The sequence below is a fragment of the Nicotiana tabacum genome, chromosome 18 (genome assembly GCF_000715075.1).
Source record: "Nicotiana tabacum cultivar K326 chromosome 18, ASM71507v2, whole genome shotgun sequence".
In the NCBI taxonomy this organism is placed as follows: Eukaryota; Viridiplantae; Streptophyta; class Magnoliopsida; order Solanales; family Solanaceae; genus Nicotiana; species Nicotiana tabacum.
In genome coordinates, this window is record NC_134097.1 from 146,903,562 (window position 1) to 146,975,650 (window position 72,089).

General features: G+C 38.0%; 2 protein-coding genes across 5 annotated transcripts; one reads left to right on the top strand and one right to left on the bottom strand.

The window, feature by feature from the left end:
- Positions 1 to 24,251: 24,251 nt before the first annotated feature.
- On the top strand, positions 24,252 to 26,990 carry LOC107823109 (uncharacterized). 4 transcript variants are annotated; one of them, XM_075237414.1, is made up of 2 exons: positions 24,252 to 24,825; positions 24,979 to 26,990. In XM_075237414.1, the coding sequence occupies exon 2, from the start codon at positions 25,051 to 25,053 to the stop codon at positions 26,548 to 26,550; it is 1,500 nt and encodes a 499-aa protein (XP_075093515.1). In that variant the 5' UTR covers positions 24,252 to 24,825; positions 24,979 to 25,050; the 3' UTR covers positions 26,551 to 26,990. The 4 variants fall into 4 exon arrangements, with proteins under 4 accessions (XP_075093515.1, XP_075093514.1, XP_016505187.1 ...); XM_075237413.1 differs by having other exon boundaries at positions 24,252 to 24,422; positions 24,688 to 26,990; XM_016649701.2 differs by having other exon boundaries at positions 24,252 to 24,422.
- A 1,168-nt stretch (positions 26,991 to 28,158) lies between these two features.
- On the bottom strand, positions 28,159 to 31,489 carry LOC107823108 (heat shock cognate 70 kDa protein). The gene is made up of 2 exons (XM_016649700.2): positions 31,096 to 31,489; positions 28,159 to 30,061 (listed from the first exon to the last, which is right to left on the bottom strand). Exons 1-2 carry the CDS (start codon positions 31,307 to 31,309, stop codon positions 28,320 to 28,322), a joined length of 1,956 nt encoding a protein of 651 aa, XP_016505186.1. The 5' UTR covers positions 31,310 to 31,489; the 3' UTR covers positions 28,159 to 28,319.
- Positions 31,490 to 72,089: the final 40,600 nt, after the last annotated feature.

Consider the following 72,089-nt stretch of genomic DNA (forward strand, 5'->3'; position numbering starts at 1 on the left):
TGTCTAATAAGAACAGGAAAAAAATACAGAATGGATAAATACTAAAAGCAGGAATAGAAAGGGACTTCTCGGTCTGTGGACGCGGCAGATGTACCTCGAAGTCTCTAGAGCAGTCGCCTCCTCAAGGATGATAGGCCTGAGTAGCGGTACCTGGATCTGCATATGAAAAACATGCGCAGAAGAGGCATGAGTACACCACAGTGGTACTCAGTAAGTGCCAAGCCTAACCTCGGTTGGGTAGTGATGAGGAAGGTCAGGGCCCTACTGAGATTAAATAAATATAAAGATGACAGGATACGATAAGCAGTACAATTGAGAATCTATGGTAAGAATCTACATAGGATAATAAGAGCACAATAACGGAAACAGAGATGAAGGCAAATCACAAGGAAGTACCACTCATAACAAGGATGATAATCGGGGATCTCTTGGTATCCTAAGGATCTCCTGGTATCCTCAATATATGCTAGGGATCTCTTGGTATCCCGAGGATCTCTTAGTATCCTCAATATATGCTAGGTATCTCTTGGTATCCCGAGGATCTCTTGGTATCCTCAATATATGCTAGGGATCTCTCAGTATCCCGAGGATCTCTTGGTATCCTCAATATATGTCAGGGATCTCTCGGTATCCCGAGAATCTCTTGGTATCCCGCACCTCAGTTCAGATCATAAATACGTACAGGGGATCTCCTAGGATGTTGTCCCATAGTCCCAAAGTAAAAACACACAGCAGCAACACAAGAATACCCAATTAAGCTAAATTTCGTACCAAGTAAACAGTTAATTCTAGCCTAACATGCTTCACGTAATGCAATTAAGGCAGTTTAAGCAAATAGGCAATTAAGTCAACTAAACATGCTTTTCTAAACTAGCAACAGGCTAAATTCACAAGTAGAATAAAACAGAAAAAAGAACTCAATTGAAATACTTAAGAAAAATCGGATTTTTAACCATTAGCTCAAGTACACGCTCGTCACCTCACGTACAAGGTATTTCAATTATCAAATATATCATATCCTAAGGGGAAGGTCCCCCACACAAGGTTAGATAAGTCATTTACCTCGAACCGGCTCAAAAATCAACCTGTAACCATGCTCTTGCCACGAGTACTCGACTCCAAATGGCCCAAATCTATTCAATTCAATTGCATAATGTAAATAACATTTCGAGTAACTGATTCTACAATTACATTCTAAGCTAATACGCGAAATTATATAAAATGACCAAAATGCCCCTCGAGCCCACGTCTCGGAATCGGGTAAATTTACATTTCCAGAATCCTCGCACCCTCACGAGTCTAACCATATCAAAATTATCCCAATCCAATGTCAAATCCCCAATCGAAACTCAAATTCTTGACCTAAGAATTTTTCCTCAATTTTCATACAAATTCCCGAAATTAAAGGATGAATTCATGTTTAGATTAATGGGATACAAGCAAAAAGGAGTTAGGAATCGTTACCCAATCGATAGCTCTGAAAATTCCTCAAAATCTTGCTCAAATCCGAGCTCCCAAGCTTAAGTTTTTCTCAAAAATGGCTAAACACTCGTTTTGAAATTTTTATATTCTGCCCCGCTGTTTTCGCATCTGCGGTCCACTGACTGCATCTACGGTCCCGCTTTTGCAGACAAAAGGTCGCACCTATGACTTTCACTTAGAGGCTTGACTCTGCACCTGCGATTCCTTTTTTGCAGATGCGGCACCGCTTCTGCGGTATTACTTTCGCATCTGCGGAACCTGTAGCTCCTTCCCAGCTCCGCTTCTGCGATGGCTCTACCACATCTGCAGCTCCGCACCTACGGAACCCAAACCGCAGGTGCGGTTATGACAGATATCAGCTGAAGCCGAAACCTTCCAACTCCAAAATTCTTCCGTCAACCATCCGAAATCGTCTTGAGGCCTTAGGGACCTCAACCAAAGGCACCAACAAGTCTCAAACCACTATCCAAACTTGTACCAATCCTTAAAACACATAAAACAACATCGAAACCTCGAATTAATCATGGATTTAAGCCTAAGAACTCCAAAATTCCCAAAATACACTTTCGATGAAAAAGTCTATCAAACCTCGTCCGAATGACCTGAAATTTTGCACACACGTCACATTCAACACTATGGAGCTACTACAACTTCCGGAATTCCATTCCAACCCTCGGATCAAAATCTCACTATCGGACCGGAAACTTCAAAAATTCAACTTTCGGCATTCCAAGCCTAAATTAGTTACGGACCTCCAAAACACAATCCAATCACGCCCTAAGACTAAAATCACCCAACGGAGCTAAAGGAACCATCAAATTTCCATTCCGAGTCCGTCTTCATATAGTTCCAAGTACGGCCAACTTTTCAACACTTAAGCTCTCATTTAGGGACTAAGTGTCCCAAACTCTCCGAAGTCAAAACCGAACATCCCGGCAAATCAAATTAACATAAATAAACTTAGGGAAAGTATTTAATAGGGGATTGAGGCGTTAATTCTTAAGATGACCGGTCGGATTGTCACATTAACCTCGCCGAATTTAACTATCTGTGAGAAGTTCTTGGACAACTCAAAATTATCAAGTGTTATTGCCCTATTTTCAGATTGGGAATCATTGTCCGAGTCAGCTACATTGATGAAGTCGATTAGTTCACCTACAAAATTAAAAACAAAAGAATAACATTATATGTTGCTTGCATCAGAAATGTTAGAAAAACTGTAAATTATATGAAGGCTGTTTTTTTTCCTACAATTAGGGTGTAAAAATTAATGCCACTAAAATCTTCTGTGCAATCATTTTCTTGATGAGAAACATTTGCTTACTGAGTTGGAGATTGAAAATGCATAGTCTTCTTCTCCTCATTGAAATGCTCTCCTTGTAGGGCAACATTTGCATCCTAATTTGGAGAGGACACATACATAGTTTCCTTATCTGTAACAACAAATGTATACAATGAAAGAGAATTGTATATAATTTGTAATAAAACATAAATAAAATGTAGACAATTTGTAATTAAGTTGTAGTTAATTTGTTGAAATATTGTCCTGTAGCTGAAATGTAATATGTATTGTGAAATATGTAGAAATAATATATTAAATTATATATGTAGTTTCTTTTTTGAATGTCTCTTGAAATTGGGAAGATAATTCAACATATTACGGACATGATATAGGAACATTCTCCTCTTTTTGAATGTCATACATATGTCATGCATCTAAAACAACAATTGGAAATATAATGTATATTATTTGTTGATAATTTAGTAATATACTTAACCTATGTAAGACATGTGATCAAATTATGTTAAAATTGTTCAAATACACATTTTAGTGATGCTGGCCAACACTTGTTTAGAACTACTGTCATGATATTGCTATGTGTCCTTTGCATTGCAATGCTCATTATCTTTTCCAAAACTTCCACTAAACTGCAAGTAGAATTTCTGAGACAATATCCTTTATGAATGCTAATATAAACATAGGGTAAAAAAAATATTCCAAAATGACTATATTTGAATGAAACATTAACATCAACGTTAGTATCCTGTTGACTATTAATTTCCTGTAACAGAGTCTTGATGGAATCATTGAATAGCTCTCAAATGCTACCTAGTTCTTCAAAAACCTAGAGAACCAAAATAGCTTAAAAATCTATCTGACAATAAGAAACTTATAGATATATAAAGAAGCCTAAAAATAAAGAATTAGGTATACCTCTTTCTTGAACAATCCAAGGTCTGAACCGACCTAAGGATAAAAATAATAAGAGTTAATAAAATATTTGGCATAACATAAATTACAGAAACCAGCTAGGAATATCATAAGTTGTTACCTTATCAACTTCTTTTCTTAATTTTTTTAATTGTTGAAGAATAGCTTTCTTGTCAGCTATTCTCATTGACTGCTTACTACCAGATAAAGATGGAGCATTTTTCATATGCTCGACATGCGTTTCAGCTTCTTCAAACATATATTCAACTTTGTCTGACAAAGTCATTCCAGAAAGCTCTTCTGGGGCTTCAATCATGTTGGTGAACTGAGTGAAAGAAAAATATAAGGGAGTTAGTCATCATATGTAGATAATTTGTATATAAATTATAGTTATATTGTTTGTACCGTAAACATGTAGAATTGTTATGTTAAGTATGTCAATATTTGGAGATATTTTATACAAATGTGAAAAAATTTACCTTAATCCATGATGGTTTGATCATCCTCTCTTCCAATGTAGAAATTCATATTTTGTCTTTTGTTGTCATCTAGTTAAGGATACGGGGGATAGAATTACCAACCCTTCTAGCTATATATGTGTTGAGTGTAGAGCTATACTCATACAACCAAATTTGCATAGCGAGTGGAAAACCTTGAAGGAGATAAAAGTGTATAGAAGGGTTCAACTTATGCCTAACCGACTGAAGCAAATGTGTATAAGCTTCTATATTCGATGCGAAATTCGCATACTGCTCTAAGTCAACCAAATACAACCTATAGTGGTATATCAAACCATTATCTTTCTTAGAAGGATAGAGGAAGAACTTTATAAGATAAAGAATACATAGCTTGACTGCATCCTCATCATTCACTCAACTACGGTTGGTTACAATTTGTTTCAGGTATGGCTTCTCAACTTTTTCCTTGTTCGAAAAATAATTCCACATTGTTTTACTATCATACTTAGATGTGTAACAAAAGTCGATTACTTCTGCAAAATATTTGAGGCCAGTAATAAGAGCAAGCTCCCTCAACCCAAAGTACAGCCTCTCATCCTTTATCTGTGCTGTAAAAAAATCAGACCCGGATGTGTTCAATTCATACTTCATCAAAAGGTGAATTTCCTGATTGTGGATACATATTTTGGGCATGGGAAGAAAGTGCCCAAAACATGTCTTCTTATATAATTTTATCGCATTTTCATACAATAATACCTTAATTTGGACAGGAACAGCAGCGTCGGATAATGTTTAAAATCTAGTGATGTCATAATCAGCATTATGTGGTACAAAAAAAATATTTGTTCTGCAACAAAAGAAAATAAGTTAATAAAACATATTTAAAGACAGAAAAATAAAATAATAACAATTCTGCTACACTTTATCTACAGCCAGAAAGACAGTAATACATTGTAGACAAATAAATTATAAAATTAATAAAGAAATACAACAACTTAACTATAGTGAAGCTACAAATAAATTGGCAATCTTTTGTTTAATAACCTACATTTATAAAGTTGGGAGAAAAACTAACAACTGGACATAATATATACAATTTGTTTTCAGAAAATAAAATTAACATCTACAAAGAGAGCAAAAATTAACCAATAAAACCAACTAAATCATATAATACATATTCTAACAAAATTATTTAAAATAACAAATATGTAGAAAATTTGAAAAACAACCAGAAATATACATAATGCAGACAAAATTTCTACAATTACAGAACAACAAAAATTAGGTATCAGGATGATAATGAAAATAACTTTTTAACTAAAAATAAAAAATTGTATGTACTACAATTTTACCTTCTCTAATGACTATTGGGGTGCGTTTTTAGGGATTTTTTAACCTTCTTCCTTTTTGAAGGTTTGCCAGTAGGAGAAGTTTTGATTTTTTTTTGTAGGTTTCAGATCACTTCTTCTTCGACGAAATCATCATCACGAGCAATTTCTTTACCCTTCCGTTTTATTAATTTAACTGATGTTGAAGCTTCAGCAGCATCCCTGTCATGCTTTAGTTTTGTTTGCGCCTCTGCCCTAGCTTCACAAGGGGAAAGCTTGGACTTTCTCTCTGGTGTTGCATGTCAGGAATTCACTATTTTTTTGGATGAATCCTATGAGAAAGCACCCAAATCAAAAGTAGGAATATCTCCATCAGTAACTTTTTTAGGGGTTTCCTCGGAGTTCCTTTCTTCTTCATCGTAAGGGAAGGAAAATTTGAAGCACTAAGGATTTTATATGGATTTTGAGAGAGAAATCAGAAAATTTGAGAGAGAAATTGTAAAAGCTTTCGAACAAAAATGGAAGAAAGCATTAATGGAGGGAGAGAGAATCAAATCATAGGGGTGTGGGCAGAGAAACATGGGGGAGTGGGATATGTACGTTAGAATCTGAATAACGTGATTAAAGGAGTTAATTAATATCTCATGTTATTCCTAAAATATATATTATTGGTAAATTATATATGCCTATGTAATTAAATTGAAACTTTAGTAAGGAGGGTAATAAGGTTTCATATAGTGTATAGAAAGGTATGTCACGACCCAAAATCTAACCATGGTTGTGATGGCGCCTATCGTGTTACAAGGCAAGCCTATTCCCAAAATATTACTACTAATTTGATTATAAAAATTTAATAAAACATTTCCAATAATTTAATTCCTGATAAACTAAACAAACTCTAAATATAAATAATATAAAATACGAAAACGAGCCCCAAACATCGGGGTGTCACTAAGTCATGAGCGTCTAAAACTATGAACTAAGGTATATAAACTATCTAACTATCCAAAAGAAGAAATAACAAGAGGAGTAATAAGGTCCTGCGGACTCTGGCAGCTACCTTGCAATCTCCAATTAAAACCGGCCAGAACTCAACGATCGTCGCGCTCTAACTCACCTGGATCTGCACATAAAGTACAGGGTGTAGTATGAGTACAACCACCTCAATAGTAACAGAAATAACTAAGGAACTGAGTAGTAGTGACGAGCTACGTAAAACAGTCCAATTTATTTTTCATAATTTTAAAAATAACAGGAATAAACAGGTAAATTCCATAACTCAGTAAATGCTACAAAGAAATTTAACAGATAAATGTAGCAACAACAAAAGTAAATGCAACCTCACGGAAATGTCACTCCATCACTCAGCACTCGCACTTCGCACTCAATACTCTGCGCTCACTAGGGGTGTGTACAGACTCCGGAGGGGCTCCCAAAGCCCAAGCGCTAGCACGGACAACTCACGCGCTATCATATTAATACCTAGATCCGCACGGTCAACTCACGTGCTACGCGAACAACTCACGCGCTATGGTATTAATATCGTCACAACTAGACTCTCGGCCTTACTCAATCATGTACCTCACTAGCCTCACCATCATCAACAAACAAGGGAACACAGCCCACATCAAGTATCACAACATATTAGCAAATAATAGAGACTGAGGTAAACATGTACAATAATTTCTATGACGGAGTACAAATAATGTGAGCATGAATAAAGCCTAAGCATGATCTCTAACGTGAAGGCAGACAAGTTCAACAACAAGTAACTACGTAAACACATATGATGGCCATGAGGCCTCATGGGACGGACCAAGTCTCCATCCCTCAAGGTATACACCCATACGCTCGTCACCTAGCGTGGGTATCACTTCCAAACAGTCACACGATATCAAATTCTCTGGGTTTATACCCTCAAAGCTAGAGTTAAAACTGTTACTTATCTCACTTGCATAAAATCCTACTCCGAGATGCCCTAATCTCTGGACTCGGTCTTCAAAAGCTCCGAATCTAACCATAATTAGATTAATATCATCACCATATGCTAAAGAATCGAATTCCACAATAAAAACTACAAAATATGCCAAAAATCCAAATCCGAATTCGTTTACTCATAAGTTAACTTCCGATTGACTTTTTTAACTTAGCTTTCTAACTAAGAGACTAAGTGTTCATTTCACTTCAAAACTACCCCGAACCCAAACCTACCAACTTGATACAACTCAACACAGCTAAACAACATATAAATAAGCATAGATATGGGAAATAGGTCTATAACTCTTAGAACGAACGAACGGGCGTTACATCCTCCCCCTCTTAAACAAACGTTCGTCCTCGAACGAGTCTAAAAATATACCTCGAGTCTCAAATAGGTGAAACCTTTAGCAATACCTTCTCATCACATTCAAATCATATGAACTCATCTCACGGTCACATCATACTCATCACGTATCCATCCAACCACCATTTCCATTAATAGGGACACTACCGGACATATAGGTCCACAAGCACGGGCTCACACAATCAACACCTTAGTGCTTAATCTACAGTCAAAACCCGGCCTCAAGTCCTCCAGACTGGCCCGACATCAACACACAGAAATCACATCTCGCACCTCATCCAAGGAATCACAAGCCGTCGATGCACAACTGATATCGAGCGCTCATGTGCGCATATGAATGCATGGAAGGAATTCAAAGAGTTACACTGCAACCTGAATCAATGCCGCCCGATAAGAATTCAAGAAGGTGAAGTTTTCCTTAAGGTTCTACAGCCTCTCGAAGATAAGTACAGACGTCTTTGTACCGATCCGCAAGATTCTACTAAACCCGCTCATGACTCGTGAGACCTATGTAACCTGGCTCTGATACCACCTTGTCACGACCCAAAATCTAACCATGGTTGTGATGGAACCTATCGTGTTATAAGGCAAGCCTATTCCCAAAATATTACTACTAATTTGATTATAAGAATTTAATAAAATATTTCTAATAATTTAATTCCTGATAAACTAAACAAACTCTAAATATAAATAATATAAAATACGAAAACGAGCCCCAAACATCGGGGTGTCACTAAGTCATGAGCGTCTAAAATAATGAACTAAGGTATATAAACTGTCTAACTATCTAAAAGAAGAAATGATAAGAGGAGTAATAAGGTCCTGCGGACGCTGGTAGCTACCTTGTAGTCTCCAATTAAAGTCGGCCTTAACTCAACGATCGCCGCGCTCTAACTCACCTGGATCTGCACATAAAATGCAGGGTGTAGAATGAGTACAACCACCTCAGTAGTAACAGAAATAACTAAGGAACTGAGTAGTAGTAACGAGCTAAGTAAAACAATCAAATTTATTTTTCACAATTTTAAAAATAACAGGAATAAACAAGTAAATTCCATAACTCAGTAAATGTCACAAAGAAATTTAACAGATAAATGCAGCAACAGCAAAAGTAAATGCAACCTCACAGTAATGTCACTCCATCACTCAGCACTCGCACTTCGCACTCAACACTCAACACTCAATACACTCAACACTCTGCGCTCGCTGGGGTGTGTACAGACTTCGGAGGGGTTCTCAAAGCCCAAGCGCTAGCACGGACAACTCACGTGCTATCATATTAATACCTGGATCCGCACGGTAAACTCACGTGCTATGTAGACAACTCACGCGCTATGGTATTAATATCCTCACAACTAGACTCTCGGCCTTACTCAATCATGTACCTCACTAGCCTCAACATCATCAACAAATAAGGGAACACAGCCCATATCAAGTATCACAATATATTAGCAAATAACAGAGACTGAGGTAAACATGTACAATAATTTCTATGACTAAGTACAAATAATGTGAGCATGAATAAAGCCTAAGCATGATCTCTAACGTGAAGGCAGACAAGTTCAACAACAAGTAACTACGTAAACACATATGATGGTCATGAGGCATCACGGGACGGACCAAGTCTCCATCCCTCAAGGTATACACCCACACGCCCATCACCTAGCATGGGTATCACCTCCAAACAGTCACACGATATCAAATTCTCCGAGTTTATACCTTCAAAGCTAGAGTTGAACCTGTTACTTACCTCAACCGCATAAAATCCTACTCCGGATGCCTTCGTCTCTGGACTCGGTCTCCAAAAGCTCCGAATCTAACCATAATCTAATTAATACCATCACCATGTGCTAACGAATCGAATAACACAATAAAAACTACAAAATATGCCAAAAATCCAAATCCGAATTCGTTTACTCATAAGTCAACTTCCGGTTGACTTTTCTAACTTAGCTTTCTAACTAAGAGACTAAGTGTTCATTTCACTCCAAAACTACTCCGAACCCAAACCTACCAACTCGATACAACTTAACACAACTGAACAACATATAAATAAGCATAGATGGAGAAAATGGGGCTATAACTCTCAGAACGAATGACTGGATCGTTACAAGGTAAAAATCCCTAAAGGGGGGTTTGTGAAGAAAAAAAAGAAAATAGAAAATAATCAGCCCCTAACTTATTCCTTTGTCTTCTCAAACAAAATGCTTCTATGGTAAAGGTATTGTGAAAGATGGTGGAATTGGCCATGAAAAGTTTGTCACCGGTCATTGTATTCATGGTTTCACATGATAAGGAACGTAGAAGAGATTTAAAAAGAAAAATAATTATATCATAGTGTTGACGCGCTCAAAAAGAGTGAAGAATACACACTTAATTTGTCACATCAGTAAAATATATCTAATAAATATATTTTTGGATGAATTAAAGTGTTCAATAGAAACCAACTCCAATTGAAGTGACCCAATGAATAAGAGGACAAATTTCGGGGGTTGTATATACCTTTGGCCACACAACTTAGTAGATCCTTTAACAGAACAATATTAAAATTAAATGTCACGACCCCAATTTCCCTCCGTAGGATGTCGTGATGGAACTTAGTCTTTAAGACTAGGTAAGTCTAATATACATACAGTATATGATGTAATATACATACAGGATGTCTAAATTTCTTTTATAGGATGTCTAATATACATACAGTATATGATTGAATAGCGATAAAACTCTCAAATACTCAACAACTATCATAAAAGAAATTCCGCAACTCAGCATAACAAACTTCCCAAAATCTGGTGATGGAAAGTCACAAGCTCTACAAGATAGTGCTGAATATCCCTATACATCAGTGTCAAATAAAAGGAAAAGAAAATAAAATAGACTAGATAGAGAGTGACTTCGAGGCATGTGGATGCCGGTACGAATATGAACCCGTATCACTGGTGCCTGGATTAGTAGGAGGTACATGGATCTGCATAAAAATTATGCAGAAGCATAGCATGAGTACATCACAACGGTACCCAGTAAGTGTCAAGCCTAACCTCGGTAAAGTAGTGACGAGGTTCGGTCAAGTCCTTACTAGAATAAATAAGAAAACTAAACAAGTATATGACAGTGTAATGATGATAACAATGAAAATAAAACAATAAAGAGATATGCCAAGATTAACTACACTAAACTAAGGCAAATAATACATCACAGAAGAAAACAAGGAATGATATGCTAAGAAAACAAAACAACCAAAACACAAGTGAAGTAATAGAAAAGTATCAATAAGAATCACTACTGAGGTACCACCTCGTAGTCTCAAATCACAAAACAATTTACAGTCTCTCCTTATATCACCGTGGGAGCCTTGCATTTAGTTTAAAAATTATTTTTTCTAAAATAGCTTCCCACGTTTTATCCCATCTTATCACACCGCATTGCTTCAAGTAGTTCCCCTACTAGCAACACGCGTATCAATCCCACCTTATCTCACCGCATGCATTTCAACCCAAAAACCTTATACCTCAATATCACAACGTATTACAAATTGTGCCTCAAGTGCCCAACATCACAACTTGCCAAAGAAATCAATAATAATGGTGTTTTCACAATAAATAGCCCAAGGCTCAACCACAATATTCACAGGAGTCTCGACAATAACAACCGAAGGTGAATAACTCAACAAGAATGGTATTTCACAACTTTACAACTTTGCCTCAATCATGACCTTTGTAACTCAATACCAATTTCAACAACAAGATACTCCAAGAATAACAAATTTCAAGTAAGGAATTCAACAGTTAAATAATGAATAAAGAATAGAGAAAATAATAATTTCAACTAGGTATATAAAAGTAATTAACAAGTAAGAGATAAGACAAGTAAGGCATGTAAAGATAGACTAAAGATGGCGAATGTAACATTTTATGGTAACTCAATGAAAGGCATGAAAGAATCTACATAGCTAGAACCGGTCAATTACCATGTTTAGCCCGTGAACAAACTCGTCACCTTGCGTACATGACTTCCACATATCACAATTAACATAAAACAACACCAATCCTAAGGGGTAATTTTCCCACACAAAGTTAGGCAAGATACTTACCTCAAAATACGCTAACTCAATCCACTAGTAAGCCTTTCCCTCAAATTTTCCAACTCCGAACGGCTCGAATCTAGCCAAAACGACTTCATAAAATATAAACTATAGGAAACTATTTCGAACAAGAAAGTTACGATCTTTAAAGAGAAACAAAAAGTCAACCCCCGGGCTCGCGTTTCGAAACCCGACCAAAATTATAAAATCCGAACACCCAATCGATAACGAGTCCAACCATACAAAAATTACTTAGATCCGACTTCAAATTGCCTTTCAAATCCCTAAAATTTAGTCTAAGAAGTTTTCACAATTTTTTTTCAAATTTCCAACTTGAATCACTAATTAAATGATGAAAATAACAATGAATTCGTGTAATAAAGCCAAAAACAAGTTAGAATCACTTACCCCGATAAATTTCTTGAAAAATACACGAAAAAATGCCACAAATCGAGCTCTCTAGGTCCAAAAATGAATAATGAAATCAAACCCTCGAAGGCTCCTATTCTGACCAGCTATTTCGCATCTGCGATCCTAGAGCCACATCTGTGGCTCTGCACCTGCGAAATTTCCATCGCGGGTGCGGTTCTTACTAAGCCCAGCATCCTCCGCTTTTGCGGACTAAATGTGCATTTGCGCTTCCGCTTCTGCGAACATGGGAGCGCTCCTACGGGCAACGCCCGCTTCTGTGATAATTGACCTAGTTGGCCCGGTATGCATCTACGACCAGCTCCTCCTCACCTGCAGATTTGCAGATGCGGAAACCACCTCGCACCTGCGAACCCAGGTCTAGGCAGCCCTTTTCGCTCGCTCCATCACTCGCACTAGCGAGACCGCACCTGCGGCCAATCCCTCCGCAGGTGTGATGGCACCAGAAGGGTTGGAGCTTCAGCAACAACGACTAAGTCCAATTTGGTTTCAAATTCAATCCAAAACACACTCGGGGACCCTAGGGCCCTGTCCAAATATACCAACAAGTTCCAAAACACATAACGGACCTACTCGAAGCCAAAAATCACATAAAAATCGATTTAACGAATCGCAACTCAACTCAAGCCTATTGAAACCGTGAACTTCCAACTTCCAAAACTAACAACGAATCATATCAAATCAACTTCCATTGACCTTAAATTTTGCACACAAGTCATAAATGACATGACAGACCTATTCCAACTTCCGAAATTGAAATCGGACTCCGATATCAATAAAGTCTACTCCCGATCAACTTCACAACCTTCAAAACCTTCAATTTTCTAACTTACGCCAATTCAAGCCGAAACGACCTACGGGCCTCCAAATCAACATCCGGATACGCTCTTAATACCAAAATCACCATATGGAGCTATTGGAACATCAAAACTCTATTACGGAGTTGTTTACATAAAAGTCAAACTACGGTCTTAAGCCTCCGATTTAGGGACTATGTATCCCGTTTCACTTCGAAACTCACCCAAACCAAAACCAAACACCTCGGGCAAGCCACATAACCATAATACAACATAGAGGAGGAAATAAATAGGGGATCGAGGTTAAAATACTCAAAATGACTGGCCGGGTCATTGCATTAAAGTTGGAAAAAAATAAATAGATAAATCCTATTTAAGATCAAAGTTAAAAAGGGTGTCACGATTCAACTCCATGTCAGGTCGTGATAGCGTCCAACACCATTGCTAGACAAGCCAACAGTGAACAACTTAGTGATTTCCCATTTTTATTAAGTGATTCAAACAACTAACTTTCCTTAAATTTAAAGCATCTAATAAATTGCGGATTTTTTTAAAGCAACCAAAAGCGAAAACAACTAAAGGAAATCATAACTGTAGAAATACAACCCAAAACCGTAAGTCTACTAATGTGTGTCAAGATCTAGTGTCACAAGTATGTGGGAAACTAGTAGAATATACAAAAGGTGGCTATCCTACTGCCTGAAATAGAATAGACAGCAACAAACAAAAGAGAGACTCCGGCATGCTGCTGAACGGCTCGGAAGGGTGCAGCTCACCATGAAATCTCGAACCAGGATCAAGTATGTGCGCCGGACAGGTAACCAAATGTACCTGCATCAGATCCTATACAATTAAGTACATAAGCGTAGTATGAGTATATAAATAACATGTACCCAATAAGAATCTAGTCTAACCTCGAAGAAGCAGTAACGAGGGGTCGACTTGACATTTACTATGGGTTAACGATAATATGTTAAAAATATTATACTAACATGGATTTCATGAATAATACTGAAAGCCCAATAACAAAAAATAATAACTTCTTCTTTCACAAATATTAGTTCCAAGTTCAGTTTTATCATTTAACAGCTTGCATTTCCACATTTAAACAAGTTCAATTATGGAGAGTTCAAAAGAATTATCATGTGCAAATTATGTCGAGGTCGTACGGCCCGATCCAACATAATATTTAAATTGTGCACTGCCGAGGGTCGAATGGCACGAACCATAGATGCATCTATCTGCTACCGAAGCGTTCGGCCTGATCCACAAATAGCAATTATTTTTAAAGAAAACATAAATTTCTCATTTACAGTCAAGTATTCCATTCAATCTTCAAACAAGTGAATTTAACCTTTTACAATTTTTTTATCAAATTCTAACATGACTTAAGCAATTAAATTAGCAAGTAAGGGCGCAAATATTTCAAATAAAGCATGATACGGGTCCTAAACTAACCGGACAATAGCATGATAGTAGCTAGTAGCTCCCATAAATAGGTACACATTTATTTAATTTACCTATGGGGTTAATTCCCTCTTACAAGGTTAGAAAGGAGACTTACCTCATCTCAAAGCCTACTTTCCGGCTCAAAAAGGTGCTCAAGCCTCCAAATATGGTGCCAAACGATTCGAAACTAGTCAAACATTACATAAATAAATCAATCTATGCTCAAAAGTTCATATCCCCACTATTAAAGTGATTACCCAACCCGAAATGCAAGATTCCTAAAATTCACCCCCGGACCCACATGCCCGGATTCCAAAAATTTTCGAAGAAATTTGTTACGCATAACCTTAGGAATATAAATATATGATTTTCACTAAGTTCTATAATCATTTTCGTGGTAAAAATTCATTTTTATTAAACCCTAGGCTTTTCATCTAAACCCATGATTTCTACCAATTTTCATGTTGAATCTATGTATTAAACTCACATTAAGTAGAAACTACTTACCTCACAAAGCTAGGCCGAAATCCTCTCCTTAAAAGCTCTCAAATCGCCCAAGAATGGAAGAAAATGTGATAAAAATGGCCTAAGTCCGTATTTAATGACCCCTCACTGCCCAACGACTTTCGCACCTATGGTGCCTTGGCTGCATTGCGGTCTCGCACTAGCGGAAAAGCCATCGCAGGTGCGTATTCCCCTCGCCTGGCCAGTCTCTGCATCAACGGACAGTAGGGGCCGTTTTTGCGAGCCTAGTCGCACCTGTGACCACTGCTCTCGCACCTGTGGTCATGCAGGTGCGCCCAATCTTCCGCATCTGCGGTTCCTGGGCTGCCCTTGATTTCTCGCATCTGCGGCTCGTGGCTCGCACCTGCGAGCCCGCACATGCGGCTGGCCAAGCGCAGGTGCGATTATGACAGATCTAGGGAGCTTCAGCTGTTGCTTCAAGCTCCCAACTTGGCCTGAGCCTTGTCCGATTGACACTTGGGGCCACCAGAACCCCGCCCGAACATACCCACAAGTCTGGAATCATAAAAAGGACTTGCTCGAACTCTGAAAATGCCCAAAATAATATTAAAACTAAGAATCACACCCCAAAACCAATTGAATCAAACTTATGAACTTCAAGTTCTTCAATTTATTTCCAATGCATTGAAACGTACTTAGACTACTCGGAATGACACCAAATTTTGCGTGCAAGTCTTAAATGATATTATGGAACTATTCTCGATTTCGAAATTCCATTTGGACCTCGATATCACCAAAACCTGCTCCAAACCAAATTTAAAGAACTTCTAAAACCTTTAAAGAACCAATTTTCACTATTAAGCGCCAAAACACTCCCGGGTCATCCAAAATCCGATCCGAACATACGTCCAAGTCCGAAATCATCATACGAACCTATTGGAACCGTCAAATCTCGATCCGAGGTCGTTTACTCAAAATATTGACCGAAGTCAAACTTGTCCCTTTTAAGCCAACTTAAGGAACCAAGTGTTCCGATTTCAACTCGAACTCTTCTAAATCCCGAACTAATCATCCCTGCAAGTCATAAATCAGTAAAAGCATATACGAAAAGTCTTACTTAGGGGAACGAGGTTCTAGAAAGTAAAATGACCGGTCGGGTCATTACAAAAGGTATGTAAAAAATCGAAAATATGTTTGAATATGAAATTCATTTGAAAAAGAGGAGTTTGCAAGATATTTGTATGAAATTCATTTGAAAAAAGAAGTTTGTAAGATATTTGTAAGTGAACTCAGTTCTATTCGTAATACACATTTAAAACAATAATTCAATATCTAAGATTCAAACAATAAATTCAGTATACTCATTTTTTTCCCTTACAAATTCAGTATACTCATAACTAACCAAGTGCCTATTTTGTCGTACAGTAAAGAAAAATATTATTTCATCGATTAGAACTAAAAGCATCGTCGCTAAGTAACGAAGCAAAGATTCACAACCCGTGTTCCAATTGCAGGTCACAATAGTGTAGTAGGCCTAAAGTAACCTATTTTTAACGAGTCAAAATAATAAATGGTCAAAAGAGAAATATATATATTAAAATTTAATTCTGGAAAAGTATGATTTATGTCTTGTTTATATTGGTACCTAATCGAATATGTGTTTTTCTGAGTATGAATTGGTCTTGTCCAAATATTCTCTTATCGTTTTAGAAAGAAAGAGAAAAGAATTATGAAATTCAGTTTCATGTGCACGTTGTAGTTAGTTTATTTATTCCAAACTCCGTAAGCTATTTTACTAATTTATATGAAGTCGACATAGTTAGCAGAATACGTTTGGATAAAATTGTATAGCATTTTCTTAGAGATGAAGAATATTTTTTATTTGGAAAATTTCTGGGGAAACCTACGGCCGCTACTCTTCGGGTGCGCACTTTTAAACGTATTCACTGTGCAATACTCGCAAATCACAGGAGATGTAAACCGTACTGGCCAAGTCCGGTATAATGAGCTCTGACTGATCGAGGAGGCTGCTGGAGAGGAGAATCGATCCCAAATCTTCCATGTTGGAAACCACTCACCCAATCAACTCAACCAACCTTGCGAGTGTTATGAAGAATATAGAGATATATTTTTTTTATTTTTTATTAAAACGATACTGTCATATTTCGTATCAAAAGTTAGCAATGAGAAGTTTACAAAGGGGACTAAAGAAGAAAAAGTGATTTAGCTGATGAGGATAATGGTTGATTCAACATAATAACAACACATATAGAAAAGCAAAACTAAATTAATAAGTTATGTTAAGATAAAAATTCTGGACCATTTTCTTATTTCTCTTTCTTGTTGGTGGATCTACACTATACAAGCCTAATGTGTGTTACTTGCTAGACTTTGTTATGATGTTTAATGACCTCAATATATACTGATTATTAAGTTTATGGCAATTAAATAAAAAACTTATATGTACCCGATTTTTGCACCAACTTAATGGATACGTAATGTGTGCCTCTATATTCATGATTAAGAAAATTATAGTAAATTAATAATAAACATTTTTGTTTAAATTTATCAACATCAACTACAATAATAAACCTAGTATAATCCCGCAAATAGGATTTAGGGAGGATAATGTGTATGCAGACCTTATCCCTATATTGTGAAAATAGAAAAGTTATTTTTGGTAGATCCTCGACTCAAAAAACGGTAAAAATAAAGTGACAAACAATAGCTACAACAAGGTGATAAGATAACGGAAGTAAATGACACAATATATAATAATAACAAATTAGGAATAAGAAAATACAAAAATAAACCTAATCCCACTAGTAAGCCTATGAGAAACTCGAGTCACGACTATCACTTTATCACTTGATATAATTTAATATTGTTTGCGCAAGTAACCAGGTAAAGTTTTACTGGTAACATGGTTACATTTTTGTTTTTAGTATAATTTTCTCTTCTTTTCAAATACAAGAATTAATTCAATTATCTGTACTTTGTTATAAATATATTATATTATGAAAGTTCATTTAGTACTTCGTTGTAAATAAGCTTCCTGAAGAAGCTTATCCATATGGGACTCCATCGTAAATATGTTTATCTATTTAGTACTCTATTGGAAATAAGTTTTTTGAAGAAGCTTATCACTTCGGTACTCGGTTATGGATAAATATTACCCCCGGTAGAAGATTATCCATACCGGGTATAATAAGCTTATCCTTTCAGTACCCAGTTATGGATAAACATTACCCCCGATAGAAGATTATCCATACCGGATATAATAAGCTTATCCTTTCAGTACCCAGTTATGGATAAACATTACCCCCGGTAGAAGATTATTCATATCGGGTATAATAAGCTTATCCTTTCAGTACTCCGTTATGGATAAACATTGCTCTTAGTAGAAGATTATCCATATCTGGTATAGTAGCAGCTTACACAGCAGCTTCCTTTCTTCTATAAATAGAAGAGATTTCAGTTCATTATGTACATCTGTTTGAATTCGAATAATATAACAGTTTCTCTCTATACTTGTCTTTACTTTACAGTCTTTATTTTATAACACGTTATCAGCACGAGACTCTGACATCTCGAGCAAATACTTTGAAAGTATTAGAGGTAAGAACTTTCTTTTCCTAAATAATGTCAAATCTTTCTAAACTTGAATTTGTAACCCTGGATATATCGGGCAAAAGCTACATGTCTTGAGTGCTTGATGCTGAAATTCATCTTGATGCGATGGGTCTGGCAGACACCATCAAGGATAAAAATCAGATATCAAACCAAGACCGTGCCAAAGCAATGATATTCCTACGCCATCACCTTGATGAGGGCCTGAAAATGGAATATCTCACTATTAAAGATCCAGTTATATTGTGGAATAATTTGAAAGATAGATATGACCACCTGAAGATGGTCGTTCTTCCACAAGCACGTTATGATTGGACTCATCTAAGGCTACAAGATTTTAAATCTATCAGTGAGTATAATTCTGCTATGTTCAGAATTATTTTCCAATTGAAATTATGTGGTGATAATATTACTGATCATGATATGTTGGAGAAAACTTTCACCACTTTTCATGTCTCGAATATGCTCCTGCAGCAGCAATATTGAGAGATGAGATTTAAAAAGTATTCTGAACTTATCTCACATCTTCTTATAGCAGAGCAACATAATGGGCTATTAATGAAAAATCATGAAAGCCGACCTATTGGTTCTTGTCCATTCCCTGAAGTGAATGAGACGAACTTCCACCAAGCTAAACGTGGAAGAGGTCGTGGCCTCAGTCGTGGTCATGGCCGTGGTCAGGGAAGAAACCAAAATAATAATGCACCAAAGAAGCCTCCTCACCACCAGCAGTGGAAAAGGAAGGAACAAAAGCATGAAGCGGTGCAAGTGCCAAATGCAGAAAATGCATGCTATAGATGTGGAGGAAAAGGGCACTGGTCACGTACCTGTCGTACGCCAAAGCACCTGGTTGAGCTTTATCAAGCCTCCCTGAAGAAGACAGAGAAAAATGCTGAAGTAAATTTTATTTCTGAAGATAATTTAGACCTCATGCATTTGGATGTAGCTGATTACTTTGCACTCCCAGAAGGAGAAACAAGTCATGTAATCGGTAGTGAATCTGTAGAAATGTAAATATTTTAATTTTTGTTGTTTGTAATAGATAGTATGGTTATGTAATTGTTGTACATAAATAAAGGTTATGCTTTGATAATGATGTTTACTTATAATATATTTTATTTATGTTATTTTGAAGAATATGGATAACTCTCAAATTATGTTTGGATCAAAGGCAAATCATGAAGATATTTGTGTTATTGATAGTGGAACAACTCATGCCATATTCAACGATCAGAAATACTTTTCTTATTTGCATAAGGAAAAAGCAAATATTTCAACAATTTCTGGTAATGTAAGTTTGATTGAAGGCTCCGGAAGAGCCATTATATTTCTGTCTAAGGGAACAAAACTTATTATAGACAATGCATTGTTCTCCTCCAAGTCCCGAAGAAACTTGTTGAGTTTTATAGATATCCGCCGAAATGGGTATCATGTTGAGACAATAGATGAAATGAACAGGGAATATCTTTGTATTACAAAGAATATTTCTGACAAGAAACGCATTGTAGAAAAGTTACCAACTTTATTTTCTGGCTTATACTATTCAAAAATTAGTACAATTGAAGCACACTATATCGTAAACCAGAAGTTTACGGATTCAAGTACTTTTGTGCTTTGGCATGGCCGTTTGGGCCATCTCGGATCAATAATGATGAGACGAATTACTGAAAATTCGAGTGGGCATCCATTAAAGAACGTGAAGATTCTTACAAATGACGAATTTTCTTGTGATGCTTGTTATCAAGGAAAAATGATCACTAGACCATCACCAATGAAGGTTGGTATTGAATCCCCTGCCTTTTTAGAGCGTATACATGGGGATATATGTGGACCTATTCACCCACCAAGTGGGTTGTTTAGATATTTTATGGTCCTAATAGATGCATCTTCAAGATGGTCTCATGTGTGCCTACTATCATCTCGCAACCTGGCGTTTGCAAAGCTATTAGCCCAAATAATTCGATTAAGGGCACAATTCCCAGATTATCCTATAAAGGCTATTCGCCTTGATAATGCTGGAGAATTCTCATCTCAAGCTTTTGATGATTATTGTCTATCCGTTGGGATAAAAGTTGAACATCCTGTAGCTTATGTTCATACTCAAAATGGCCTTGCAGAGTCATTTATTAAACGCCTGCAATTGATAGCAAGACCACTACTTATGAAAACAAAATTGCCCACTACTGCTTGTGGCCATGCTATCTTGCATGCAGCATCACTTATCCGTCTCAGACCGACACATTATAATAAATATTCTCCGTCACAATTAGTTTTTGGTCATGAACCAAATATTGCCCATCTACGAATTTTCGGATGTGCTGTATATGTGCCAGTAGCACCACCACAACGTAGTAAGATGGGACCACAGAGAAGGATAGGAATATATGTTGGGTTTGAATCACCCTCTATTATTCTCTATCTTGAACCATTGACAGGAGATTTATTTACTGCTCGATTTGCAGATTGTCGGTTTGATGAAATAAATTTTCCACAATTAGGGGGAGAGAAAAAGGAAATCAAAAGATAAATTGTGTGAAAAATTTCATCATTATCTCACTTTGATCCCTGTACCCCTATATGTAATCAGGAGGTCCAGAAGATCATCCATTTACAGAATATAGCAAATCAAATGCCAGACGCATTTACTGATTTGAAAAGGATAACTAAGTCACATATCCCAGCAGAGAATGTGCCTATCCGAATTGATGTCCCAGTAGGACCATCTACTAGCATGAGAGATAGTGAACCTAAAGCACGCTTGAAGCGTGGTAGGCCTTTGGGTTCTAAGGATCGAAATCCACGAAAAAGAAAATCGACAAATGATCAAAACGATACTATGAAGGGATTTCCTGAAGAGACCCAAAATCTGATTAGTTCTAAGATTCCTGAAGAAATCAATGAACCCGAAGCTCATGTGAGTGAGGAACTTTTAATAAGTTCGATCGGTGATGGGATTAATTTAAATCGATCTGAGATAGTGGTGGATAATATTTTTGCATATAATGTTGCACTTAATATTATGCAAGATAGTGAGGATATTGAACCTCGATCTGTCGACAAAGATCTGATTGGCCAAAATGGCAAGAGGCAATTCAATCGGAATTGAAGTCACTTGCTAAAAGAGAGGTCTTTGGACCAGTAGTCCAATTACCTGTTGGTATAAAATCAGTTGGTCATAAATGAGTTTTTGTGCGAAAAAGGAATGATAAAAATAAAGTTGAAAGATACAAAGCTCGCCTTGTTGCACAAGGATTCTCACAACGACCTGGAGTCGATTTTGATGAAACATATTCACCTGTTATGGATGCCATAACATTTCGATATCTCATCAGTTTAGCACTACATGAAAAGCTTGAAATACATCTAATGGATGTAGTTACAGCTTATCTGTACAGTTCACTTGATAATGAAATTTATATGAAAATCCCTGAAGGATTTAAAATGCCTGAAGCAAAATCTCAAGAATATATTCAATCAGATTACAAAGATCTTTGTATGGTTTAAAGCAATCTGGACGCATGCGGTATAATCGCCTGAGTGAATATTTGCTGAAAGAAGGTTACATAAATGATGTTATTTGTCCAAGTATTTTTATAAAGAAAATGGTATCAGAATTTGTTATACTTGCTGTTTATGTTGATGACATAAATCTTGTTGGAACTCCAGAAGAGCTCCAAAAGGCAATTGAATATCTTAAGAAAGAATTTGAGATGGAAGATCTTGGAAAGACAAAACTTTGTCTTGGTCTGCAAATTGAACATTTAGCAGACGAGATCTTTATCCATCAATCTGCCTATACAGAAAGGGTCTTAAAACGCTTTTACATGGACAAAGTGCACCCATTGAGTACACCAATGGTTGTTCGATCACTTGAAGTGAATAAGGATTTGTTCCGACCTCTAGAAGAGGACGAAGAACTCCTTGGTCCCGAAGTACCCTATCTCAGTGCAATTGGTGCACTAATGTATCTTGCTAATGCTACAAGGCCTGACATAGCATTTTCTGTTAATTTACTAGCAAGATATAGTTCTTCTCCTACACGGAGACATTGGAACGGGATTAAACATATATTGCGATATTTAAAGGGAACTCTTGATATGGGTTTGTTTTATGCTAACAAAGATAGTGCAGACCTCGTTGGTTATGCAGATGCAGGTTATTTATCTGATCCCCATAAAGCTCGATCTCAAACCGGCTACGTATTTACATATGGAGGTACTGTCATATCATGGCGCTCCACAAAGCAATCTATTGTTGCTACTTCTTCAAATCACGCTGAGATAATAGCTATTCATGAAACAAGAAGGGAATGCGTATGGTTGATATCAATAATTCATTTTATTCGAGAAAAATGTGGTTTGGAATGTGAGAAAAGACCCACAATTTTATACGAAAACAATGCTGCATGCATAGCCCAATTGAAGGGAGGATTTATAAAAGGAGATAGAACGAAGCACATTTCACCAAAATTATTCTACACACACGATCTTCAGAAAAGTGGTGACATTAATGTGCAAAAATCCGTTCAAGTGATAATCCAGCAGATTTATTCACTAAATCTTCGCCAACTTCAACTTTTGAGAAGATGGTATACAAGATTGGAATGTGGAGACTCAAATATTTGAAACAAGGTTTTCATCAGGGTGAGTAAAATACGCGATGCACTCTTTTTCCCTTACTAAGGTTTTTGCCCATGGGGTTTTCCTTATAAGGTTTTTAATGAGGCACCTAGCAATGCGTCTTACTAAATATGTGTACTCTTTTTCCTTCACTGGAATTTTTTCCCACGTGGTTTTTCCTAGTAAGGTTTTAATGAGGCACATTATCTTTTAATGAACATCCAAGGGGAAGTGTTATAAATATATTATATTATGGATGTTCATTTAGTACTCTATTGTAAATAAGCTTCCTGAAGAAGCTTATCCATATGGGACTCCACCGTAAAAATGTTTATCTATTTAGTACTCTATTGGAAATAAGCTTCCTGAAGAAGCTTATCACTTCGGTACCTGGTTATGGATAAATATTACCCCCGGTAGAAGATTATTCATATCGGGTATAATAAGTTTATCCTTTCAGTACTTAGTTATGGATAAACATTACCCCCGGTAGAAGATTATCCATACCGGGTATAATAAGCTTATCCTTTCAGTACCCAGTTATGGATAAACATTACCCACGGTAAAAGATTATTCATATCGGGTATAATAAGTTTATCCTTTCAGTACTCCATTATGGATAAACATTGATCTCAGTAGAAGATTATCCATGTCTGGTATAATAGCAACTTACACAGCAGCTTCCTTTCTTCTATAAATAGAAGAGATTTCAGTTCATTATGTACATCAGTTTGAATTCGAATAATATAACAATTTCCCTCTATACTTATCTTTACTTTACGGTCTTTATTTCATAACATACTTATCATATGTTGATTTTTCAGCAGAATGAAAAGGTAAATTACTTATAATGAAATTATCATTCATTCATCAACTATCTCGTGGTCCCCGAATCACTACTAGATTTTGCTTATTAGACGTTACGGTTCTTCTCGTTGTTTCTCATTAACGCCGTCAAAGTTAACGGTATCCGTCACCGTTTATTTCCCTCAATCTCAAAGCGCTCTCCCTCCCCTTTCCCCCTTCTCTCTTCTTTCTCTCTCTAGCCGTGGATTTTTCGCTGAGCATTCTTTGTAAAGATCTTTTTACAGTTAACTCTTATTGGATTCTAAGTTAATCTCCCTAAAGGTAATCCTTAATAATCCTTTGATTTATTTTCCGTAGTTTTCTACCCAATTTTATATGGTTTTATCCAATTCAAGAGCCTTTCATTGCACAGTTTTTGCTTGTAAAAATCTCGCCTTTATAGCATAAAACACCCTTTCTACTGATGTTTGGTAATACCCATGTTTGTTTATCTTGATTTTGTGGTAAATATTTGAATTTTTTCCTATATAGTGTGTATAAAATTGTCATGTGATCAGTAAGTCACGAGTTCGAGCCGTGAAAACAGCTTCTTGCAGGAATGCAGGGTAAGGCTGCATATAATAGACCTTTGTGGTCCGTTTTGCCATAACTGGTAAAGTTGTTGTCATGTGATCAAGAGGTCACGGGTTCGAGCAATGAAAATAGCATCTTGCAGAAATGCAGGGTAAGGCTGTGTACAATATACCCTTGTGGTCTGACTCTTCCCCGAACCCGCGCATAGAGGGAGCTTAGTGCAGCGGGCTGTTTTTTTTGTGTGTATAAGGTGTTCTTGTGTATATGGGGTTTGTAGTTATGAGGTGCTTTTGTTGATCTTCAGTAGGTGCTGATGTTACATAGTGAAATTGGGTATTAACTGTGAGGAATTAGTAGTGCAAATAAGGGTAGACAGATGGGGGAAGACTTAATTACAAGCTTGTCAATAGAGAATTATCACCCATCTACATTTTTGTCTATGGATTCAATTGCTACATCACATGAGGAATCAGATAGAGATATGAATAGGCAAATTGTGCTATCGAGGCCACCGGATATTAATCTTCCTTTATCCGTGGAGAGTAGCCCTCTGCCTCAATCTTGGAACCACGACATGTTTGATATGCTAGATGTTGGACTTGGACACCAAATTAATGAATGTGATAAGCTTCTTGATTTGCCTAAAGTTGGAAGGAAATGTGCTAAGAGATTGGATAGTGTTTGGGGTGCTTGGTTCTTTTTCAATTTCTACTTTAAGCCTGTTTTGAAGGAGAGATCTAAGTGTAACTTTGTTCAAGATAGTAATGGGGTGTCCGGATTTGATAAGTCCGATCTCCAACTTGATGTTTTCTTGATTCAACATGACATGGAGAATATGTACATGTGGGTTTTTAAGGAGAGGTCTGAAAATGCATTGGGTAAGATGCAGTTGAGAAGTTATATGAATGGCCATTCTAAGCAGGGTGAGCGTCCGTTTCCTTTTAGCGTTGATAAGGGGTTCATGCGCTCTCATAAAATGCAGCGTAAACATTATAGAGGCCTCTCCAATCCGCAGTGTTTGCATGGAATTGAGCTTGTTCCATCGCCCAATTTATCATGTATTGACGAGGAAGAGCAGAAGAAGTGGATGGAACTTACGGGCAGGGATTTGAACTTTTCTATCCCGCCCGAAGCCAGAGATTTCAGTTCTTGGCGGAACCTTCCCAATACAGATTTTGAGCTTCAAAGGCCCATTCCCTTACCAAAGAGCAATTCTCATCTCCCTTCGAAAAAGTTACTAAATGGAACTAGTCTCAACTTGTCAACTCAACCATCAAATCATGTGAACAGCAACGGTTTAGATCTCTCGTCTGATTGTGGTAAGAAAAGGAAAGACTTCTTTTCTCATGGAAGTGATGAAGATTGTTCCTTGTCAACTAATCCCAGTTCAAACAGACATCAAGACGGAGAACTACATACTATTGAACCATCTTGGATGAATGAGTTTTCTGGGGTAATGAAAAACGTGTCTGGGCCAGTTGCTGCTGCAAGAACTATATACGAAGACGAGGGAGGATACTTGATTATGATAACCCTACCTTTCGTTGATCGTGAAAAGGTGAAAGTTCATTGGTGGAACAATATCGATCATGGCATTATAAAAATAACATCTGTTAGTACAGCATGCCCCCCATTCATGCTGAGAAATGGTAGAACATTCAAACTAACCGATCCATCTCCAGAGCACTGTCCTCCAGGAGAGTTCACAAGGGAAATTCCACTTCCAACTCGAATACCTGATGACGCCAAACTAGAAGCCTATTTTGACAACAGCGGGACAGTTCTTGAATTGAAAGTTCCCAAACATGGCACAACTCCAGAAGTGCATGAAGTTCCTGTTTGCCTTCGCCCTCCAAATGAGTTTGTGCTGTCGTGAGCTAGGTATTGATTGCAAAAGTGTAAGCTAGACCTGATAGTTAATTTCCATTCTTTTTTAAGTTTAAGTTTTTAGGGGGAAATTCAATCTTTGTTGAATAGGTGGGCTTTTTTGATTTTACTCAACTAATTATGTTGGTTTTGCTTCTTTCATTTTGAGAGAGCTCTAGATTATAGCTCATTAGTCTAGAAGGGATGTGCTACAGCCAACAGTTAATCGTGCAACGTCAGTCTGGTTTTGATCAGCTAATCAGCCTAAGGGCCTCATATATGATCATACCAACTTATGTGGATCCTTTTGTTGCTGCTGTTTTAAGACTGCTGTCGCACTGCTGAGTCGTCTATAATGTGATGCAGAGCGAAACCTGAATGTAAGTGGACATATATATGTAAGCCATTTTTAATGAATCAGATATTGAATAGTCTATAGAAAAAACAAAATGCCAAAAGCCATGGATTTACAGAGCTGCTTTGTTTTTCCACTGTATATTCCGATATTTGTTGGCTCTAGGGATATGGAGAATGCCCCAACCTAATGTTCTTAGACTATACGATCTTTTGTACTTTTGATTTATAATCTTTGTATGTTCTAAACTTTTTGGTACTGTCCCTTCTTGTTTATATTTTCATTAATGTGGTGCTTATGCTTTACTGAGCCGATGGTCTATTGGAAACAGCCTCTCTATCCTCACAAGGTAGGGGTAAGGTCTGCGTACACACTACCCTCTCCAGACTCCTCAGTATTGGATAATACTGGGTATGTTGTTGTATGTTCTTACATGTGTTACGTTTGGATAATGAGCATCTTAGAGTTACCTATTATGTGATGCATGGCGAAACGTGTTATCAATGCAAATGAAGATAAATGTAAACTAAATCAGATAATGAAATAAACCAGCTTATAATTCTCAGACGTGCCAGTCTCCTTTGTTCTAGATTAAATGAAGCTTTGGAATTTAGTCTTTAGAGCTTTTCTCTCTACAGTATATATTTCCCCAATCGCTTTTGCTTTTCTTGGGAGTTTATGAATGCGCTTCCAAGTTTATGATCTTTTTGTCTTTTCTTTTGCTGCTTTTAATCAATTGCAATAATGTATCATCTGATGATTTGCACATATTTTACCTTTTTTTTTGTTGGATAAGAAAGCTTCCATGTTAAGAGGCTTCATCCATTTATTTATACAGAGTCACTGTTATTGAAACAAAAAGCACCATAAAAGGGAAAGAGAGAAAAGCTAATCTGATTTTAAAGGCTGGGCGTCAGCATACTTGCAAATTCAGTGTACTAAAATTTGAATAACTAACATAAGGCCCTAAAGATGGGGAAAAAAGATTAGGCGACACTGCAAACATTTATATTGAATTTAACATTCGTAACTGTATTTAGAAAGTTGCTATATTTGTATTTTATACAAATTCACCTATAGTATTGTAACAAGAGATTAATTATTTTAAACTAAAATAAGAGAACAACAAACTTTCGTAGCCCAATTGCTTAACATTGGTGGAACTCTAGCAGTCACAAAGAAAAACCTTCAACTCATTGGCAGATGGGCAACAAGCAGATGTGTTTGTCAGAAATGAAAAAGCAATTCAATCACTGCACTAAATTTGTAGGAAAACAACAATTGGTGCTTTCTTTGATTTCTATATGAAAATGCACATCTTAACAACAAAAAGGTGAACAGCGTCCATTTAAAGAAAGCTTAACTACTAGAACTCTCACGAAAAACTTAATAAAAAACAGATAAACAGATTCTCAAAAAAACTATTAATCCACTTCTTCAATCTTTGGTCCAGCACCACTTCCACTACCAGCTCCGCCACCAACAGAAGGACCATCTTCATTCATAGTAGCTCCACCAGCGCCGCCTTGATACATCTTAGCAATGATTGGATTGCAGATGCCTTCCAGCTCCTTCATCTTGTCTTCAAATTCATCCACCTCTGCAAGTTGGTTGCTGTCCAGCCACTTGATAGCTTCGTCAATTGCATCCTCAATCTTCTTCTTATCAGCAGCCGGAAGTTGGGAGCTAATCTTGTCATCTTTGATTGTATTCCTCATGTTGTAAGCGTAATTCTCCAATGCATTCTTAGCTTCTACTTTTTTCTTGAGCTCTTCATCTTCAGACTTGTACTTTTCAGCTTCTTGCACCATTCTCTCAATCTCTTCCTTGGAAAGCCGACCCTTGTCATTGGTGATGGTTATCTTGTTCTTCTGACCAGTAGTTTTATCCTCGGCGGAGACATTGAGAATGCCATTGGCATCAATGTCAAAGCAGACATTGATTTGAGGAACACCCCTTGGAGCAGGGGGGATGCCAGAGAGTTCAAATTTGCCTAACAGGTTGTTGTCCTTGGTCCTCGCTCGTTCTCCCTCGTACACCTGGATCAGCACACCAGGTTGGTTGTCCGAGTACGTAGAGAACACTTGCTCTTTCTTGGTGGGAATAGTTGTGTTCCTTGGAATCAACACAGTCATTACACCTCCAGCAGTTTCTAAACCAAGAGACAGAGGAGCGACATCCAACAGCAACAAGTCTTGAACCTTCTCGTTACCTTCACCGCTCAAGATTGCAGCTTGGACAGCTGCACCATAGGCAACTGCTTCGTCCGGGTTGATGCTTTTACAAAGCTCCTTTCCATTGAAGAAATCTTGAAGTAATTGCTGAACTTTGGGGATCCTAGTTGATCCACCAACAAGAACCACATCATGAACACTGCTTTTATCCATCTTGGCATCTCTCAAACACTTCTCCACTGGCTCCATACACTTCCTGAACAAATCCATGTTCAGCTCCTCAAATCTCGCTCTAGTAATAGTCGAGTAAAAATCAATACCTTCATACAAAGAATCAATCTCAATTGTGGTCTGTGCAGTCGATGAGAGTGTCCTCTTTGCCCTCTCACAAGCAGTCCTTAACCTCCTCAATGCTCTCGGGTTTCCACTAATATCCTTCTTATGCTTCCTCTTGAACTCCTGAACGAAATGGTTCACCATTCTATTATCAAAATCCTCACCTCCCAAATGTGTATCACCAGCAGTGGCTTTAACCTCAAAGATACCCTCTTCTATTGTAAGAAGAGAAACATCAAAAGTACCACCACCTAGGTCAAATATAAGCACATTCTTCTCACCAGCACTGCTAGCCTTCTTGTCAAGTCCATAGGCAATTGCAGCTGCCGTAGGCTCGTTGATTATACGCATCACATTAAGGCCAGAAATGACACCAGCATCCTTAGTTGCTTGTCGCTGCGAGTCGTTGAAGTAAGCAGGGACTGTGACAACTGCATTCTTGATTGTAGTACCAAGGTAAGCCTCAGCAATCTCCTTCATCTTGGTGAGTACCATAGAAGAGATTTCCTCAGCTGAAAACTGCTTCTCTTCGCCCTTGTAGGTTACAACAATCATTGGCTTGTCACCAGGCCCAGCTATTACCTTAAAAGGCCATAATTTCATATCGCTCTGCACAGAAGGATCGCTGAATCTCCTCCCAATCAATCGCTTAGCATCTGTAATCACAAAAATTTCCAAAATCTCATCAGAAATAAGCTCCTTATGAAACACATATCATAAATCCAATTAATAGAGAAGTTCACACCAATCTAGAGAAATCGTTTATATGCAACAGCCAACAAGAATAGCTACACTTGAATCTTGACTCTCAGGGGTGGACCACATGAATTTACTATAGAAAATTCTACTTAATTTTAGTTTTGTTTTCTTCAAATACTCAGTATTTTATCTTTTAAGACAAGTTAGGCGTACACTCCAGTACTCAATAACTCCAAAATTCCAATCCCAAACTAGTTTCAGTGAATTAAATGAGCTCAATATATTTATTCCAATCCTTAAGAGTTACTATATTTAGTTGTAACTCAAATTTAAAGATGTTCTCTCAATCTCACACACATTGATACACTAACATACAAATCTCCACCTAACCAAAAAAGATAGGACAAAGAAGACATCATGATGCTCATAATTACAAAGGCGATCTAAACTTGATTTGTTCAACATTTATAATTCTTAAAATTGAATGCATTAGACATTGGAATTATGGGTTCATAACATAATATTTGTTAAAACTGTAATGGTGTTTCACATATATATCCATGCTCCGCATCTAAATACTGGATTGAGATGAATCCATAGCTTATAAGCTCGCCACTATTCATAAAGATCTACCAAAAATAATTGGTCTTGACGCTTGAGTGACATTAAACCAATAAATCTTACAAGTCGTTAAGTAATCACAATTAGCCCAAGTCATGTCAGCAAATTAAAAATCAATCACCAAACCGCTGATTAATTCAGAAAGAAGCGAAAAATTTCCAACTTTCACAAACTGTATTCCAATCTTATTAATTTATTTCTTCTACCAAATAACATAAGCAGATATTTCAAAATAATTCATAATAAGTCAATGCTACTCACACTAAACTCAATAAATTCAAAGTACCAAGGAATGGGCAACGGAGATGGCAGAACGTAATGCGTGCAACCAAAAACTAGACAGATAAAAAAATGAGAGGTTTTTACATACCGAAGACAGTGTTAATGGGGTTCATAGCCACCTGATTCTTAGCAGCATCACCAATCAACCGTTCAGTATCAGTAAAACCAACATAAGACGGTGTCGTCCTATTCCCTTGATCATTCGCTATGATCTCCACGCGATCATGTTGCCATACACCCACACAAGAATAAGTCGTACCCAAGTCAATCCCAATCGCTGGTCCTTCACCTTTTCCGGCCATCTTTCAACCAATCAGAAAACAAAACTCAGAACGAAAACAGAGAGTTCGAAAAAGACGAAGAAAAAGAGTATCTCAAGTTTTTTGCAATGCAATGAAGCAAATTTCTCTGATTGGAGAATGGAGTGGAAAAGCGCGAGGTTTATAAAGGAGAAGTTTTATTTCCAGAAAGTTCTGATCGTGAGTTTACAGCCGTTAGATTTGGTTATTATACTTTTGCTTATTGTAGTTCCATAACCTTCCCGTTTGTTCTAGAGAATTTAAAAATTGACCTCCGAATGGGAATGGACTATTATTGCGATAATAATAGGAATTTTTACATTCCTATTGCATGTAGGAAAATATATTACCTTCAATGTTTAAGGTTTGATGTAATTATATTTAGTATACTTAATTATTAATTATATACCATAATATGTTTTAACTGTACAATTAATATACCGTATATTACTCCTTAATTAACGCTACCGTATATTCCTCCAAATCCCCACCCCCGCGTTTCTCTCTCCCAAACCCACCCCCCACATTAATGAATTTGAATATCAATATCATCAAATCATCCACTTCTTCAAATAACAAGAGCACAAAACCACGAAAGAATGGCAGCAATATAAGTAGTACTCAAAATGCAAAGGAACAACAGAACAATTGCAGATACTTAGGCGTAAGGAGAAGGCCATGGGGTAGATATGCTGCGGAGATAAGAGATCCGAATACGAAAGAATTCAAATTTGGGTTTTCAAAAATCATTATTTGTTTCGATTGGGTGTTGTTGTAAATAATTGGGAATATATTTTGGAGTTTATATCTCAATTTTGAGGGGTTTTGGTGAAGATTTAAACTTAGTTTTGGCTGAATTTCATATTGAAAGAAGAAGAAGAAGAAGAAGAAGAAGAAGAAGAAGAAGAAGAAGAAGAAGAAGAAGAAGAAGAAGAAGAAGAAGAAGAAGAAGACATATTGCCGAAATTGTAGATAAATTGTACATTATTTTTTGCAGAAGATTTGTAGAAGTTTTAGTCGTTTTTGATTTGTGAAAACAAAGCATCTACAATCAGAATACAAATAATCTACAATTCATCTACAAAATATCTACAAACTGGGTATATTGAATTTTAATATCTCAATTCCCATTCGATTGTAGTTTAATTGGGATTTTCGACATAATTGCGTTTTTGCAGAAGATTTATAGAAGTTTTAGCCATTTTTTATTTGTGAAAACAGAAAATAAAGCATCTACAATCAGAATACAAATATTCTACAATTTATCTACAATTTTTGCAATATGTCTTCTTCTTCTTTTTCGAGTTTCAATCCGAAATTCAGTCAAAATCAAGTTTAATCTTCACCAAAACCTCTCAAAATTGAGATATAAACTCCAAACCATATTTCCGATTATTTTCAACAACACCCAATCCAAACAAATAATGATTTTTGAAAACCCAAATTTGAATTCAAAGCTTTCAAGCTTTTTAATGGCTGTCAATGGTGGAAAATATCTGGAAGAATATTTACTTTCATAATTGTAGCGCGCCTAAATAGGAATATCTGGAAGAATATTTAGTTCCAGATTTGTAGCGCGCCTAATTGGGAAGGAATCAGCTCCTGATAATTGGTATTTAATGAATGGTATATATTTTGTAGAATAACTATGAATATGGCGGGTAAATATAAAATTATGCACATTTTGGTAATAAGGTTTCATATATGGTATAGGGAGGAAAAAGTATCGTAATAATATAGGTGAATCTCCGACCTTTGTCTAAATATTTTATTTAACCAATGGCTTGAAAAAGTTATACTACTATTTTACTCCTTGTATCTTGGAGAAATTGCTTGTCAATCGCCAATTAGTAGATGACCATAACACTTCCCATCCTCATTTTGATTGTTCGAGAAGGTATCATAAATTTAATAGACTTCGATTTATATATTAATAGCGTAAGAGTATATATATATATATATATATATATATATATATATATATATATATATTGTAGATTGCTATATTTTTTTATAATAACGGTGAGATATTACTATATACAAATAAAAATGATACACTTAAAGAACACTTGGTGGCATTTTTGTTATGATAGATTATATTCCATATTATTTTAGGCCTAAGATATTTTGATGATGTAAAAAAGATATATATTCTCAAGCACATAATTAGTTACCTCAAACTCAAATAACTAGATAATCATAACAATACAGACCATAGTTCCATCATGTTGCTTATTCTCCTTAAAAAAAACGATATCACTTAAATTTAAGCAAATAAACTATAATAAGGCACCGTGACAAAAAATCATACCTACAATTGTCTGTTTTCTCACTTATAATTATTTCTCTCACAATTATGATTGTTATTATTATTATTGGATGTCTCTAAAAGGACAAAAAAAAAAGAATATAATATCATTTTAGGAAAAATGCATAAGTACCCCCTGACCTACACCCGAATTTCTAACTACACATTTTTTTTTTCGGGAATCCTATTATCCCCCCTAAACTTATTTTAAATGAATTATTTGCACCCTTAACGCTGACAACCAAACTCTTGGCAAGTAGTGAGCTACACGCGCGCCCACATGTATTTTTAGTATTTTTTTTATTCTTCCTTCTTTTTCTTATCCTTTTTTCTTATTTCTTATTATTCTCATTTTTTTTTGGTTATTTCATTCTCTTTCTTTTTATTTTGGTCACCGGCGGCATAAAATGGTGGTCGTCGGAATTTCACAAACACCATTTTTTCCAGCGAATTTTTTTTTCCGGCGACAGATTTTTATCCCGATCTAAGTGTGTTTTGTTTTATATATATATAAATTTTTCTTGAAAGTGTAATTTATGTGTGGGAGGAAGGGCAAAAGAAATAAAAACGAATATAAGCTGAGAAAACTTTTTCCAATTGAAATTTCAATACATCATTTTTTTCCGGCGTGGGAAGGTTTTCTGATGATGAATTTTTCCCCCAAATCTGAGTGTATTTCGCTTTGCTTATGAATAGTTCCTTTTGAGCATTTAATTTGTGTGTGAAAAGAATAAATAGAAGAAAAACGGTTAGACAAAGTCGCCGATGAATGAATATCCGCCGGAATTAGAGAAGAAACGAAAAAAAAAGTAAAAGGAAAAGGAAGAGGAAAAAAAGTAAGAAAAAATGATAAAAAAGGAATAAAAATAATCTAAAAATCGTTTTTTCTTGCTTCTCAGAAATACACACACTCTGCCACGTCAGCGTTAACGGTGCAAATAATTCCATTTAAAATAAGTTTAGAGAGGTAATAAGATTCCCGCAAAGAAAAAATATGTAGTTGGGAATACGGGTATAGGGCGGTATTCCCTATCATTTTAATTTGTATTGAAGTATCCTAAATCTCGACTAGTTATCATCATATCATATCATCATATCATATCATACTAAAAGTAGGAAGCTCCTACCTTCAAAGTTAGATTACAATAATACCCTTTAAAAATTGAGTTACCATTTAATACCTAAAGAAAAATAATAAACCTTTAATTAAATAATTTTTTTAATTACATTAGAAGTAAACAGAGGGAGTTAGAAGTGAAACAATGGTACTTAAATGCTTTTTCATGACATTTTATAATAAGTAACATTCATGCACAGACAGGAGTCTCTTCGTTTCCTTATTAGTTAAGTCTCTTGCACTACTTTTTACATGAATATATAAAGAATAACGTACATGAAGAGTTGTATGCTGGAAAATTGTAATAACTCATTGTATTCTCAGCCAAATCATGGTACTATGTCGATATATTTTCACAAATTCTTTATACGGTTGAGATACGATTGGCCTTGAAGAAAAAAGAGACCACGGTAAGTTTCATTTTCTTCAACTTGCCAGCTTTTGCCATGATAGAGTTGAAAGCACATAATGTTGTTGTTGGTTTTTGTATAGTAAATTTTCCACATGGTTATTCCAGAACTTTTTGTATTGATCAATATTTTCATGGTAAAATAAGAAGTTTCTTTATCCATTATTCAGGGGCAGATTTACCCTGGTTAAAGCGGTGTCATCCGACATCGCTTCGTCGAATTTTTTTATTAAATATATATATAGCAATAATCTGCTAAAGAAAAAACGTGTACAAGTAAAATAAAATGATACCACTTACTCAAAGCAAGCTAATTGGTTCACTGGTTAATTACCTGAAATGTGAGGCAGGGGTCGTGAGTTTGAAGCTCAGCAGCTTCGTTCCTTTCCTTTAAATTTTTGAGCAACAAGTTTCTCTTTTTCCAGAAGCAGCGTACTTTTTATATTAATTAGAGTTAGATGCATTGTAGGATACAATTACTCAATGAGAGCTTTTTCGGCAGTTGCTACTGTTATAGTTGAGAGAGCTTTTTCGACAATGAAGTTGATTAAGACCGATTTGCGGAGTCGAATGGATGATGAGTTTTTGAGTAGTTGTTTGGTGCCTTATATAAAAAAGGATGTATTTAGTCTTATTGCTAATTCGGTTATTATGAATACCTTCCAAAATATGAAAACTCGGCGAGGAGAGTTGTAGTAAGGTAATTATTTTTTAAATATGATGTCGTTACTATATTTTTTTCTTTATCTACTTTAAATGTCGACACCACTTATGAAAAATTGTGCGTACGCCCCTGCCATTATTAGAACAATGCTCTTGGGCATTGGTGGTTTAACATTGTATGTGTCAAAATCTAGTCGAAGGGACTTCGCTTGAAATAGGGAGATTAAGAATGAGTTAGGCCGAGGTCATGCTTAAGAAGCAACACTGGCGAGCCGTGCAGCGAATGTCGAGGTCGAGCACTCAGATCGGCCAAAACGACTAGTTTAGCAATAAGATATTTCTAAAGAATATTCAGAGGAATATTCTCTGTATTTGTACTTTCAGTAGGTAAGGGGAATGTCTCATATAAGTAGGAATAAAGAGAGAAAGAAGGGCATCTAACTTTCAATATTGATAAGCTCTCTCTAGAAAAGTTGACTCTCACATAACTACAAACATTATCTTTATACAAGATTCGATTTGCTGTGTTGTTCCAAGCTTTCCCACACCAGATCCGATAAAGTATTTGATTTTCCCACATTTTACTATCTTACATCATTGTCAGAAAGAGAATCATCCTCCTCGTTATACATTTGGGTGAATTATTCTCTTTATTTACAGTTTTTGCCATCCATCATATTTATTGTTTGTCTTCGTTCCTTCATTTATTCACAAGAATATCAGTAAACCACTTTTTGGCTTTAAATAGCTTTGAATGCGGTTTCTAGGCTATTACTACCCATCAATCTTGGATCTAGGTCTTATTATATTTAACTAGAATTTACCTATTATCATTTACTTAATTAGTTTAACAAAAAGGTTAATTCAACTCCTATTATCATTTACTTATTCAACTCCGTACGAATTCATTAACATTCAACTTCATTCAAAATTTATTAACATTCGACCTTGTAGGAATCAACCAGTGTTCGACCTCGATCAAATTAACCGACATTTGACCTCGGTCATGCCAACTAAGTAAGGAACTCTTACAAAGGAAAAAGCATATGAAGAAAAACGAAAAGAGCCAAAAACATACAACAAAAAGACAATAGTCATTCCATTCCAAAATAGAGAATATCTTACAAAGGGCGAAAAAGACCACCCCTCCCCCTCTAAAAAAAAGAGAAAAGAGCAAAAAAAAACTAAGTACAAGAAAATCACACTGCATCATCTCTGCTTGCGCCATCACCACCTTCACTGCCCGGCCCAACAACACCATCTCCACCTTCGCCCGCACCATCAAAATACTCATCATCGTACCAAGGATCGTATGCAAGCCCGTCCAAGTCCTCTTCATCGTCGTTGTTCCCCGGGGTCATAACCACAGGCAAGCCTTGCATCACGTGCCTTAACACGGGCATCTTCAAAGTCGGCCTCAGGAACCTTCCCTGCCGCCATCAAGCTCCTATATATGTCTAGCTTTTCCTTAGCATGGATCCACATCTCATATAAATCACGAGGAACATCAGGAAAAGCGGAAGTATGAGAGGAAGAGGTCGAACCAACAACTGTGCCTTCTCAGTCTCAAGGGCGGTGACCTGCTCACTTAGGCTCTCAACTTCTTTCTCAAGCCCACCAATCCGCTCATTAAGCTGCTTCTTCCTCAGCACGACCATTTCCGCGTCGGTTTCACGCTCAGACTTAAGGACACAGATAGCGCTCTCTAACGCCACTGCCAACCGCTACCCGAGCCTCCTCGGACATCACTGCTCAGACCGGCAACTCTAATTGAGCTTTGCTCAAGCTCAACACGCAAGGTCGTCACTTGCGCTTGAAGGTCGACGCATTCGGCCATGACCCCCTTGCTCACCTCGAGCTCTTCGCCCTTGGCCCTAAGCAACCCCTCAAGCTCGATATTGATACCCAATTTTTTCCTCATATATTTTTAAACGCATATATACCTTCAAAATAGTGCATGAACATCAACCAGTATTTTCCCATAATTTTCTATAATTTTTAAAAGGATTTTAATTAATTTATTCCAGCATTTTATTATCTAAATTATTACTAATTGCATCATAAATAATTTTATAATGATTTATTAGTTAATTTTTATCATTTATATTTATATTAAGCTTTAATTATTTATGCATAATTATATTTGTATCTTTAGGCTATAATTGCAATAATAGCGCATATATGCATAATTACATTAATTGCACGGAAAATGACTTTTTATATTTTTATAATATTAAGTAATTATTTTAAATCATTTTTATGCATAAATAAGATTTTTTAATATTTTTTGGCTATTTTTATAAATAATTTTATCAAATTAATTAGGTATTTAAAATATAGCCTCTTTTAATTTTCGGACCTTAGCCCAATTTCCACCCCAGCCCAATTAAATTAAATTAACCCATAACCAAACCCGAATACCCGTACCCGCCCTGCCTAAATCTAACCTTGGTCGTTGATCTCAGAAGATCAACAACCCTAAATCAACCGACCCCTTTTAATGTACCAAACCCCAAACCCTACCCTCATTTCTCCTAACCCGCCGCCTCTGGATCCCTTCTCTCATCTCTTCTCTCTCTCACCCCCCTCTAACCCTAGCCCGTCGTCACTGATATCCCCCTTCATTCATGGGATTTTCCTTCGATTTCATGCCTTATCTGGCCTCACCTCTCTACTGGTTACACAATTTCTATGTTGCTTGATGTGAATCTCAAAAGACTCGAACCAAATCTGGCTCAAAGTCTCTCCTTTCTCGATTATTCCGTCTATGTTCACTTTGATACCTGTGAGTACGAGTATTTTCGTATTTTTGGGGATTCAAATCTTTGGTTCAAACCAGATTTGATTCGCTTCTGTCTATTTTTTTAACCTAGCTATTTTCTGGTTGAATCCGTTTAGATCTCTTTAGATCTGAAGTGATTTTGTGTATGTTTGGTATTTCTCCCTTAAAATTTTCTATTTTTACTATTATCATTGACCGATTTCATTTATCCTAAAAGCTAGGGTTTTGATTTCTGATGGATTTATGCAAAAACGGTTTCAGCGTTTAAATGTTTTCATCTCTGATTTTCTTATTTACTTTTCCGACTAAGTTTTACTTGATTTAATCAAGCTCCATCTATATATCTTTGTACTTCTTAAGGTTTTGATTCTTTGACAATTTATTCTACTGTCTCTTGCCCGTTTACCTTTAATTCTGTCAATTAAGTGTTAATTGATTTACTTACCTAAATTAGGGTTTGAAATTAGTACCCGCATTTTCTTATTAAGATTTTACATGTTCTTGCCTTATTTATGGGATTAATTATCCGTACTACTGGCTTGATTTTGTATTTTGACTCCTAATTGATTTTGGAATTAGTTCTTACCTTATTTAATCTTATTTTTAATTACTGATTGATTCCATGTGAGATTTTCCTTAAATTAAGTGATACTTACTCGATTCTGTCCTGTTAATTGATTCATGCTGACCTTAATTGATTGTTAATTGATTTTTATACCTTATTTGTGTGTGATTGGTTCACTACCTTATTGGTTTTACTCTATTGTATGCTATAAAAGTCGTTCCCTTGTCCATATTTTAGACACACACTTAGACTCAAACACATACACGCTGAGACACACAATCTCACACCTACACTTACACACTTACACTTACATAACTTAAGTTCTTTCTATCACTCTGATTTGCTGCATTGTCTAGCCGGCTGAAAACCAAGGCTAGACTCTTGGATTCCAATTTCCTTCACCTTCTTACTTACTTTCTCCCTAACTGGTATGCCTTAATTCCTGTTATCTTGTTCTACTCTATATGTTTATGCAGTCAGACCTCAACCTGCTTCTATTTGATACACGATTCCTGACCATCTCTTTCTAAACTGTTATGCCTTAGTTCTTGTTATCTTGTTCTGTCCCATGTGATTATATGATTAGTTTACTTCAAACCTCGATATGTTTCTGTTTGCCATATATTTCCTGCTTGTATTCTTCCTAACTAGTATACCTTAATTCTTGTTAACCTACTCTGTTCTATGTGCTTGTGTAGTTAGTTTACCTTAGCATGTTTGGCCCATGATTTCTGTTTACTTCTTTCTAGATTAGTATGCTTTAACTCCTGCTACCCTGTGCTATGTGTTTGTTTGATTAGTTATTTCAAACTTCAGCATGCTTCTGTTCAATATACACTCATATGGTCCCACCTAGTGATAATTAATAAACTAAGTAACCTTTATTAATGTGAAACCTTGATGGATTCAATTGTATGCTCCCCATTCAGAACAGGTGTAGGTATTGCCAATATGTGTGGTCAGTTTTGTCTATAATTCAAGTATTTCTGCCCTTGTTGTGATTGCTCTAATTCTGGTATATCATCCATGTCTGAACTAATACCAATCTGCTAAATATGGACTCTGTTCTTTTTAATTTGAACCTATTTATTCCTAAAAACCAAACTATTTTTCTAAAATTGTCCCCTCCCCCTTACATATACTATTTTCAAACTTCTACTCTTAGCTATCTAGGTTCCTACCTCTAGTGTGAGCACTGCCTAGGATCCCTGAGACTCCTTTGAACTCTGACATATTGGAGCTGGTTTCCAATCTCTTATGAATTCTGTGTTGAATGTATGGATCCAGTGTGAGTATTGCCCGGGGTCCTTGAGGCTCTTTGGGAACTTTGACACACTGGAAGTCTGGCTTAAGGTGTTGTGGATCCTGCTACTGTTTCAAGACTGTTGTACTGAAGGCCTGGCTCTCAGGTTTATGTTGGGCCTGCTAAGCTCCCTATAGTGTAATGAATAGCTTTGTGTAATTCATTTATATTGGTCTATAATAACGTAATAATTCTTGTAAAAACAGATATGGGGTTATTAGTAAAAGCTAGTGAGGGATTTTTATATATCCTTGTCAGGGTTCGGGTAGAAACCATGTCTGTAGGTTTTTGTGATTCTTTATGTGCATACCATTAGAAATCATGCCTATAGGATCTTGTCTCACTGTTAGAAAATCTGGAGTTTCATACTTGGCATCCTAGAAATCATACTTATATGTTGTTTTATGAATTTTGCATCAAGAACCATATTTCCCGCATATTTTCAAATCTCAATATGTATTAGAGATCATGTATATAAGATCTTCCTTGTGCAAATTACTAAATTTGTATGACATTCTATTAATGTCCCTGCCCACTTAGACATCATGCCTATAGGAAACAAATATGAAATCAGTTCTGCACTTAGATATCATGTCTATAAGAAATAAATACAAAATCAGTTTTGCATTAGATACCATGTCCATAGGAGATAACACTAACTATCAGTTTCAGCACTTAGAAATCATGCCTATAGGGGTAATTAATTCTGTAAATTAGAAAGCATGCCTGTAGGATCTGAAAGATAGAATATGCCTATTAAAATCAGTGACTCATTTATAAACTGTAGTCTCTAAGTAACAGTTTAGATACCATGTTTATAAGATTCTGCCCAGTTAACACTTAGACAAACTGATAGGGTAATTAAAGAATTCTGAGACTAAAATTGTAATTTCTTGTCGTTTGAAAACGTGCCCAGATACGAAGTATTAACAAGTCAGTAGGCAAATTGATAGGAATCGTTGCTCGCTTTAATAAAGCTGTGGTACATTCTATTCATTTTCATTTAGATTTCTTGTCTATAGGATCCTAAACTATAAAACTTTGTGTTGTTTGAATTGCGTGCATTGGTTGGCTATTTATGGAAGTTAACATGAGCCCCCTTATTTGCTCCTTACATGATAGTCCTATCTGAATTTTGTTTGTCGCTTAGTTTTCTCATTTTTAAGCAACGTAGGTGAGTCTAGATCCATCCAAAATAGAAGTCCTAAACACCTCCAGGACTATAGGTAAGGGACGGGTAGTGCACACATAAGGTACGCATTAGAAACTACTAGAACGCTTAGGTAACAATTGAAAGATAGTAATCGGGTAGTAAATGAGATGATGACATGTGCGCTAATGCTATACGTAACAACCCAATTTGGGGAAAGTTACCAAGTAATGCATGGAAATAATCCTATAGGCTAAAAAACGTAGGACCCCCTTTAATTCTTATTTTAAAGTAATTATCTATTTGTTTTAAATTGTTTAACTTTCTTTTAAGACTAATTTGCTTAATTGAGTTTGGCCGAGACCCGCCATTGTGGACCTCGAGGGGTGCCTAACACCTTCCCCTCAAGGTAATTTCGAGCCCTTACCCAATCTTTAGTGATGTAAACTGTTTTCATGAGTTATTTGCTTTAGGTTCCCTAATACACCTTAATCCGTTAGGTGGCGACTCTTCAAATCTCTTACCCAATTCCAAAAGAAAAGGAGTTGTCCCAAAAATGTCGAAACCTCAGACTCCGCAAGGAAAAAGGGGCGCGACACTCACTGCACCTGCCAATAGTTTGCACAAGCTCCTCGTCCTTCTGATCCAACTCGTCTCTAAGGGACTGGGGGTTACCACCTACTCTAAATCGTGCATGCATCTCACGGTACTTGTCATGGTAATGGACATACTTCATAGCCATCTTCTAAAAAATGACCTTCTGCCTCTCTTCTCGACAGGCACTCTCGATCTCCAAAATGAAATCCTGAAAAAGAAAAGAGAGTATGAAGAAGATCAGTAAAGAGAAGAGAAAGACGCAAGTTGCAGAAATGATACAAATAAACTTACCCTTAGATCCATCATGGATATGTCAAATGACAGGTCAGAATCCTGGAGCACCTGAAGGATCCTATTTTCGGCAACAGAACAAAGAGGAGCAAAGGAGGGGACCATGCTCACCGTATCTTCCAACAAATTGCAATCCAAAGGAATTACGATCAAGCGAGAGGATCCATCCGTTCTTACCTCCACCCACGTAAGCCCTTCGTCGAATATCCTCGCCTCCTCGGGATTGATATCGGAGCCAGATTTATAATCATCAACGATCACCCTCTTTGACCTCTCCTCAACCAAAGATGGAACGTTGGCCTGCCTTGACATTGATGGACCACTCCGAGGATTGACCACAGACGTTATTGGTCGCCCTCCTTCTTCCACAGAGGTGATCTTCGTGACCGAAAGAGGCGCGGTCTCTACATCCAAGGACATACCGCCCATCGGCTTGGCCACGGTCAACTTAGGCCCACTCCTCACCGGCTCCTCTCCGACCACTCTCCTATCAACCTCTACATTCGCCCTTATAGCGGAGCCTCTCCATCTTCGTGATGGTCTAACTCATCGACCAAGTGAAATACTATATAATCTGGAATCTCCGCTAGTGTGGCAGCAACCTGGCGATTAGGACCATACGAGGCCAGGTTTGAGGAATAGCAGCGGCCTAAACAGGTTCACTTACCGCCGCAGTGAGTACGGGCTCGACTGAAATGCCAAACTGGTGAAAAGTAGGCGTAGGAGCCCTCGCCCTCCTTGAATCCCTCCGACCTACAAACAAAGAGAGATAAATAAGAGGATAGAAATGACGATATTATGATCAAAACAATGTCAAAAATAACTCACCAGCCGCAGGTCTACGCCCAAACCTCTCATTAAAGTGCGACCACTCGCGAATCCCCACAATATGAGGCAAAATTTGACTCACCCAGTCACGAATATCAACGACTGGCAAAGGAGGATCCCGCTCAGTTGCAAAAGAGAAGGAAAACGATCAGATCTCCCAAAATAAACAACGAAGCCATTTGGGAGAAAAATACTTACGAGCAAAGTTCCACTCTTCGGGGAATCCGTTGGGGTTCGATACCACGTGCTTTATTTTCACATAGAAGAAATTTTCCCAAAAGTGACGATTAGTTTTATCGTCCATCTACACCACCAACCCCTTGGTCCCGCGGTGGCGCATATGAATCATCGTGCCCTTATGAAAACTTGGGGCGAAGAGGTGAAGCAGATGGCGGAGAGAAATACCACAGTTGGCCAGCTCCGCGTACTTGATAAGCAAGAGGAAAAGCTTGTATATGTACGGAGAAAGCTGAGCTAGGAATACATTGTAAAAGCGGCAAAAAATCTGCCAAGGAAGGAAGAGGAAGTGTGTAACCAACAACAAACAGGTACGTGTAAAATGCGTAATACCTTGGGCGATGTATTTGCACTATATCAATACCAGCGGGGATGATTTCAACGTGGGCTGGGATTCGCCACTTAGCCCTAAATGCAGTATTCCGCATCCATCTCAGAAATGACGGGTTCAGGTTCATCCTCATGTGGGTTCTTGAAGTCGGACCTAGCCTTCCCGGAACGTGGAAGTATCTCATCCACGATGGGGAAGTTTTCATCTTCTACCATGACTGGTCCTTATTCATGAGGAGGTGCATCCATAGCCAACGTTTTTGGATCGGAGGAAGTACTAGCCATTTTCTTGATTGAATGAAAAATAAATGCAAAGATATAAGAGATGACAATAGCAGAAGATGTTGAAGGGAGAAAGAAAACACAGACGCTAGAAACTTGAAGAAGGAAACTCAGGTTTCAAAGGCTCTAGAAATGCAACAATTCAAATGAGGAATACCTATCCTTATTTATAAGAATAAGGGCACCACAATCGAGAAAACCCAAACGCCGCCTCATTTAATTTTGAAATGGAAGAGGCGCGGGAAATGATGTAACGTATTGGGAATATGCGCCATAATGACACATGATGAAATGATGTCATTTCAAATTGACGTAACGGTCAGGTGCGGCTCTTGAAGAGCCACATAATCACCTCACCATAAAAGGGTCACTCTTCGGCCAATGTGCTCAGATTTTTCAAAATTACAACTGGCGAAGTACGCCCACCAAGCTCGTCCAAAAACAACCCCGGCGGATGGAGAGACTAACTGTATGGGTCAAAATCTAGTCGAAGGGACCTCGCTTGAAATAGGGAGATTAAGAATGAGTTAGGCCGAGTTCATGCTTAAGAAGCAACACTAGCGAGACGAGCAGGGAATGTCGAGGTCAAGCACTCAGATCGGCCAAAACGGCTAGTTTAATAATAAGATATTTCTAAGGAATATTCAGAGGAATATTCTCTGTATTTGTACTTTCAGTAGGTAAGGGGAATGCCCCATATAAGTAGGAATAGAGAGAGAAAGAAGGGCATGTAACGACCCGACCGGTCGTTTTGAGATTTTGCATTTTGCTCGCTAGTTCGCGGGCATGACTTGCCACGTGTGATGGATTATGACTTATGTAAATTGTTGGTTCTGGTTTTCAGGGTAATCAGAACGAATTTGGAAGAACAGTTCTCAGTTTGAAGCTTGAAATTTGGAAAATTTGACCAAGATTTGACTCGTTGGTATATGATCTCGGATTGGAATTTTTATGATTTGGTTAGCTCTATTAGGTTATTTGGGACTTAGGAGCGTGATCGGAATGCATTTTGGAAGTCCGTGGAAGGTTTAGGCTTGAATTGGCGAAATTGAGATTTTTGGCGTTTTCCTGTTGATAGGTGAGATTTTGATATAGGGATCGGAATGGAATTCTGAGAGTTGTAGTAGTTCTGTTGCATCATTTGAGATGTGTGTACAAAATTTTAGGTCATTCGAACGTGGTTTGGTTGGGTTTTTGATCAAAAGCGAAATTCGAAAGATTTTGGAAACTTAAGCTTGAATCCGATGTGTTTAGGTTGATTTGACGTTGTTTGAGTTGTTTTGAAGATTGGTATAAGTTTGAATAAGGTTTTGGGATATGTTGGTACTTTTGGTTGAGGTCCCGGGGGCCTCGGGGTGATTTCGGATGGTTGACGGAGAGTTGAGATGTTGTTGAAGCTGCAGAATATTTTTGCTTCTTTTATTTTCGCACCTGTGGATTGGGGACCGCAGGTGCGATCTCGCAGAAACATGGAAAGAAACCATAGAAGTGGAATTAATTTGGGGAGTCAGGAAACTGCAGAAGCGGTTAATGGATCACACCTGCAATGGCGCAGATTCAGTGGATTCATAATGTGGATTCATCGTTTCTTACTGCTCAATCTTTATTTACTCTTATTACTTACTGTGTTGGAGTACTCACATTACTCCCTGCACCTCGTGTGCAGATTCAGGTATTTCTGAACCCGCTAGCAGGTGTTGATTGCGCAAAGGCGGAGTTGTCGGAGTTAGCAAGGTGGCTGCACGACGTTCGCAACACTGCTTTCCTTCCTCTCATTTTCATTACTGTGTTTAGTATATTTTTAGACTCTTGTTATACTCGGACCTTGGTAGATGCTCATGACTAGTGACACCCCGATGTCGGGCTTGTGTAATTATTCCGCACTTTTCTTTTGAGTTTTAATATGAGATTATTGGTTTATAAATAGTATAAAAATAACTTTTATTGGAAAATGGTTGATTCGTAAGTTGTTTCGGCTGGCCTAGTTTCACGATAGGCGCCATCATGATCGGGTCGGTTTTTGGGTCGTGACAAGTTGGTAGCAGAGCCTAGGTTACATAGGTCTCACGAGTCATGAGCAGGTTTAGTAGAGTCTCGTGGATCGGTACAACGACGTCTGTACTTATCCTCGAGAGGTTGCAGAACCTTTAGGAAAAACTTTACATTCTTGAATTCTTATCCTACATCCTTGATTCATCTTGAAAAGTAACTCTTGAAATTCCTTCCACGCGTTCGTAGGTGCGCATGAGCGCTCGGTATCAGATGTGCATCGATGGCTTGTGATTCCCTGATCGAGGGGTGGTATGTGATCTCTGTGTGCTGATGTTGGGCTAGTCTGGAGGACTCGAGGCCGGATTTTTGCCTATAGCTTGAGCACCAAGGTGCTGATTGTGTGAGCAAGTGTTTTTAAACTTACACGTTCGGTAATACCCTATTGGTAGAAGTAATGACTGGATAGTTATGTGATGAGTGTGATGTGACTACGAGATGTATTCATATGATTTGGAAACGACGAGGAGGGTCTGCTGGAGGATAGAAGAACCATTGGGTGTTTGATTTCATCTTGATTCGAAGTATAGCCCCGAGTTATGGGCGTGTGAAGAATCTTTTCATGTTTCCTAGTTGGGGGTGAAGTAAATTTCATTTTGCGGTATGAGTTCAGACTTAGAAAGACTAAGTGACTAAGTATTATTTATGACGGTGGAAGGTATACGGAAATGTTAGTTGGAGGCAAAGCAGGTGGGTCATCTCCTGCGAAGTGTTCTGAGGTTGTGTGATCCTTATGTTGTCTGTTAGGAGATATCATTTACAAGTGTAATATATGTGTTGCAATTTAAATTTGGGTCGCTTAAGAGAGTGGGGTTCAACTATTAAGAGAGTGAATGCGAGATTTGCATAAGATTTAAAGTACCAGGTGGTTTGTGTTTCACGAGTGTTTGAAGGGTTGAGTTTAATCTCACTATGGTATTAGGGCAGCAATAGAGCATAGGCATTATGAGTTATTGAGTGTGTTTTGATCTATGGCTTCGAGCCAAGTGGGGGAGTCTGCTATTGATTAGTTGATTGCACGGTTATGTGCTATGTTGGTTCCAGTTTGAGGTGTACCGGTGAATCAGTTATGGCCTACGGAGATTGAGACCGAGGATGGCTCGAGTAAAGGAAATTTTTATGACAAAGGTTGTAGTATGCTTCATAGGTGTGTGAGAATCACGGAATGTCTTGATTTGTTGTTAGTAAAGGATGTTGGGTGCATAGAGTAGGAAGTTGCTTGGTTGTATTGGGATGAGGTTGCATTCTGCAGTGTCTGAAGTGCTAATGAGGCACAGGTTGTTCGGTTCTTTTGATCGAGCTAATTACGGTTTGAGTAGAGTGAATGACTCTCGAGAATGGTTCTAATGTGTTCAAGATTTTACATGTAACAATTGGGTATTTTCAAGTTGTATATGTGGCTAAAAGCTGAGTTTTCATTAGAAGCTGTCAAGACTTGTGGTATTTTCTATATTAATTATGGGATTCTATATATCAGTATCAGGAAGGTGAAGGTAATGGTTTTGGGTTCGTAGGAAGTCTCTTCAGGGTAAGCATTTTGAACGTGGTGCTGTTGGGAATATTTAAGATAGAGTTCGACGGCTTGTGAGCCTTAGACGGTGTGGTTTTACGCTTGGGTCTCATGTGGTGAGTCTGGGTTGAGGAATTATGGTGTTACGGCAAGGAAAAGTATCAATTTGAAGGTAATGTAGAAGGAACTAGGATAAATAGGATAGCTTGATAGTAGGTCGGATCGGCATGGTGAAGATATGATTAGTCCTTTGGAGTGGTTACGAGGTAATGAGTTTCTGCAGGTGTTTCGTGGCAATTCTCTTGGGGTTTTAGTGGCCTTCGTAGCTTGGTTGAGTTATAAGGATTCAGTTCTGACAGTTAAGTTTTTGTGCGAATGGAATTCGGAAAGTTCTTGATGATTCTACCACGGTTAGAGGTGTGTATTTTCCATGGGCATGAAGAGCATGTGATGTATAGTGATTTTCTCCCAGCTGAGGTCCAATAGAAAGTTCTTGGCTAGTTGAGTACGTAGTTGCATGTGGCTCGGAATGGATATGAAGTTCTCATGTTTACCTTAGGACAGTATGGTATATGCAGTATGTTGTGCAAGACTTAGATTTGCATGTGTAAGGTCACGGATCATTTCTGAAAGAAAGGTTACAATTCTTAGGCAGCACGGGCAGTTTCATATAATTAGAGAAATGAGTTTCAGATGATTTGGGGAATACTCTTCAGATGATTAAGTAAATGGTAATGGTAATTGAGGTGATTTGACGAGGGTATATGTTTCAGAAAAAGGCAATGTGATTAAGTTGATGGTACTTCGGTAGTATTACAGCACTTTTGGCTGCTGATATTCGAGTTTGCTTGGTGGCACAGAAGAATTTTAGAGTATCTCTCGTGGAATGATTGAGTACTAGAGGTGTGTTATATATGCAAGCAGCGGAATTGGGATCAGATATGGTAATTCGTGTGCTTTATGGACTTGGAGACTAGAAGTTCTCATATACAGGTTAGCTCGTGGTTGTGGACGGCAAAGATGTGGGTAAGTTAATCAGATGATAGTATGTGCTATGATTCAGTCATTGTGAACCTTCGGAGGATGATTTATCCGTTGTGGGTAACTAGAGTTAATGTGTGGTTCATTGGTAGACCTATATAGATGTGTGTTCGGCATCGAGACGGCTTTGTTGACTTCGAGTTGCTATTGGTAAGGGATGTGTTGATTCAGTTGTTATTGAGCTATTAGTAATCAAGGGGATCTATGAGTTACCTTTCCGTGTTGCGAGCCGTTAGGATTTGTTGGTTATAGGCACATGTGGTGCGGCTAGGGACTCTCAATGGAATTCGAGTGGGAAGAGTACTAGGTATTGCTCGGTGGATGGCGTATCGGTTATGTCCTTTCGAGTTGTGTGGTGTTATGTAATTGCTTCGCTGTAGTTACAATGATCGCTTTGGATCTAAACATCATATTACGTGCAGTTGTCGATTTTGAGCATAGTAACTTAAGTTGTCTCATGTGGACCAGTGTTTGGATGAGGTCGCGCATTAGAACGAAGCTATGTGGAAGTATGATCCTGTAGGTTAGATTCGCGTGTTCTGTTTCTACGATGTGTGACGGATTCTCAGCCTTGTGTTGTGGTGGTACTAGTGAGCTTGCGATACAGCTCTTTCATTTGAGTCATTTTCATGATTTGAGTAAGCTCGGATTGTGGCTTATTGGTGCACGAATTGCACAAGTCGGGGCTTTAGTCTGTATTGATGAGTCAATGTCACCAGAGTAGTTGTGTTGAATTAAACGAGATCGTCGGGGTCTTTAATGATTGCAAACAGATTTGATTTCAGCATGTTGGAAGGATAACATCGAGGTTTGGCGCAGAAATTTGCTATGGTCTTGCCAAAGGAGAAATGGCTTCATGAATGGTTGATCTAAGAAAACGGTTATGGCTTACTGCGTGTTTCATTTATCATTGGCAGTTTATGAAAGTGTTGGAATTAGACCTTAGTTGATAAGAGGTTTCTATCGGTATTCGGTTGTTGTGTGTAGCTGCTGTGATTAGAAGTTATCGCTGCAAGCATTTGAATTATGTGGTACATCATGTAATTGCACTGAGGTTGCGGGTATGGATTATTATAGCTTTTTCGGGCTTATTCAGAGTAAAGATGTGAGATTTTGATCTTGTGGCTGATTTCAGAAGTGAAAATGTAGTTCTAAGGTTCATGGGCAAGATTGGACTGTGAAATTTCAGTTACATTGTATTATCGGACCTATATGAGATAGGGTGATGTGGGATCACCCCGGGGTATGTGCATGGTAAGGTTATTCAGCGATTGGTTGGCTTTTCAAACAACTCTGGGCACGTTCGAGGACGAACGTATGTTTAAGTGTGAGAGGATGTAACGATCAGACCGGTCGTTTTGAGCTTTTGCACTTTGCTCGCCAGTTCGCGGGAATGACTTGCCCCATGTGATGGATTATGACTTATGTAAATCGTTGGTTGTGATTTTCAGGGTTATCAGAATGAATTTGGAAGAACAGTTCTCAGTTTGAAGCTTGAAATTTGAAAAGTTTGACCAAGATTTGACTCGTTGGTATATGATCTCGGATCAAAATTTTTATGATTTGGTTAGCTCCGTTAGGTGATTTGGGACTTAGGAGCGTGATCAAAATGCATTTTGGAAGTCCGTGGAAGGTTTAGGCTTGAATTGGCGAAATTGAGATTTTTGGCATTTTCCGGTTGATACGTGAGATTTTGATATTGGGGTCGGAATGGAACTCCGAGAGTTGCAGTAGTTCCGTTGCGTCATTTGGGATGTGTATGCAAAATTTCAGGTCATTCGGACATGGTTTGGTTGGGTTTTTGATCAAAAGTGGAATTTGAAAGATTTTGGAAACTTAGGCTTGAATCCGATGTGTTTGGGTTGATTTGATGTTGTTTGAAGTGTTTTGAAGATTGGTATAAGTTTGAATACGGTTTTGGGATATGTTGTTTCTTTTGGTTGAGGTCCCGGGGGCCTCGGGGTGATTTCGGATGGTTGACGGGGAGTTGAGATGTTGTTGAAGCTACATAATTTTTCTGCTTCAGGTATTTCCACACCTGCGGATTGGGGACCACAGGTGCGACCTCGCAGATGCGGGGAAAGAAACCGCAGAAGAGGAATTAAGCTGGGGAGTCAAGAAACCGCAGAAGCGGTTAATGGATCGCACCTGCGATGGCGCAGGTGCGGCTGATGCATCGCAGATGCGGATTGGGGCTAAGTTAATGATAAAAACTGCAGAAGTTGTTGGATGACCGCAAATGCGGTACCGCAGAAGCGGTGGACTGGTCGCAGATGCGAAAATCCCTGGACCAGAGGGTATATATTGTCTTCTTCGTGAAATTTTGCTAAGTTTATCATTTTTGGAGACGGGAAAGAGGCTAAGGCAGGGGATTTTAAGAGAATTCAAGGGGTATCAGTTGGGTAAGTTTCCTAAGCCTTTTTATTTGGGTTGTGATCATTTTTCCATTTGTTTAATCATGGAATTAGTGAAGATTAAGAAACAAAAATAGGGGATTAAGGCTTGAGATTAAGAGACTTTAAAATGAGAATTTGAGGGGTCATTTGAACTCCGATTTTCACGTTCTTGGTATGTATAGACTCGTGGGAAGATAAGGATTCCGTTGATGTGATTTTTATCAAGTTTCGAGATGTGGGCACAGGGGTCGGGTCTTGGCCAATTTCGGGAATTGTGCTATAATTTGATTTATTTCGCATGGGCTTCGTCCCTTTAGCCTATTCTAATGTTATGATTCTGATTTTGGGTAGATTCGATGCGAGTGGAGGCTGATTAGAGGGGCAAAGGCATCCGGGAGTAGTATTTTCACCGGTTTGAGGTAAGTAATGATTGTAAATGCTGTCCTGAGGATTTGAAACCCCGAATTTCATATCGTTGTGTTACTTGAGGTGACACACACGCTAGATGATGAGCGTGGAGTCGTGCACCATAGTGGATTGTGACTTGCTCTGTCCCGTATGACTGTTAAGTCGCGTATTTGATTTGAAATCTTATGATATTCCATATTTTAGAGATTTATATTATATTTTGGGTTGTATGCCACGTTTGGTGCCTTGTGTCGACCTGTTGAGACTCTTAAGGGCATTTTTTACTATTTTTCCTCACTCTATTTGTTTTGAAAGCATAACCTCAGTCATGATTTACCTATTTATTGTTTAAACCTGGTTTTATCACTTTAATTCTTAAAATGTGAAAACTGTTTAGGCTGAATTCCCTGTTTTACTGATGGTCCGAGTGATTGTGAGGTTAATGACTGAGATAGACCGAGGGTCTGATGGTGAGGTTAATGACTGAGAGAGGTCGAGTGCCTGGTTGTAAGGATTATATATATATATATATATATATATATATATATATATATATATATATATATATGTATGTATGTATGTATATGGGATATGGGATGCACGCCGCAGCGATATAGCGCTTGGGTTGTAGGAGCCCCTCCGGAGTCTGCACACCCCCAGTGAGCGCAGTCGACTATATATATGGATCGGGCTGCATGCGCAGCGGTTACTATGTGGTATTTATTGAGTGTGAGTGCTGAGTGTGAGCGCTGACTGATGAGAGTTAAGTCTCGAGTGACTGAGAGGCTTTGCCTGAGGGGCTTGTTTTGATGTAATTGTTGTTTCACTCCTCTTTATACTGAGCCTCTGTTGAAAATATTGAACAAATGCTTTTAAACAACTTTCATTTAAGCTGGAGTTTTTATGAGATATTCGGTATTTAATCACTGATTTGGCTTTGTTATTTCCACTAAGATTTTTATGTTATGAGGTGTTTATAATTCTTGTTTTGCCCGAGGGGCTGTTTACGAACTATGTTTTGCCCGAGGGGCCGATTATGGTTTTTATCTCTTTTATTATAAATTGTATTGAACCTCTATTGAAACTGTTGGAAAGCATCTTCAAATGATTTTTTCCAAAAGCTGGATTTTAAATGAGACATTGACTCGTATTTTGATTTGAAAGCTTGTTGTGCTTACTGAGTTTACCATAATGTGGATTCATCGTTTCTTAGTGCTCAATCTTTATTTACTCTTATTATTTACTATGTTGGAGTACTCACATTACTCCCTGCACCTCGTGTGCAGATTCAGGTATTTCGGAACCCGGTAGCAGGTGTTGATTGCGCAAAGGCGGAGTTGTCGGAGTTAGCAAGGTGGCTGCACGACGTTCGCAACACTGCTTTCCTTCCTCTCATTTTCATTACTGTGTTTAGTATATTTTTAGACTCTTGTTATACTCGGACCTTGGTAGATGCTCATGACTAGTGACACCCCGATGTCGGGCTTGTGTAATTATTCTGCACTTTTCTTTTGAGTTTTAATATGAGATTATTGGTTTATAAATAGTATAAAAATAACTTTTATTGGAAAATGGTTGATTCGTAAGTTGTTTCGGCTGGCCTAGTTTCACAATAGGCGCCATCACGACCGAATCATTTTTGGGTCGTGACAGCATCTAACTTTCAATATTGATAAGCCCTCTCTAGAAAAGTTGACTCCCACATAACTACAAACATTATCTTTATACAAGATTCGATTTGCGGTTTTGTTCCAAGCTTTCCCACACCATATCCGATAAAGTATTTGATGTTCCCACGTTTTGCTATCTTACATCACTGCCAGAAAGAGAATCATCCTTCTCGTTATACATTTGGGTGAATTATTCTCTTTATTTACAGCTGTTGCCATCCATCATATTTATTGCTTGTCTTAATTCCTTCATTTATTCACAAGAATATTATTAAACCACTTTTTGGCTTTAAATAGCTTTGAATGCGATTTCTAGGTTATTACTACCCAACAATCTTGGATCTAGAACTTATTATATTTAACTAAAATTTACCTATTATCATTTACTTAATTAGTTTAACAAAAAGGTTTAATACTTTTTGGTCAAACAAACATCACTTTGTTAACATTACTTATTAACAGTACTCCAAATTTTACATATTGATATGTATGCATATTGTTTGCATATAATTATGTCAGATTTTTTACATTTGATAATATAGATACAGTGTTCTTAGTATATTGGAGGGAATTCAGAATGTCTGGAGGAAGGATTAATGCACAATGTAACTATATATGGTTCCAAACCACGCAATTTGATTTTTTTTTAAAAACTATGTATGGTAAAGTTTACCCCGTAGCATGGCTTGATCATTTATTTTGAAGTTCATACGTTCGATTTGCTCCCTTGTCAAATTTAAGATTATCATCTTTATATTCTCCTTTTTCTTAAAAGTTTTAATTTTAGATTTTCCAATCCTTTCATGGCGATATATCTACTAACTTCCATCACTCTGTATTCCGCTAATCCTAAAGTTTCTGTTGTCCGCTGGTATTAAGAAGAAGATGTCGTTGTATCTTCTTTAACTAATTTGAATTGGTTTATTAGTTGGAAAAGGAATTCAATTTAAGCTTGACGGGTTTATACACGATATATTTATACTATTTGAAAATGTCACCTTCAGAGAAGGTTGAATGACTGTCTTTCTTCTACTGAAAGTACCCCATAGATATACAATATTTTAATTCCAAGATTTTATGTTCGTAATATTGTCTAATTTAAGATAACTACTCCATAAGTCATGGTTATAAAATATATATATATATATAGTGTTTCCCGCCTTTGATATACTTGCTTGATGAATTAAGTGTGGAAGGTAGCTAATTTTATGTTTGTAATGTTAGGATCTTAGTTGCACCGGTTTAAAAAAATGTTGAATTTTCATGTCAATGGCACCCGATGAATAGATTCCATATTGGGGCAAACAGAGCCAAAAAACCCAAAGTACAAGGAAGAGAAGAAATTCTCCCATTACTCTACACATTTGAATAAATACTATCCTAATTAGATACAACGTCCCGTTACCATCATTATACTTTTAAACTCAACATCAAATTCTTAAAGTATTTATAAATAAAAAAACTTAACAATTGTATGTCAAAAATCTAATTTTATAGTATTTATTAGAATATGTAGGGTAATGATTCTCCTGACTTTAGGCAATGTATAAAATCATAGTAAGGCATTGAAACTTATGTAGAACATGATTTCGCCTTTTATTAGCTACCTAAATAAAATTAACATTTATTACTTTAGCAAGGGATAATGCACTATTACCCCCGAACTATACCTAAAGTTGCTACGACATATCTTACCTTTGCGGGGTTCCTATTACCCCTTTTGCACCTTTATTGCTGACGTGGAGCACTACATTAGAACAACTCCTTCAAGCGCATGAGAACTTTAAAAAAAAGGGCTCTAACCTATACGAAATGGTTACTTGTCAATTCCAAATCTGATTTTCAAAAGCTCTTCATCCCTATTTTATTACCTATTTTCAAGAGCTCCAAATCTAATTTTTGGTGCCAAAAATCAACAAAAACTCGGCTAAATCCGCACCAATCAAGCTCAAATTTCATCTACAACTGTGAAACAACAACATCATCATACCTCATTGATCAATTTGGCCAACAATCAAGAATTTTGACAAATCCGTTTTTTTGTTCTTCAAGCTTTTTCAAGGTTCAACAATGGTGGTTTCGAAATTCTTTTGTCATTTTCGAACCCCAACTACAATGACGTCCGAATATGCTCAACACCTCTAATAATTTTTCTAACTTCATACAAAAATATTTATTCGTCTAAATAAAAATAATATTTTCATTACATTTTGAATTAAAAAGAAAAGAAAAAGGAAGAAAATGAAATAGATTTAAAAAAATAAGAAATTACATGTGTCAGCGAGTGTATTTCACCACTTTGCCAAATGTTTGGTTCTCTACACCATATCAACACTTACGGTGACATTTATTCCACTTTAAAAAAGTTTAGGGGGTAATAGGACTCCCGCAAAGGTAAGGTGTGTCGTAGCAACTTCGAGTATATTTTAGGGGGTATAGTACATTATCCCTTTTAGTAACTTATACTTTTTTTATTTTATTAATCAAGCATATTGATTAAATCATACTATTTATTTGATTTATAATAATTGTGTACTCATGAATATGGGATACACGCGCAAAGCGCATATCCAAAACTAGTATTTACAAAAAGGCCAAAAACCAACTTGGTACACACGCGTCACAAAATGTAACTCGCAGATAACTATTTAGATATTTTGGGAAGCTGAAATCAAATCAATTGAACAGCCAAATAGTCAAGAATATAAATTGTTGGGTTTTATTAATTAAAATAAAAAAGGTGTCAATGAAAAATAGTGGGAAATAAAATTTTGAATTAGTCCATTTTACAAAGAAACTTTGTCTCTTATTGGATGGGAGAGGAAAATTCTTGTGCTTATATATAGAATCACTTATTCAAGCTCTTAAAGAGTTGAGAAAAGAGCAAGCCTCATGTTATCACCGTTGCTCGGCTCCACTTCGGATAATCTAAAAATCTCTTCCCTCTGGGATTTGAAGTTCCACTGTCCCAACCCGCTACTTGGGTAGGGTTGGGTTGGAATTTTTTTAGCCCATTTAAAACTGAGGCTTTTAGATGGAATTTTTAGCCCATTTAAAATTTAAATATTTAATATTTAAAAAAATAAAAACTAAAAAAATTACTAACTATAATCCTCATTCCTTAACTTTAAATTGCTTATTTACCAGTCCATATCAACTAGAATTTAGAATTTTGATATGCATGTAGTATGGCAAGATTAATTTTTCTTTTGGTTAATTAACAACGAAATAGAAAATTTTTAAGTAGCCAATAATAATATTTTTCAAAAGAAAATATTACTTTAGGTGGCCAATGTAACGACCCGATTGGTCGTTTTCCTTTTTAGAACCCCATTCCCCTAAATAAAACTTTCCGCGCTTGCTTTAACTAATTTACGACCCGCGGGGATGGTTGGTTCGGGAATTGGAAAAATTTGGGTTGAAATATGCTCATTTGATTCCTTAAGATTTTCTTAAAAGGCTAAGTTTGACTTTGGTCAATATTTTGATCAAACGGACCAGGATTCGTGTTTTAGCAGTCCTGGAGGGTCTGTAGGAAAATATGGGACCTAGGCATATGCCCAGAATCGGATTCCGAGGTCCCTAGGCCGAGTAATGAATTTTTATTAGAAATTGTTAAACTGAAATTCTAAGGATTTCAAGAAACTAAATAATGATTGATCACATGGGTATCGGGCTTATATTGGTTTCGGAGCCCGGTACAGGTCCAATATAACATTTAAGACTTGTCCGCAAAATTTGGTGTCAATCCGAGTAGTTTAAGGACGTTTCGGCTCGTTAGAGGAAAATAAAGAACTTGAAGTTCATAAGTTAGATCCAATTAGTTTTAGGGGGTGATTCTTAGATTTAGTATTGTTTCGGGCATTCCGAATTTTCGAGTAGGTCCATTTCATGATTTCAGACTTGTCGGTATGTTCGGGCGAGGCCCGGGAGCCCCGAGCGTCAATCGGACGAGGCTCGAGTTAAATTGGAAATGTTGAGAAGTGCTGAAGCATATGCTTCTGTCATAACCGCACATGCGATTGGTCGACCATAGGTGCGAGACCGCAGAAGCAGTCCGCCTATCGCAGATCCGGCCAAGGTAGGCCAGGCCCAGAACCGCAAAAGCGGCTCCGTAGAAGCGACTTCAGGACGGCAGAAGCGGTCGCAACCCGCTTGGTCGGGTCCGCAGATGCGCCCAATTTCTCGCAGAACCGGGACCGTAGATGCGGTCCCCTGACCGCAGATGCGGAAATCGCTGAAGCAGTGAGCTTCATTTAATATGGGTTCTAAGTCATTTTTGCCACTTTTCACTCCTCCATTGGCGATTTTGGGAGCTTTTGAGAGAAGACTTCTACCTAGCATCTTAAGGTAAGTTTATCCCACCTATTCTTAGTTTAATACTTGTGCCTTAGGTAGATTAAACACTAGGATTTAGGTAAAATCACGGGGTTAGAGCAAAACCTAGGGTTTTGATAAAACTTAGATTTTTCCACGAAATTGGGTATGAAGCGAAGTAGAAATTATATATTATTAATCCTTAGGTTACAAAGAACAACTTTCTTCGAAAAATTTCGGAATCCGGGCACGTGGGCCCGAGGTCGGATTTTAGGAAACTTGTGTTTAAGGTTGGGAAATTGCTTTAATAGTTAGGATGTGATCTTATGAGCTTGTATTGACTAGTTCTTACCCCATTTAACTAATTTTGGATCGTTCGGCTCCAAATTGAGAGTTCGGGCTCGTTCTTGGTATTGGAAGTGCACTTTGGAGCGAGGTGAGTCTCCTTTCTAACCTTGTAAGACTGAATTGTCCCCATAGGAGTAATAATTGTATAATTTGCTACTAAATGCGGGGGCTACGTACGCACTAGGTGATGAGAGTCCGTGCATATCTACTATCATGTTAATTGTCCGGGTAGTTTAGGACCCGTGTCATGCTATATTTACAAATGTTATATGTCTTCTTGCTAATGCGATCATTTAGGATATGCTAGAGAATTGGAAATGAACATAAGTGAACATATGATGTGTTGAACACTAGTATGAGTTTATTTGAATATAAATGCACCTTCTTGTATTTTTATGTTGATAATTGATATTTGTGGATCGGGCCAATCACCTCGGTAGAAATGGATGCATCTATGGTTCGCGCCATTCGACCATCTAGCAGTGCACAGTTTCTTTTATGTTGGATCGGGCCGTCGACCTCGGCATAACGTGCGCATGATATTTATGTGAACTTATTATTGAGGACCTGCCTAATACATGGCTTAAATTGTAAAGGATTAACTGGGTATTAAATTGAAGTGACATAGAAATACCTATTTCAACTGTTATATATTGCGACCATCATGCCTGGCATAACATCATATTATATTATTGGCCCTAGTAGGTATCAAGTCGACCTCTCATCTCTACTTCTTCGAGATTAGACGGGATACTTACTGGGTACATATTGTTTATGTACTCATGCTACGTTTCTGTACTTAATTGTACAGGTTCTGAGGCATGTTCATCTGACTATCAGACCGGTACGTGTCCCTGATCATAGTTAGAGACTTCCACGATGAGCTGCTTCCCTTCCTTTGCCGATCAGCAGCTGGATGGAGTCTTCCTTACTTTTGACTATCTATTCTGTTTCACACGGTAGGATAGATGTATTATTTTTTATATTCTACTAGTTGCCCATAACTTATGATACCAGGTCTTGGCACACACATTAGTAGACGTTTCTTTTGGATTGTATAATTATTATTGAATGTTGCATATTATCACCTGCTTTTAATTGCAAATTAAGAAAAATGTTGTAACAATTTGGGTAAGTAAAATAAGAATTCACTAATACTTCCGCGTTGGCTTGCCTGACAACGGTGTTGGACGTCATCATAACCTATTATGGAAAAATGGGTCGTGACAACAAGGTATCAGAGCACTAGGTTCGCGTAGGTCTCACAAGTCATGGGCAAACCTAATAGAGTCTTGCGGATCGGTACGGAAACGTCTGTATTTATCTTCAAGAGGCTATAGGATGTTAGGAAAACTACTCTTTATTCATTTCCTGTTATGCACTGGTTGATATACTAAATTTCCCTCTTCTATTCTCTCACAGATGGTGAGGACACGCACGGCTGATGTTCCAGACCTGGGAGGAACTGCTCCCCCCGTTGCTAGAGGCCGAGGTAGAGGCCGGGGGAGGGAACCGGCCCAAGGTAGGGGACGAGGGCATCCCAGAGCTGTTCCAGTAGCACCACTAGTAGATCCTATAGGAGATCCTATCATCGAGGAGCAGGGCGAGGTGCTCGCAGTTGAGCCTACCCCGGCGGACTTTATGACAACACCGAGTTTTCAGGAGATCATGGGTCGTATGCTGTGATTCATGGATTCCATGGCTCAGACTGGTTTATTTCCAGCAGATCTAGCTATATCACAAGCAGCAGGGGGAGCACAGACCCCTACTGCTCAGGCCCCTGGACATGCAACTGTAGTGTATTAGACTCCGGGTGCACTACCCACAGATAGGGCCCAGCTAGTTGCTGTAGCGGCACCCTAGCTCAGACCAGCTGCGGACGGCAACCCACAGAAGTTGTTGGATAGATGGACCAGACTTCACCCTTCTGTCTTCGGGGGTGAGTGTCATGAGGATGCCCAGGACTTCATAGACAGGTGCAGGGACAGATTGCATAACATGAGGATATTGGAGACGTATGGGGTTGACTTCACTACTTTTCAGCTAGAGGGCAGGGCCCGTAGATGGTGGTAGTCTTATGTTCTTGGCAGGACGGCAGGCCAGCAGGTTCCCCTCCCCTCACTTGGGGTTAGTTCACACAGTTATTCTTGGATAGGTACATTCCACCCTCTGAGAGGAAAGAGTTGCGGTATCAGTTTGAGCATCTGGAGAAGGGTCAGATGTCCGTGACCGATTATGAGGCGAGGTTTTCTGAGTTGTTTTGTTATGCACTCATGATACTTCCCACTGATGTAGAGAGAGTGCAGAGATTTGTTGTGGGGTTGCACCCCAGTATTCAAGATAGCATGGCCCGAGAGGTGGAGATGGATATTGAGTATCAGCTAGTGGTAGAGATTGCTCGCAGGATTGAGGGATATCGCCAGAGGGGTAGAGAGCAGATTCAGCAAGACAAGAGGGCCCGGTTTTTGGGAGAGTTCAAAGGTGCCCTATCTAGGGATAAAGGTCACTTGGGGAGGGGTCAGCCCAATAGACCCCGTATTCAGCACCACTACCACCTCCCCGAGGTGCTCCAGTGAGACCGTATTTCAATGCGATGCCGGAGAGTTCTTACCTCCTACCAGCTATTCAGGATTCCTTCGGCAGTTATTCAAGTCCACAGGGTTCTCTAATTCTTATTTCAGTGCTATGCCGGAGAGTTCATACTGTCCACCGGCTATTCAGGCTTCTTCCAGTGGGTCTACAAGCCATCAGGGTCAGCCATCAAGGTAGTTGGTCACCGCACCATGGGGTTATTTTGAGTGCGGAGACCTTGGTCATATGAGGAGATACTACCCCAGGCTTTAGGGCAAGGCGGTATAGCAGGGTCAGCAACCTATGATTTCAGCACCGACTGCCCCGCCACCTAGAGGTGGAGGGCAGACTGGTAGGGGCCGTCCTAAAGGTGGAGGCCAGGTAGGGAGAGGTTAGCCAGCTACTGTTCAGTCAGGTGGAGGCCAGCCAGGCGGCGCTCCAGCCAGATTTTATGCCCTTCTGGCTAGTCCAGATGCATTGACCTAAGATGTCGTCATCACAGGTATTATTTCCGTCTGTGGTAGAGATACTTCGGTATTATTTGATCCAGGGTCTACCTATTTGTATGTGTCATCTCTATTTGCTCGTTTTCTGGTTATTGCTCCTGAGCCCTTGGGCACTCCTGTTCATGTATCCACTCCTGTGGGCGATTCTATGGTTGTGGATTGGATCTACCGGTCATGTGTGATCACACTCTGTAGTATCGAGACTAGAGCAGATCTCTTGTTGCTCGATATGATCGATTTTGAAATCATCTTGGGCATGGATTGGTTATCTCCGTATTACGCCATCCTAGATTGCTATGCCAAGACTGTCACTTTAGCGATGCCAGGGTTGCTAGGGTTGGAGTGGAAGGGTTCCATAGTTGATACCTCTAGCTGGGTTATCTCTTTCCTAAAGGCTCAGCATACGGTCGAGAAGGGGTGTTTGGCTTACTTGGCTTATGTTCGGGATACCACTGCAAGGTCTCTGACGATTGATTCAGTTCCAGTAGTTCGAGAGTTCACTGATGTGTTTCCTTCTAATCTTCCTGGCATGCCACCGGATCGTGATATTGATTTTTGTATTGATTTGGCTCCAGACACCCAGCCTGTATCTATCCTACCGTACCATATGGCTCCAAAGGAGTTGAAGGAGCTGAAGGAGCAGCTTGAGGAGTTGTTAGCAAAGGGGTTTGTTAGACCCATTGTATCGCCTTGGGGTGCACTAGTGTTATTTGTGAAGAAGAAGGATGAGACTATGCGGATGTACATTGATTACCGCCAGTTGAACAAAGTCACCATCAAGAACAAGTATTCGTTGCCTCGTATTGATGATTTGTTTGACCAGTTGCAGGGTGCTAGGGTGTTCTCCAAGATCAACTTGAGGTCAGGGTATCATCAACTGAAGATTCGGGACTCGTATGTTTCGAAGACTGCATTCCGGACTAGATATGGCCATTATGAGCTCCTGGTGATGTCCTTTGGCTTCACTAATGCCCCAGCAACATTCATGGACTTGATGAACAGGGTATTCAGTCCTTACATTGATTCATTTGTCGTCGTCTTAATTGACAACATCTTGATATACTCCCGTAGCCTGGGGGAGCACGAGCAGCATTTGAGGGTAGTGCTTCAGACCTTGCGAGAGCAGAAGCTATATGCTAAGTTCTCCAAGTGTAAATTCTGGCTAGAGTCAGTGGCATTGTTGGGGCATATTGTGTCAGGAAAGGGTCTTAAGATGGACCCCAAGAAGATTGAGGCAGTTCAGAGTTGGCCACGTCCTACTTTAGTGACCAAGATCAGGTGTTTCCTAGGGTTAGCAGGTTATTACAGACGATTCGTGCAGGGTTTTTCATCTATTGCATCACTTCTGACTAGATTGACCCAGAAGGGTGCTCCCTTCCGTTGGTCCGATGATTGTGAGGCGAGCTTTCAGAAGCTCAAGACAGCCTTGACTACAACACTAGTTCTTGTGTTGCCTTCCGGTTTAGGGATGTATACGATATATTGAGATGCTTTATGCGTTAGATTGGGGTGCGTATTGATGCAGGAGGGGAGAGTTATTGCATATGCTTCGAGTCAGCTGAAGATCCATGAGAAGAATTATCTTGTGCACGATTTGGAGTTGGCCGCGATTGTTCATGCTTTTAAGATATGGAGGCATTATCTGTACGGTGTATCATGTGAGGTTTATACTGATCATCGCAGCTTACAACACTTGTTCAAGCAAAGGGATCTCAATTTGAGGTATCGTAGATGGCTTGAGTTGCTGAAGGATTATGACATCACTATTCTTTATCACTCGGGCAAGGCAAATGTGGTCGCAGATGCCTTAAGTAGGAAAGTAGAGAGTATGGGTAGCTTGGCATTTATTCCAGCAGAGGAGAGACCACTAGCTTTGGACATCCAGTCCTTGGCTAACAGACTTGTGAGGTTGGATATTTCAGAGCCTAGCCGAGTTCTTGCATGCGTTGTTGCTCAGTCTTCATTATTGGGAAAGGTCAAGGCCCGACAGTTAGATGATCCACATTTGGCATTTCTCAGAGAGATAGTGCTTCAGGGTAGTGCCAAGGATATTTCTATTGGCAAGGATGGTGTTTTGCGACTTTAGAGTCGCCTATGTGTTCCTAATGTTGATGGTCTGAGGGAGAGGATACTAGAGGAGGCACACAGTTCGCGGTATTCCATTTATCTGGGTACTACAAAGATGTATCTTGACTTAGGGCAGCGTTATTGGTGGCGGAGGATGAAGAAAGATATAGTGGAGTATGTGGCTAGGTGTTTGAATTGCCAGCAGGTCAAGTATGAACACCAGAGGCTGGGTGGCCTACTTCAGCAGATGCCTATACCAGAGTGGAAGTGGGAGCGCATTACTATGGATTTCGTAGTTGGCTTGCCCCGGACCTTGTGGAAGTTTGATGCAGTGTGGGTCATCGTGGATAGGTTGACCAAGTCGGCACACTTTATACCAGTTGTGACTACTTACACTTCGGAGAAACTGGCTCAGATTTACATCCGGGAGATAGTCTGGTGGCACGGTATGCCTGTTTCCATCATATCGGATAGAGGCCCTCAGTTCACTTCTCATTTCTGGAGAGCTGTTCAGGGTGAGTTGGGGACCCGCGTGGAGCTTAGCACAGCATTTCATCTACAGACCGACGGGCAGTCAAAGGGGACAGTCCAGATCTTGGAGGACATGCTTAGAGCATGTGTGATTGACTTTGGAGGGAAGTGGGATCAGTTCTTGCCTTTGGCAAAGTTTGCTTACAACAACAGCTATCAGTCCAACATTGAGATGGCTCTATTTGAGGCTTTATACGGTCGGTGGTATCGTTCTCCTATCGGGTGGTTTGAGCTTGGTGAGGCTAAGTTATACGGTATAGATTTGGTGCAGGATGCCTTGGACAAGGTAAAATTGATTCAGGAGAGGCTTCGCACAGCTCAGTCCAAACAGAAGAGTTACACGGATCAGAAGGCGCACAATGTATCATTCATGATTGGCGAGAAGGTCCTCTTGAAAGTCTCGCCAATGAAGGGTGTTATGAAGTTCGGGAAGAGGGGCAAGCTGAGCCCAAGGTTTATTGGCCCATTTGAGGTGTTGAGACTAGTTGGGGTGGTTGCTTACGAGCTTGCTTTACCCCTCCCCCCCCAGTTTATCGGGAGTTCACCCAGTCGTTCACGTGTCTATGATTCGGAGGTATCATGCCGACTTGTCCCATGTGTTAGACTTCAGTACTATTCAGCTGGATGGGAGTCTGAGTTACGAGGAGGAGCAAGTTGCCATTATTGATAGACAGAATCGCCAGTTAATATCCAAGAGGATTTCAGCGGTAAAGGTCCAGTGTAGGGGCCAACCAATCAAGGAGGCGACCTGGGAGTCCGAGGAGGATATGCGGAGCAGATACCACACTTATTCAGCACCTCAGGTACTTTTCTATGACCGTTCGAGGACGAACATTTGTTTAAGAGGTGGAGAATGTAACGACCTGACTGGTCGTTTTGCTTTTTAGAACCTCGTTCCCCTAAATAAAACTTCTCACACATGTTTTAACTAATTTACGACCTGCGAGGATGGTTGGTTCGGGAATTGGAAGAATTTGGGTTGAAATATGCTCATTTGATTCCTTAAGATTTTCTTAAAAGGCTAAGTTTCACTTTGGTCAATATTTTGAGCAAACGGACCCGGATTCATGTTTTGACAGTCCCGGAGGGTCCGTAGAAAAATATGGGATCTGGGCGTATGCCCGGAATCGAATTCTGAGGTCCCTAGGCCGAGTAATTAATTTTTATTAAAATTGTTAAACTGAAATTCTAAGGATTTAAAAAAACTAAATAATGATTGATCACATGGGTATCGGGTTCGTGTGTTGGTTCTGGAGCCCAATACAGGTCCAATATAACATTTAAGACTTGCCCTCAAAATTTGGGGTCAATCCGAGTAGTATAAGGGTGTTTCGGCTCCTTAGAGGAAAATTAAGAACTTGAAGTTCATAAGTTTGATTCAATTGGTTTTAGGGGGTGATTCTTAGATTTAGCGTTGTTTCGGGCGTTCCGAAGGTTCGAGTAGGTCCGTTTCATGATTTCAGACTTGTTGGTATGTTCGGGCAGGGCCCGGGAGCCCCGAGCGTCAATCGGACGAGGCTCGAGTGAAGTTGGAAATGTTGAGAAGTTCTGAAGCATCTGCTTCACTCATAACCGCACCTGCGGTTGGTCGACCGTAGGTGCAAGACCGCAGAAGCGGTCCGCCTATCGCAGATGCGGCCAAGGTAGGCCAGGCCCAGAATCGCAGAAGCGGCTCCGCAGAAGCAGCTTCAGGACCGCAGAAGCGGTCGCAGCCCGCTTGGCCGGTTCCGCAGATGCGCCCAATTTCTCGCAGAAGCGGGATCGCGGATGCAGTCCCCTGATCGCAGATGCGAAAATCGCTGAAGCAGTGAGCTTCATTTAATACGGATTCTAAGACAATTTTTGCCACTTTTCACTCCTCCATTGGCGATTTTGGGAGCTTTTGAGAGAAGACTTCCACCTAGCATCTTGAGGTAAGTTTATCCCACCTATTCTTAGTTTAATATTTGTGTCTTAGATAGATTAAACTCTAGGATTTAGGTAAAATCATGGAGTTAGAGCAAATCCTAGGTTTTTGATAAAACTTAGATTTTTTCACGAAATTGGGTATGAAGCGAAGTAGAAATTATATATTATTGATCCTTAGGTTACAAAGAACAACTTTCTTCGAAAAATTTCGGAATCCGGGTACGTGGGCCCGAGGTCGGATTTTAGGAAACTGTGTTTAAGGTTGGAAAATTACTTTAATAGTTAGGATGTGATCTTATGAGCTTGTATTGACTAGTTCTTACCCCATTTAACTAATTTTGGATCGTTCGGCTCCAAATTGAGAGTTCGGGCTCGTTCTTGGTATTGGAAGTGCACTTTGGAGTGAGGTGAGTCTCCTTTCTAACCTTGTAAGACTGAATTGTCCCCATAGGAGTAATAATTATATAATTTGCTACTAAATGTGGGGGCTACGTACGCGCTAGGTGATGAGAGTCCGTGCATAGCTACTATCATGTTAATTGTCCGGGTAGTTTAGGACCCATGTCATGCTATATTTTGCAAATGTTATATGTCTTCTTGTTAATGTTATCATTTAGGGTATGCTAGAGAATTGGAAATGAACATAAGTGAACATATGATGTGTTGAATACTGGTATGAGTTTATTTGAATATAAATGCGCCTTCTTGTATTTTTATGTTGATAATTGATATTTGTGGATTGGGCCGATCGCCTCGGTAGAAATGGATGCATCTATGGTTCACGCCATTTGACCCTCTGGCAGTGTACAATTTCTTTTATGTTGGATCGGGCCGTCGACCTCGGCATAACGTGCGCATGATATTTATGTGAATTTATTTTTGATGACCTGCCTGATACATGGATTAAATTGTAAAGGATTAACTGGGATATTAAAATGACATGACTTAGAAATACTTATTTCAACTGCTATATATTGTGACCATCATGCCTGGTATAACATCATATTATATTATTTGGCCCTAGTAGGTATCAAGTCGGCCTATCGTCTCTACTTCTTCGAGATTAGACGGGATACTTACTGGGTACATATTGTTTATATACTCATGCTACGCTTCTGTACTTAATTGTACAGATGTTGAGGCAGGTTCATCTGACTATCAGATCGGTGTGCGTCCCTGATCATAGTTAGAGACTTCCACGGTGAGCTGATTCCCTTCCTGTGCCGATCAGCAGCTGGATGGAGTCTTCCTTACTTTTGAATGTCTATTCTGTTTCACACAGTAGGATAGATGTATTATGTTGCGACCAAAACACTCACGCAAGTGTACGCGATCGTCAAGTAATATAGTAATAAGTAAAGTATCGTTCCCACGAGGAATTATGATCAACTTATCGACTGATGCAAACTCAAACAATTATCAATTCAAGCTAATTCATTATAAAATACATAAATAACCAATTTACAATTTAAATAGTAATAAAACAATAATACAACGCAAAGTTACTACGCCACTTATGTAATTTTCTTTTAACAATTAATAAAAGAGATATTCCAGGGTCATGGACTTTCTAGAGATTATGCTACGCTTTTAGCTTAAGAATGATTTATTGAATTATCTGGGTTATTGATTATAGGGTTAATAATACCCATAAGAATTTGTCGAATTCTTATGCACTTATTCGAGTTAAATTAATACCTATATTTCTATGGCATTAATATTAACTCAAATGCATTTACAATTCCTATTTTTCAACCAAACAAGGCAATTAAGTATATTTCTATCTTAATCGCTAATCTTTCACCCGATGCCCAGGATCAAGATCTTGTTCTATTTGATTCTATATGCAATCAAGAATTTCCTTTTTCAAGTTGAACTCAAGATTCGTAAATAGTATTTCACTGTTGGCTACGCAGTAAAATAATTAACAGCAGAATCAAATAAACAACCATTAACGATAAATTCAAGATCATCAATTTAAGCTTCAAACAACATAATCATCTAACACCCATAATCCTAGAATATTTGGGTTTTCAGCTACTCATATTCATACAAACATCAACAATATAAGTCTTAAACATAAAATAAATAGTTACTACAAGAAAGTTTAGAAAAACTCTTTTAATCCTTGCTCCAAAGTGTTGTCTCCTCTTGATTTTTGATACTTGAAGATGAATCTCCTCTTCTTCTTCTCTCTAAAATCAGATCTGCCCTTTTTCTCCTCCCCCAACTTGTTATCTGATCAAAAAAGGTGTTTTTGGCTTATATATTGCGTATAAAAGTTGTGGGCCAAAGTTCTCCTTATTTTAGTTCGAATCTGCTTCAGGGATTGATGCTGGGGTGGATGCTTCGCATCCACCTCATCCTCTGCTTCTCAGCTTCACATGCTAGGGTGAATGAGCTTTGCCCAGGTGCGGATGCTATGGGGATGCTACAGGCTGATTTCACTGCTAAGGGGTGCACCAAGAATCTTCTTTCCAACTCTTTTTCTCTAATTGGAACATCTTTTCTTCATATTTTTGCACTCCACACACCCTAAATCATCACACACAACTCCATTAGTCATAAAACCACTAATTTAAACATGTTGGGCATTTTCAACACTAAATAGCAACAAAAAGCGGTTAAAACATGGGTAAAGTAACATCAAAACATATAGAAATATGCCCAACATCATATTATTTTGTATATTCTACTAGTTGCCCACAGCTTGTGACCCCATATCTTGGCACACACATTAGTAGACGTTTCTTTTGGATTATTTATTATTGAATGTTGCATATTATCACCTGCTTTTACTTGCAAATTAAGAAAAATGTTGTAACTGTTTGGGTAAGTAAAATAAGAATTCACTAATACTTCCGCGTTGGCTTGCCTGACAACAGTGTTGGGCGCCTTCATGACCTATTATGGAAAAATGGGTCGTGACAGCCAATAATTAATTTGGTTACTTTAATATATTACTAGTAATTAAACTGCTCTTCAATTTAGAAAAAGATCAAGTTTTAATACCCAAAGAAAATTGACAATACTAGTAAATTTCATTAATTTTAAAATTTTTATGGACTATAATGATAAAATCAACAAATGATGTTACACATAAATTTAAAAACTTCAACATAAAAACTTATTGAAACAATCCCCAAACATGAGGAAAGTGAAAGAAAAGTATTAAAAAAATATTCATGTAACGTTAAAAAGGAAGAGAGAGATATAGAATTTGCATTTCAATTACGAGATTCCTTGTCAAATATCAAGATTCTTGTACGCTCTAAAGAAACAGAAGTTGTTCACGTGATTAAGAGACTATGTCACGAAGAAATATTTAAAGATGTCAAAATTTCTAAAACAAAAAAACCGAAGGGTCGGCCCAGCTCGCGGCCCTTTTAGGACTTGGTTGGGCTGGTCATTTTAAGGCCCATTTAGATGGAGGGTCGGCCCGCCCTAGCCCATCAAATTGAAAAACCTGCGAGCCTTGGGCTGGGATGGCCCGTTTTGACAGCTCTAACTATCACAAAATAGTTATTCCCTTCTATTATGGAAGGAATTAATCTGAAAGCTTGAGTAACTGTGGGGGGATTAAATTCCTTAAGGACACACAAGAAACTTATGGGCTTGTAATTTTCTACTTTTGATTTCTTAAACCAACATCTTTAGATTTTGTGGTTTTGAATACAGAATACTAACAAACTTAAGGAATTTAATATATTTCTATGTTCATCTTACTTTCTCATTTGGGAGACTAAAATTCTAGCGATTTTCTACTCCAATTTTGGAGATTAAAATTTTCGAATTTTCTACTCCAATTTGAGATTAAAGTCTTTATGACTTTCTACTCAATATGATATTAAAATCCTTGTGATTTTCTACTTGGTTGTTTGTATTTGGTTTGAAGATATAAAAAAAACTTCATCGAGGTACTAATTCTAGTTGTGTTAATTTTTTTTACAGAAAAATGACAATAAATACGGAACAACAAAATGGTTCTATTAGGACTACAACTGTTTTTATGGCTACTGCGTCTTCAAGTCGCACAACGCCTACACCAGCGATGGCACCAGCAGAAAAGCTCGGAAATTATTTTGGCGTAGACTTCAAACACTGGCAGCAGAAAATGTTCTTCTACCTGACCACACTCAGTTTGCAGCACTTTATCAGTGAGGACGTTCTAGTCTTGGGAGAAAACACTCCGGATAATGAGCTGTTTGTGGTCACGGAGGAGTGGAAACATTCTGACTTCTTGTGCAAATATTATATCTTGAGTTGTTTGGAAGATGGCTTGTACAATATTTACAGTGTCATGGAAACTTCGAAAGAGTTGTAGAACGCTCTTGAGAAGAAGTACAAGATGGAAAATGTTGGACTTAAAAAGTTTGTTGCCGCAAAGTTCTTGGACTTTAAAATGGTTGACAGTAAGTTTGTCATAACTCAAGTCCAAGAACTGCAAGTCATCATTCTTGATCTTCTTGCCGAAGGAATATATCGAATCGATATTTTTATTAAAGATATTGACTATATTATTAATTATATATTTATGATTGTAGGTATGGTCATAAATGAAGCGTTTCAAGTTGCGGTATTTATTGAAAAGTTACCTCCAACGTGGAAGGATTTTAAAAACTACTTGAAACATAAGCGCAAGGAGATGACGCTGGAAGATCTTATTTTTTGCCTAAGGATTGAAGAGGACAACAAGGCTGCAGAAAAGAAGTCTCATGGAAATTCAACAATAATGAGTGTAAATATTGTTGAGGAAGCTTCAACGAGCAAAAAAAGAAAGGTCCAAAAAATTACTCAAACAAAAAGAAGTTCAAAGGTAATTGCCACGATTGTGGAAAGGTTGGACACAAGGCTGCTGACTGTCGTGCACCAAAGAAGGACAAAAAGAGATCGAAGCCAAGCAAACATGATTGAGAATAATGATGAAATATACGATTTGTGTGTCATGCTTTTTGAAAGCATACCTAGTCGGAAATCCTAGAGAATGGTGGATTGATTGGGAGGCAACTCGTCATGTTTGAGCTAACAAGGAGTTTTTTACTTTTTATGCTCCCGCTAGACCCGACGAGATAGTTTTTATGGTAAATTTCGCTACTGCAAAAATTGAATGAACGAGCAAGATAGTTTTGAAGATGCCTTCTGGCAAGATTGTGACTCTAAGCGATGTCCTTCATGTTCCCGAAATGCAAAAAAAATTTAGTCCTAACATCATTTCTAGTCAAGAAAGGCTTTAAGTGTGTTTTTATTTTCGACAAGGTTGTCGTTAGTAAGAGTGAAATGCATGTAGGTAAAGGTTACTTTATTGAGGGCCTTTTCAAACTGAATGTAATTGCCATTGAAATGAATAAAATTTAAGCTTCTTTTTACTTGCTTGAGTCAAATAGTTTATGGCATGAACGTTTAGGTCACATCAACCTCAGAACTTTACAAAACATGATTAATTTGGATGTATTGCCTAAGTTTGAATGCAATAACTCGAAATGTCAAATATGTGCGGAGTCAAAGTATGTTAAACATCCTTATAAGTCAGCTGAAAGGAATCTGAATCCTTCAGCCTTAATTCGCACAGATATTTGGGACATGAAGTCAATACCATCTTGTGGGGAGAAAAAGTATTTCATAACTTTTATTGACAGTACCAAATATTATTATATTTACTTACTTAATAGTAAAGATGAAGCAATTGATGCATTTAAGCAATACAAAAATGAAGTTGAAACGCAACTAAACAAAAAGATTAAAATGATAAGAAGTGGTAGGGGTGTCGAATATGAATCTCCTTTTGAAGAAATATGCTTGGAATATGATTCACCAAACAACTACCCTTACTCACCGCAATCTAATGAAATTATGGGAAAAATGCATAAGTACCCATCTGACCTATACCCGGATTCCCAACTACACACTTTATCTTTGTAGGAATCCTATTACTCCCCCACCCAAACTTTTTTTAAATGGAATAAATACCACCCTAAAACTAGACAACCAAACTCTTGCCAAGTGGTGAACTACACGCGCCCCCACATGTATTTTTAGTACTTTTTTTATTCTTTCTTCTTTTTCTTATCCTTTTTTCTTATTTCTTATTATTCTCATTTTTTTTGTTATTTCGTTCTCTTTCTTTTTGTTTTGGTCATCGGCGGCATAGAATGGTGGTTGTCGGAATTTCACGAACACCATTTTTTTCCAGCGAATTTTATATATATATATATATATATATATATATATATATATATATATATATATATATATATATATATATATATATATATATATATATATATATATATATATATATATATATATATATATATATATATATATATATATATATATATATATATATATATATATATATATATATATATTGAAAGTGTAATTTATGTGTGGGAGGAAGAGCAAAATAAATAAAAACGAATATAAGCTAAAATTTCAATACATTACTTTTTTCGGCATGGGAAGGTTTTCCGATGATGAATTTTTTTCCCCAAATTTGAGTGTATTTTGCTTTGCTTATGAATAGATCTTTTTGAGAGTTTAATTTGTGTGTGAAAAGAAAAAATTAAAGAAATACGGTTAGACAAAGTCGCCGATGAATG

What these genes read in the sequence shown, in the direction of transcription:
- LOC107823109 (XM_075237414.1), top strand. Translation starts at nt 25,051, where the DNA reads ATGGGGGAAGACTTAATTACAAGCTTGTCAATAGAGAATTATCACCCA.
- LOC107823108 (XM_016649700.2), bottom strand. Translation starts at nt 31,309, where the DNA reads ATGGCCGGAAAAGGTGAAGGACCAGCGATTGGGATTGACTTGGGTACG. An exon ending in CCCCATTAACACTGTCTTCG is followed by an intron (nt 30,062 to 31,095) that starts GTATGTAAAAAC and finishes TTGTGATTACAG; the next exon opens with ATGCTAAGCGATTGATTGGG.